The sequence below is a fragment of the Crassostrea angulata genome, chromosome 2 (assembly GCF_025612915.1).
Source record: "Crassostrea angulata isolate pt1a10 chromosome 2, ASM2561291v2, whole genome shotgun sequence".
NCBI lineage: Eukaryota > Metazoa > Mollusca > Bivalvia > Ostreida > Ostreidae > Magallana > Magallana angulata.
Window position 1 is genome coordinate 74,508,658 of NC_069112.1, and position 72,089 is coordinate 74,580,746.

At 35.6% G+C, this 72,089-nt stretch overlaps 1 long non-coding RNA gene and 1 pseudogene across 2 annotated transcripts; one reads left to right on the forward strand and one right to left on the reverse strand.

The window, feature by feature from the left end:
- Positions 1-13,945: 13,945 nt before the first annotated feature.
- LOC128173850 (uncharacterized metal-dependent hydrolase YcfH-like) lies at positions 13,946-14,944 on the forward strand (annotated as a pseudogene).
- Positions 14,945-18,329: 3,385 nt separating this feature from the next.
- LOC128172292 (uncharacterized) lies at positions 18,330-54,307 on the reverse strand. Of its 2 annotated transcripts, XR_008242239.1 has the most exons (7): positions 54,203-54,307; positions 42,754-42,889; positions 39,873-39,920; positions 32,866-33,006; positions 22,584-22,684; positions 18,985-19,084; positions 18,330-18,357 (listed from the first exon to the last, which is right to left on the reverse strand). It is a non-coding gene; the product is annotated as an uncharacterized LOC128172292 (long non-coding RNA). The 2 variants fall into 2 exon arrangements; XR_008242240.1 differs by lacking the exon at positions 39,873-39,920.
- Between the last annotated feature and the right edge of the window lie 17,782 nt (positions 54,308-72,089).

The following is a 72,089-nucleotide window of genomic DNA, read 5'->3' on the forward strand; positions in this document are numbered from 1 at the left end:
ACAGCAACTACTGGGGGAGCATATTTGTTATTTTCTAATAAATGAACATGATTTTTTTTAAAAACAGTTCTTAAAAAGATATATATTGTGGTGGTTCTGGTGATAGCGGGTAGAAATTGCCTGGCTACCGCCTGAACTTGCTGACACGACGATGATGTAATTACCCTTTGCCTGTCTTCCAAGAGACAAGACGTGCTTAATTGCTCTGTGTATTGTACCATTCGTTTACTTTTCTCTATGTGTTAGTAATCACCAAATAAAGATCATATTACATACCCATAGTGTCTTCTCTCTGTGGCATCACCAGCGACCTAAAGTAACGGTTAGGGAGATACGCTATATTGGTGCTGCTAGCTGAGGATATTTTGCCTCGCAGGCACATGGAGACGCCATTTTGGATTTTTATAAAATTATATATATGTTCGAAAATATAACTTTTAAGGTTAGCTTTTCTTGTTTTCTTGCGTGTGCTGCTGTGAATTTGATCCATCGTGTGGTGGATTACGCGCTACATGTCAGTTGTGAGTATATATAGTTGGGAGAAAATGGTCTGAGGGACCAGGAATGAAATTCAAATTTGGACGAGCCAGTTCTGGGAATCCACAGCCTGGTAGAGTTAGTTTTACTATAGGTGTTTGTGGTACACCTATGTTGGGAGAGTGCCCGGTATAATGTCACTTGGAGTGGGGAGGAGGAGATTTCACTGACTCAGGGAGCTTTAAGGGACCAGCCGAATGATGCACCATGGTTTGAGCAATTCTATGCCCTGATCCGGGAGAGAAAAGGTCAGGACGTTGGGGTTCTGCAGGAAGATATAAGCACACTTGAGTCTAGTGTAACCTTTCAGCTAAGCTCCATTGACAGAAATATGGGTACTATTATTTTTATTATTTATTACCCAAATGTTAGCAGGCATGTTGGGTGTGATAAGCCTCAGCCTGTTGTTACTCAGCCGCCAGAAGTCGGGGTAACTGGTAATCAGCCAGCGGTGGTCGGGAGCCAGTGCGGAACCTTGGTCTCCCTGGGGATTGACCGGTGTCTCAAAATAGTTTCCATTCCTCATCAGTCGGTTTAAATGCCTCAAGGACAGTCTCAGCTGTAATCGCTTATATACAGAGGTACCACCTAGTACTATTTGCTCAGACTCTATTTGGTCCGGCAGAAGTACAGTTTATCTCAAAGCAACGGGCCGAGGCTTGGGAATTCCATCATTCAATGTCAGCAGCATTGAGACTGTCGTGCTGTCACCGAAACTGCTAAGGTCCATTGTCAGCAGCATTGACACCTTGCTAGTCCCTATAGCCTTCGGGTCTGCACCTAGTGCAGAAGGCAGCCAGGATTCCGGCTGTCATCATTATGGTGTATTTGTGAGTCAAGCTGCAGCATCTGTTGGAGGACAGTCATCAATCTTTAGTGGAGGTGGAATGCCTATGTCTCAGAAGCTGATGTCGACCACTGCATATAGGTCACAGCTGCCAAGTTTGATTCCTCCTGGCAGCAGAAGCAGTGTTAGATTATCCCTGCTGAAGTCAAGGTTGCAGGCCTCTCACACTCATTTTTGGTACGAAGGTACCAAAAAGGTACAAAGGTAAGGGAGGCTACCTCCACTGTTGACTGTTATGCAGCAGTTGGGGGAGAGGACAACTACAGTACCGATCAGACCCAACCTAACACCAGAGTAAACCCCAACTAAACCCCGGGTTTACTTTCTGGGTTTACCTGGAGTTTACTCTGGGTTTACTTTTTGAAAAATTGGGTCCACTCGGGGTTTACTTTGGGTTTACATGGGGTTTACTTTGGGTTTACTTTGAAATTGCTTTTAAGGTCATCTGTATGCACTGAAGTGTGAAGCAGACTAGTATTTTATCTTACCATCCTACTTCCTGTTATTCCTACCCTTTGTATATTCCGAATACACAGTTAGCTTCTGCTTTCAGGAGTATACTTCTGACTGGGTTTACTCTCTGGGTCCACTCTAGTAAACCCGAAGTATACCCAAAGTAAACCCGGAAAGTAAACCCAGGGTTTAGTTGGGGTTTACTTTCTGTTAGGTTGGGTCTGATCGGTACTGTATGACTATATATCCAAACTCCTAGAAGATCTTCAAATAAATGCACCAGCGGAGGTGAGGGATAGAGCGGTAAGCTTGGTAAAGAAGTATGCTGATATATGTTTGCAGTGAGTTATCTAGATTTTGGGAATTTTACCAAGATTGAGCATTGCATAGACACTGGAGATGCTCGACCCATTAAACAGTGGATGCGCCGTATGCACGGTGTTTTCAAGGGGAAGGAGGAAGGTCATTTAGAAAAAGGCTCAAAGCCAACGTTAATCAACCATCATTCTCTGATTGGGCGTCTGCACCGGTACTGGTCAGAAAGAAGGATAGGAGTGTTCGGTGGTGTGTCGACTACTGGGCATTGAATAAGGTCAATGTCAAGGACACAAACGCATTGCCTCTTATCGAGGAGTGTATGGACACACTAGGCGGTAACCGCTGGTTCTCCAAGCTGGATGCCAATGCTGCATACTGGTAGATCAAGATACACACAGATGACAAAAAGAAAACTGAGTTTATCACCAAACATGGCCTGTTTGAGTTTACCAGGATGGGGTTCGGTCTTCGTAAGGCCCCTGCAACCTTCGCTAGGGCAATAAATTTGATATTGCACAGACTGAACTGGACAATAACACTTGCATTTCTAGATGATGTCTTAGTGCTTGGGGCTTGAGCAGAAGCTGACTTGGACAATTTGAGACAGGTGTTTGAGCATGTGGTGATTTTTCCTACTATTATAAGTGTGGGGGTGAATTCATCGGGCATCGCATGAATTCGCCCATGTGCAGAGAGATATAAAGATAAATCAACTGCGAACATTCGAGATCGATGTAATTGTTCAAGAAGTATATATAAAGATATTTAACGCCTACCTGGTAAGTTGTTGATCATTCCTATCGGTTTCCCCGATTATCTCGCCATCTTAGCAGTGGGAAACACGATAAACAGCGCTGCGAGCAGGGTCAATTTTGATGTAAGTGGGCAAGATTGAAAATTCAATGCCATGCCGAGACAACATGGTAGGCGCCATTTTGAAAAATATATTTTGTATGTCATAGTTTTGTACTTGCAGCAAGCCGCCAAGTGTTCATTTGTTGAAATATTGGTTTGTTTTATTTATGATTTATTGATTTAGTGTACTTTGAATGAATTAATGGCTCAGAAGATGCAAACAGCAGGTGTTGGTAGGGGGGCCCGGAAAATTCTGAATGGCCGCTACATTCAGTCTGAGGGAAATGACCAGGATGGCATGTTAAGTACCTCAGGGAATAGCGTCAGGGATGGGCTTTTATCTACAGGTAGGGTACATCAAACGACGGGTGGATCCAAGAGTCATGGGGAGAAGTAAACGGAGGATGATCTCGAGAAGAGGCAGTTTACAAGGTATGGTAGATGGTTTGGATATAGACTTCGAATGTCTGAAGAGTGAAGTCGATTCTATCAGGACAGGTATTGGGTCGCTCGAGACGTCCAGTATGACGGAACAAGTATGGCGCAGCAATGTTAAGGCGTCCCTATGCTAAAATACGGCTGAAAAATGATATTATTTTAATCATCGCAAAAATACTTTGACTGGAAGTATTTCTTAAAATCTATGTTACATTTATTGCCACCGATGTTAAACTTTATATTTGATGCATTTTTGTGACGTCATATGTACTCTGTAAGCACGTGACGGGCGATTCCTAATATTGCAAATGATCTATATAAATCACATCGGCGCAGGTGATTAACGACATCAAATTATACATATTTTTAAGAAAAATCTTTTCTTAAGTCATATATACTTTTAAGTTCTTGCTTGGGAAAGAAATAGATATTTCGTTTATGGAAGATATTGTTGAAACTTTCCACAAAATCAACAAAATAATGCACATTTTTACTATTCAAAAGCGATTTAGAAAATATTGGGGTAAATCCGTAGGTTTCCCAAGCACGATCCACATTGGTACTTATATTCTCTACCAATTTTACGTAAAATATTCTAAAATTGTGTTGATCTTTCACCTGCGCCAAGCTGGTTTTTCATGCATTAAAATTTCTTCATTCAGTTGTTTACACGTAGCAAGGAGTCTCCAAATATAAATAGTCTTTTACTTAAAACGAAGCTTTAAAACTGCCGATTATTTGATACTGGTTTTCAATATGAAAAACTTCTGTACTTCTAGCATTAATGGCAGCATCTATGTAAAGGAAACATGCGGTATTATACTGGTTTGATATAATTCACTTTTAAGGTTAAGATACATATTCCCTGAGAACTATCGACAGGAATGCAGATAGTGACGTCAAACTTAATTATGACGTCATATCGTATGAAGTACAGACAAGTGACTTTCTACATATCGCTGTAAAATCCATCGGGAAGCCTTAACATGCCCGCGGGGGTGTTAGTTCACAGATTAGGGAAATGTTTCAAATGTCAGGTTTGTCGAGTGGAAATAAATCTCCGGAAATTCAAGGTAATGCTGCCAGCTTCGGGCCAAGTCAGTCACAAATTTCCAGTAGCCAGGGGGGTCCTTGGGTTCCTGGAGAGGCTGTACAAACAACTTCAGCAGATGGGGGGAATGCTACATTCTCTGGGGGTCCAAGGGTTGTGTTGAGCTCGGTAAGTTCTGTTTCCGCAGGGGGGCAGGCAATTCCTAGCTTTCCCCGTGTCATTGCAGAAGTCCCTAAGGCAGATGTAAGCTTCATGCCATGGCCAATGCCTGGTGACAGAAGCATTAACGCAAGACTCACAGGTATAGTACCCAACCAGTCTAGGGAAATGTCATCAGGAGTCATAACCCAGGGTAGTGTAGCTAATGTCAGTAGCAGTCAAAGCCCTGGGGTTGGGGGTCAAGTTGGGGGAGCCCCTATGCAAATGCCAATGACCCAGTCCTGTCCAACACAAACTTGGCATTTATGTCAAATTATCAGGGAACTCCGTCTGGACAACCAAAAACAGGTATACCTGAGGGTAGGCAGCCAGTCATGTCAAATGTATGGCAGTCAGGGAGGACCCCTAGTCCTATATTGTCTAGCATTCATAGGTCTCAGTTACCCAGTCTTATACCGCCAGGTAGTAGAAGTGGAATAAGTCGGAGTATTCCCACTGAGGTAAAGGGTGTCAAGTATAATGGGGATGTAGAGTGGGGTCCATTCTACTCAAAGTTTTCAACCATTGCAGAATATAATGGCTGGTGTGATGCATATTGTTTGTTTGCACTTAGTTTGACACTAGAGGGGGTGGCTTTGAAGTATTTTGACATTTTGCGCCGCAGGGGTACTACACTTACTTTTCAAGAGGTAATACTTCGCATGGAGGAGAGGTTTGGTCAGCTTCCCAGTTAGAGTTGAATTCAATTACTCAGAAACCTGAAGAGCCAATAGACCAGTGGGGTGATAGAGTAATGGACTTTTGGGAGTGGGACCTTGCCTGAAATTTTTCAGGAACAGTTGATAATGAGATTTGCTTTAGGATACTTAGACTGTGAGGCGGATCAGCAATTAATTGACTGACCGCCAGATACCCTAGAGGAGGCTATTAAGAGGGTTAAGACATTCCAGTTTAGTCGTTGTGCAATTGCTCATCACCAAAGGGCTGTAAGGTCAGTTCCAAATGAAGTTAGGTACCGAAGGTCAGTATCACCTGTAGAAAATCGTTCACCTGAGTATGTGTCAAGGGGGCATCTAGTAGATAGGTCTGGCGATGCTGTAGATAAACAAAACGCAGGCCAACACCACAGCCCAGTGCCATCTCTATGTTACTAGTTTGAATCGTCAGGGGAATAGAAGGCCAAAAATTTGTTATGGTTGTAAGCAGCCAGGTCACATGAAGCGAAACTGTCTGCAACGATCACATAACAATTATGCAGGTCCCCCAATCCCAACTATCAAAAATACAGAGCACAATGAGCCAAATGTTTCTGTTTCACCACAGACCATGAGGGGTTGGGTTACATTTGCAGAAAATCCATCAGTTAGTGCTGCACATGTTTTACCTAATGTTCAGTCTGGTAATCGGGGTGAAGGTTCAGGGGCATGGCATGTGTTGGTTGGAATTGCGGGTATGGAGGTGAATGTTATAGTTGACACAGCCGCAGATATTACAATACATGTAGTATCACAAAAGGTTTGTCTCTATGCAACCCAAGCCGCACATTGTTGAGGAGTCAAATATAAGACTTGCGGGTGAGGTGACTGGTATGTGTGCTAAATTTTTGGGTAAAGTTGAGATTACAGTTGGTGGATATAGGTTTGTTCATCCAATTTATGTTGGTCCATTGCAAGATAAAATGTTGTTTGGAATTGATTTCCTTAAGTCACATGGTGCACAAATTTCCTGTGAGACAGGAGCTCTGAGAGTCAAAGGGGTACCAGGCATGATTGAAATGTCTAGTGGTGTGGATAAGTTGGTGCTAATTGCTGTATCATCTTGGCGGGTGCAGATTCCATCGCATACTGCTCAAGTGATAGAATATGATTTGGCTAATGAGATGTCAGATTTTATCATTGAACCAGCCAATGTCTTTCCATTGGGTATTGTTGCTTCCAGGACTTACAATAATTCTGGGAATAAGGGCAAGTTGTGTGTCATAAATATGACTGACCACGGTCATTTTGTTAAAACAGGAAGTGTTGTTGGTATAGCGACAGCAGCTTGTGCAGTCAAAAACAGCGAGGCGTCAGTGCGTCGGGTGTCAACAGAAGGGCAAAAGGATTGTGAGCATGTCAGCTCGCTTATCAGAGATCTGAAGGAAAACGCTCTGACCGCCAGGAAGCAGTCAGTCTTGTAACTAAGTTTGCAGATATTTTCGCAGTCAGTGATTTTGATTTGGGCAATTTTGTAGAGATTGAGCATTGTATTGACACTGGCGATGCGCACCCCATAAAGCAGCGGATGCGCAGCACACCTGCAGTTTTTAAGGAGAGGAGTAATCCAGTCCTCTACCTAAGACTGGGCCACTGCTCCAGTGCTTGTTCGTAAAAAGGACGGAAGCGTGAGATGGTGCGTTGACTATCGTGCACTGAACAAGGTCACAATCAAAGACAGTTTTCCTTTGCCACTAATAGAGGAATGTATGAATACCCTATCAAGAAACAAATGGTTTTCAAAGCTTGATGATAATGCAGCTTACTGGCAAATGAAGATACACCCAGATGATATGAAGAAAACTGCCTTCATCACGAAGTTTGAACATTTTGAAATATCGCAGATGAGATTTGGTTTATGTAATGCCCCTGCAACATTTGCCAGAGCTATCAATTTAGTGCTGCACCGCCTTAACTGGAAAATTGTTCTTGCATTCTTAGATGATGTGCTAGTGTTGGGCAAAACTGAACAAGAGCATTTAGACAATTTGCGCCAAGTTTTTGAGGGTTTCCGCAGTTTTGGGTTAGAGTTCAAACCTCGCAAATGTGAGCTTTTTTGCCCTTAAGTAGAATTTTTGGGGCGCACAGTAAGCAAAGATGGTGTAGAGATGGGGAGATCAGTATTTAGAGGCAGTACGGGAATGGCCCATGCCAAAAGATGTCAAAGCAGTTGAGAGGTTTCTCGCAAACTATCACATTATAATATAACGTTCTGCATTTCTCTAAAATTGTATTATACACACATGTTCCAAGTTTTAAAAATAATTTTTAAAAAAATTAACCTTTAAAAAATCCTATCAATATACCCTAGTTTTTGTTTTGGGGACTGTACATTAAGCAAGGAAAAAAATTCCCAATTTCTATCAAAACGTTGCATTTTTCCCAATCCATTGGCCCTGGCCCCAGTACCAAAAATGGGTGTGAGAGGCCTGGGAGACGACAAGTCGGTGAGTAAGCTTGGAAAGGCAATGCTCAGCAAGAATCCGGAGGAGGGTTCTGATCATGCAGCTGGGGAAGGGATATCTCTGTCTTCATATTCTGTAGAAGACATGGTTAAGCTGCAGAGTGCAGATAAGGTATTGACTTTCCTTCACGCATACTTAGAGTCTGGGGTTTTGCCAAGTGAGAGTGAGTTGATGACCTCTAGTCCTGAAGAGAAATGTTATTTTTGTTTCATGTTAGATGATAGGGGGGTAGTTTGGTATAAATCTGCTGAGGATAAAGATGCCCTGCAACTTCTTGTGCCTAAAACTATGCGTGAAGAAGTGATGTATTAGTGCCATGACATTCTTTCATCAGGACACCAAGGTATTCAGCGTTCTAAAGTGAATTTTAAGTCGAGTTTTTATTGTTGGCGGATGGTCGCTGACATGAAGAACTATGTTCTCACATGTGATGTCTGTTATAAAAAAGTGGGGTCCATTACCAAATTGTTCTGCTTTGAAGAGTTATCAAGCAGGTAGTCCAATGGAAAAATTCATCTTGATTTCCTACGACCATTACCTCACACAGAGAACGGAAATGAATACATACTCATGATGGTGGAAAGCTTTACAAAGTGGGTGGAGTGTGTCCCACTACCATCACAGACAGCGGAAGTGACTGCAAGAGCTGCCATCAATGAATTTTTATCAAGGTTTGGGTACCCGTATGAAGTATTTACAGATCAGGGAAGGAACTTTGAGAGCGAGCTATTCCGAAAAATGTGCGAGATCTTGTGGATCCATAAAACGCGGACTACACCGTACAGACAATCAGGGAATGGCCAAGTTGAGCGTTACAACCGCACCCTTATGGTGTTACATTGATGGCTGTCCTAAGAGCTGGTATCAGTACTTGGGCCAATCAGCAGGTGCTTTGAGGTCTGCTATCAATAGGCACACTGGGTACACAGCAAACAAATTGATGTTAGGGAGAGAAGTCAAAGTGCCCGCAACTATCCTGTATCGACCAATGATTTTCAAAATGGGAAGGAAGGAGAAGTAGATAAATATGTGTGTGATTTGCAAGAATATTTGCAAAAGTCACATGAGACTGCCAGGGATAAGTTAAAAGCCACACAAAAAAATGAAGCAGGATTTTGATATAAGAGCCAGAGAACACCAATTTAAACTAGACCTATTTTTGTCTCCAACAAAAAGGAAGGGCTTTTCGACAGCCCTTAAAACCCCTTATTTAAATTTATCATATTTTCTCTCAGAATCTGTATATTTAAAATTAGGAAAATATCATGAGCATAAACCCACACGTTAACATTTAAGAAATTAAATGCCCAAAGAAAGACAACTTCAGAATTTTTTATCTAACTATATCGTTTGTTTCCTGAAAAAAAGTTCTAAAAATTCTTATATAACAAAGTACTCATTTAAGATTCAAGAGATTTGGTATGCCAAAAGCTCTAATGCTAATCATTCATTGAGCAAAGCGAGATAACTCTTGAAATTTAATTTTTTTGAAATGTGATAAAGTTATCATTTTCAGGCCCTTAAGACCCTTATGAGGAGTCAAAAAGTGGCCCTTTGGACCATGATTTTTAAATTGTTCTCTTTATTCTAAATTAATAACTGAAAAGAGTTTGAAAATTGGATAAGTAATACAAAATTTATAGCTAAAGGGCTGTTTTTAATACTGACCCCTTCAGGTCCCTTATTTTTCGGAATTTTTTTCCTCAAACCTTTTCCAGTCTGCGCATTTCGTCCCTCATTACAAGTACAAAATATAAAAATATTTGCTTAAAAACTGTTTGAGAAAACGTTACATGCGTGAATTCAATTTAACATAGAAACTCCCATAGACAATTTTCATCGGCCCATAAAAACGGAAGTACTCGATACCATCCAATGAAACTTTGAATATATCTTAACTACGTCTATTTAAACAATATCTATCCTAATCATTTATTGAGCAAAGCGAGATAACTCTTCAAATGGAATTGTGATAAGTTATCAGTTTCAGACCCTTAAAACCCCTATAAGGAGTCAAAAAGTGCCCCCTCGGACCATATTTTTTAAATTGTACTCTTTATTCTAAACTATAAACCGAAAAGATTTTGAAAATCGGATGAACAATAAAAAAGTTACAGCAAAAGGACCGTTTTTAATATTGACCCCTCCAGATCCCTTATTTTTTTTTATTTTTTCCCAAGACCTTTTCCGGTCTGCGCATTAGGTATCTAATTGCAAATACAAAATATAAAAATATTTGCTTGAAAACTGTTTGAGAAAACGTTACATGCGTGAATTCAATTTAACATAGAAACTCCCATAGACAATTTTCATCGGCTCATAAAACCGGAAGTACTCAATACTTTTCAATGAAACATGGAATATATCTTAATCACATCTATTTGAACAATATATATCCGTCTTAGAACATTCCTAAGCTTTTCTGAGTTTTTTATTTTTTCATCCCCCCTTTTCTCAAGTTTGAGGCCTAAAATCTCAAAACTGATAAGAGATAGAAACTCGGTGCCGCTTTACTTTTTAAACAATTCGACATTGTTGATCTAACTCTAAAATTACAACGAATTTCCTTTAAAAATAAAAACAATATATTGATTCATTTAATTTCTACTATTTTGCTTTTGTAAACCGGAAGTACCGGAACCGGAAGTCCAAAACCTTACATACTGGTGACATTCAAAAATGCTATAAGACTAATGTATTGTTTTTTCTGAAATCCTTTCCGTTTTCAAAAAATCGCTGACGGAAAATCTGTCGAGAAAAAGAATAATAATAATAATAATAATAATAATAATAAAACATCAGAATAACAATAGGTCTTTTCGACCGAAAGTCGAAAAGCCCTAATTAGGTGAAGCTGTGTACTGGCACCAGAACGCAGGAAAGAAGGTAGAGTCAATGTGGATAGGCCCAGGTGTCATAGTTGAAGCAAAGTCCGACACAGTTTTTGCTGTGAAGTCATGTCGGGAGGTCAAGATCATGCATCATGAAAAACTTAAGGTAGCTCGTGGGTTTACTGCTTGTGAGAAAACATATCCTGAAAATTTGTCCACGTGATCTATAGGTTTTAGAGTTTTATTTCTAAAATTTATTTGAAATTCGTCTGCGCGGTAACAATGTTATTGTGTTTTAAACACACTGTCGCTGATAAAATTAAGCAACACCATTTCAATGAAATATATACTGTAAAACGAGAAAATTTGGCGCATACTGTGGAATCATTAATTTTCGTGGGGGTCAATTTTCGTGGATTGCTAGAATTTTACAGACTCGTGGGGACGTAATTTCGTGTATTCTCTTATATCTACAAAAGGAAACATGACTTTATTACTTCAATTTATTAATTCGTGGAGGATGTAAATTCGTGGATGAGAGGTACCCACGAATTCCACGAAAATTGAGCCACCACGAAATCTAATGATTCCACAGTACGTATTTTAGCGCAAACGCAAGTGCCAGTACAATAGGGCAATCATATTTTAGCGCATGCATCTTTTCTTTAAAAAAGAATACAAAAAATGTTGTAGTTTGATAAACGATCACGCCCAAAATTTAGTTCTGTGTTCACTCAAGCACGTGAACACAACAACTTTAATTTCTATCTCGCATGCAAGGTAAACTGTCTTTGAGAACAATACACTTACTTTTGTGTAAATCGTCAGTAGATAGATATGAAAACTTCATTTATTGGCGATGATGTGTAATTTTTGTTGGTAAACAAATTTGAGTTATCGGACTTTGAATTTAACATGTCGACTTGGATAACACTAGAAGAGTCCCGAAACTAAAAGTGAAATCGAATGCTACATTTACCATGAGTTTTGATCACCATGAGAGAATCTTTTTCACAGTAATTTTACATTAAAAAACCCACAAAAAATAGGTATTGTCTTGTTATCTTTATATCCACTAATCAGAGATCAAAGAAATTATGATCAATCATGTATTGTCAGCATTAACGATCGCCACGCTTAATCACATTTTCACCTTGAGGGGCTAAATGGAAGTGGCAAGCTTAATTTTGAAGGTGCTAATGAGAGATGTTAAAAAGCAATTAAAACTAAATTAATTAATCCATGTTTAGGCACTTATAGCCGATAACCCATACCGTTTACCTGTGTAATTGTTTAAACAAACAGAACCGAGAGCATCTGATATTTAAATGAACACTTCTATATAGCCTTAAAAATGGACTGACGTTATTGTTTTGCAACTTGAAGAAATTTAATTCATATGGAAAACCTTTGGCGCACTATTAATTTTAGCGCTCAGAGGCAGTTGCGCCAAAGGTGCTAAAATTTGTAGTGCGCCATATTTTCTCGTTTTACAGTAGTAAAATGCACATCTTTGTCGAGAAATGCATTTCAAAACTATGCTCCAAATATCAAAACGATTTAGACGAAATTAGATGTACTTAGTAAAATACCAGAGGAGATATTTTTTAATCAATTGATAAAAAATAATCAATATGTGTTCTCGGCCAATTTTTTGCAAAACAACTTCAAAGATTTAAAAGATTTCACAAAACCTTATATTTTCATTATGACGCTAGCCCAACATCATCATTTTCTTACGTCTGAGAACCCAAAAATGATAATGCGTTTATTGACAAGACTAGCTGATTAACACAAATTTGAACATGTAAATACTAATTACATATTATTATCAACTGCACAAATGCAATGTGCAGTCGATAACATATAATGTAATGTGAAGAGGAGAAAAATGGCTAATTCTCTTTTCATGGAGTTCCAACGCATAAACATATCTTATAGAACAAAATGTGACAAAGTAAGTCACGTTTTTATTAATAAAATTTTAGCACTTGATTATTATAAATGTTTGTAGAAACTACATTTAAGCCTTTTGACATATTTCCTTTTATGTTTCTAACAATCATTTGTCATTTTAAAAAAAATGTATAAGTTTGCTATGACGGTCAACTCTTTACGTCGAATCCTATTGTGACGTCAGCAAACCCGCGAGCTACTTTAAGAAATGTGATGCACGAAAACTGTCAAAGTGGTTGGTAGATTACATGAGATCACGATGATGAGGTAAGTGCTGGCGGATCAAGCAATACAGATAGTGCTTCCGCCAAAGACCCTGAGGAGAGACTTAGGAAACAGCCTGATGGACCATTCAGGGGTACAAGGTCTCATTCAAAGGGTATTACTAAGCATGATGAAACTATTGTTGCAAAACCGCCAAAGAAAAAGGTACGGAAGTCATAATGTGTGTAAAAACAAAATCCAAAAGGGTTAATGGTGCAATGTGATTCCTGCAGAGACTGGTTTCATCTGGAATGTGTGGGTATGACTGCTGAAATTGCAGAAAGCATACCTCTTGCCCTGAGTGTTCTCTTATAGATGGGCAGTAGGAAAAATGTATAAAAGTTTTTGGTAGTTTTATTAGCATTTATTAAACACCCAGAGCTTTTAAGGTATATAACTGGTTTCAAAGTGTCCTCAGATATAATTTACTTGCTAATATATTTTAATTTTAGATTCAGCGATGGAGGAGCAATTCCAATTGTATGTGTTTGATGAGGAGGATGGTATGTTCGAGGAGGAGAGTGCTGGTGGGCTGCAGGAGCCGCTTGGACAAGAGGCCAGTATGACTGTTATTGATCTGAGCCAAAGCAGTGGCTCAGATCAGGAAGTTAACATGCGTCCTTGTCAGGAAAGAACACACACAAAGGAAAGGGGAGTAAGAAAGTGCGCTGTACACAGTTGCAGGGAGACATTTTCAGGAGCTACACCGATGCTTTACAACATTAGGAGGGACCATGCTGGAGGGGCACAGAATCCTGAGGAGTTTGTGTCTTTCCTAGCGGATATATCTGCTGAGGTTTTTCAAACACACCAGAGAGAGCCTGTATTACAGTCCCTGAAGAGGTTAAGGGCGTGGGCTGAGAGACAACTTGGGAGAGTTGACTAGACGTTCTCCAGGCCTGTGCAGGAGGTGGTGAACAGGGTCTCACACTTTTTGGGACTTGACAGCCAAAGTAGTGGGCTGATTACCGGGATAAGTCAATATCTCTGTGTTGAAAGGGCATTCAGCAGCCTGAAGAGGTGGGTCACCGTGTGCCAGTGAAAGCGGAGCTACCCACTAGTGATCCCCCTGCTAGTGATCCCCATGAGTTGCCTGGTAGTGGACTGTCATTGGCACCCTGGATGGATGCCAGCTCCATTTACAGGAGCAATGAATGCCACAGCCCTAGACAGCCGACCCTCCTAAGTGTCAGTCACCATTTCCAGAGGGTGCTTGGTTTATGGTATGAAGGAGGCCCGCATCCCAATGAGGTTAGAGAGTGGGTTGGTGATTGTGAAGGGGATCCACCCAAAGGAGGTGATAGAGCAACAAGGCTGATGTCGCGGCCACCATGAGTTTGTGCAATAGCAAGGGCTGGGCTGTTGGGGAGATAGGCTTGGACTACTCTGACAAAGAACATCACCCCCAGCAAAAGTTCATCCTTGCAGGATTTTCTGCAGAGTTGATCCATCCTCCAATATGGTGTTGCATCTGAAGGGTGCAGACAAGGACAGCTGCAGTTGAGTTCCCACCCAAGACTGCATAACCCTTTTAGATCGGTTGGGCGTGTCTATCCAGGCACCCATCTACCTGCACTGCTTTGTAGGGGGCCCAGCGCAGATCAAACTCTGGGTAGATACCGGGAGGCCGGTGTACTTTGGAGTGAGCGAAAGTGTCCATAGCATGTTGGATACCCAACAGGAAGGTGTTAGAGCTATTCCACAGGATCGAATACTAGTGAAGACCAACAGTCCATACCTGCCATGTGGGGTTGGCTGACCAATGACGCCGAAACATATTGGAAAGGTCTACCAATTGGTTGCGACCGTAAGTGGAAAATCCGTGGAACACCTTGAAGAGGCGGTTGCAAAGAACTTCCGCACCTTCTTCGCTAAGCAGTTGGGCCACCGATACTGATTGTCTGTCCTTTTATATGCAGTGTATTCTCCCAGGATATTTTTACATTCTTTTAAGTTTGTTTCCAGCGAAGGGATCCCTATGGAAGAGAGAGCATGGACCGTCAGAAGAGACGAGAGGGCCTTGAATCATCATGCTCCTATTCCGGACACCCATTGCCTGTGATTGATTGACAGTGACTTTTTATTTGGTCATGATTTATGAACTGTTAATATCTGTTTTTATAAGTAATGGTAAATCACAATGTTTTAGTTAATTACATTAGCACTGTCAATCATAGGGGTTTAAATTGTATTAATGTATATGTCATTACTTTTGTAATATCTGGGGTCAGGTTTTTGAAATCAGGGGGAGTGTGGTGATTTTGCCCACTATTATAAGTGCGGGGGCGAATTCATCAGGCACCGGATAAATTCGCCCATGCGCAGAGAGAAATAGAGAGAAATCCTGAAAATATTCCAGATAGATGTAATTGTTCAAAATATTGGATGTCTACCTGGTAAGTTGTTGATCATTCCTATCGGTTTCCCCGATTATCTCGCCATCAAAGTGGTGGGAAACACCATAAGCGTTCCCGAGAATATGGTCTGAAATTTAAGCCTCAGAAGTAAGAGCTATTCAAAACTAAGATTGACTTTTTTGGCAGAACCATCAGTGAGAGTGGAATAGAGATGGGAGACCAGTATATAGAGTCAGTATGGGACTGGCCCTCCAGGCCTTGAAAAGTTTTTAGGTTTTGCTAATTACCATCACAGTTTTATACCCCATTTCTCTTGCATTGCTGCCCGCTGTATGCAGTCACTAGGAAATGTGGTTTCCGTTGGAAGACAGAACAACAAAGTGCTTTTGAGAGTTTTAGAGCATTGATGACAGAACCCCCTGTGTTGACTATACCTAATAATCATGGTCAATGTATCAGACACTGATGCTTCGGACTACACAGTTGTAGGAGAGCTGAGTCAAATTCAGAACGGGAAAGAAAGAACTATAGACTATGGCAGTGCAGTGCTATCATCCGAGCAGCGCAGATATTGTACGACGCAGAAAGAGCTGTTGGCAGTTATCAAGTTAACTCGCCAGCAGCAACAGTTCTACTGGTGGCGAATGGTAAAGGACATAAAGCTGTATGTAAAGACATGTGCTCTCTGTGCGAAAAACAAGAGAGCTTCATTGCCAAATAGATCAGATATGAATCGTTATCAAGCTGGAAGCCCGATATAAAGAGTACATTTAGACTTTCTTGGACTTTCCCTAGCATGGAGCAGAGCGATGAGTATATTCTCATGATGGTAGACAACTTTACTAAGTAGGTTGAGGGTGTGCCAATTCCTTCACAAACCTTGGAAGTAACTGCGAGGGCAGCTATCAACGACTTTTTCTCAAGGTTCGGGGATCCCTTCCAGATCTTTACTGATCAAGGCCGTAACTTTAAGAGTGAGCTCTTTTGTAAGGTTTGTGAGATGCTGGGATTCCACAAGTCTAGAACAACTTCCTATAGGCCTTCTGGCGTAATAATTAAGTAGAGTGCTATAATTGCACTTTGATGGATGCAGTTTGCTGTTATAAAGACAGTCAACCTAAAACTTGGGATAAGTATCTTGGTCCACTCGCAGTGGCATTGCAGTCAGCCATAAACCGTCACACAGGGTATACACCAAATAGACTTATGCTGGAAAGAGAGGTGAATGTACCAGCAACCTTGATGTACGGGCACCCTCTGAAGTCTTTTCAAAATGGGGAGGAGGGTGAGATAAACATGTATGTGCAGAAGTTAGAGCAGACCGTGCAAAAAGCACACGATGCCACCAAGCAGAAGTTGAAGTCTGCGCATAAATTTATGAAAACCGCACAAGACATCAGACTGTGTACATGTCCATTCAGGGTTGGCGATTTTGTATATTGGCGCCGCAATGCAGGGAAGAAAGTGGAGTCTAGCAGGGAAGAAAGTGGAGTCTATCTGGAAGGCTCCAGGTATAATTGTAAAGGCCAAGTCAGATACTGTGTTCATAGTAAAGTAATGCAGAGAAGTTCGGACCATGCATCATGATAAATTGAGAAATGCGATGCTACAGAAATACCTCAGTGGCTCTATAACTATCAGAAGCAGGTCATTGATGAAGAGTCAAGCAGTGAGTCAGAGCATAACACACATGTACCAGTGCCGAAAAGTGTCAAGACATTGAAGTCTGTTTTGAAAAAGGCAGAATACACTGCAGTCTCACAGACTACTTCAAGTCAAACTATTGACTGAGGGCCTTACATTGGGACAAGGAGTAGAGCTAGAAATCACCAAGCAGTTACCAGTGAGTCTGTGAAGTTGCAAGATAGCAAGGGCACTAACAAGTTTAAGTATCAGAAAAGGAAAACTTACTGTTTGTGTAATCAGGGTAATCCCAAAGTTTGATGTTATTGTGTGAAGAGGGCAAGGACTGGTCTCATTCCAGGTTTGTTTGAATTTCTGATGACAAGGCCAGGACAAAGCTTAAATATTTGTTTGCCCTGAGTTTTTACCTGGTCCGTGAGATAGTAGGTTTCTCAAGTTGAGTGTTATGTTTTATGATGTGGAAAGGTACTCCACGGTGATGCAGGGTACTGTGTACTGTTTTGTTTGTCTTAGCATTGGTAGAGTGTACCAGATGCTTGTATGTACCTTGGGCTGCATTTGCAGATGAGTGTTTAGATATCCAGTGTACCAAGATGTACAAGGAGTCCATGTACCCATTAGCTGGTTAAAAATGTTAAGGAACATGGATCTTACTTGTTGCTACTCTGGTACATTGTAGTCCCTACCTTACTTGCAGTGCCGGAGTCTTGGACACTATGTCAAAAATTTGCAAAGTGCCTTCATCTTGGAAAAATGTCTGGTGTCTAGATACGGAGTGGTGGATGTCATCGTTAAAAATTGTACCTCATAGTTAATGTCATCGTTGAATCTCTTGGTGGATGTCATCGTTGGACTTCGTTGTAGATGTCATCTTTGGACTTCGTGCTAAGGGAATACTATGTGGACTACCTGATGTGTTGGGGAAAATGGTGGAACTAGACAAGTCGGAGGGGCCAGGAAAAGCAGGAGGTTGGACCAAGACAAATTAGATGCTAGAATCTGACTGTGAAGTTTGTGGACTGTGATGTTGACTGTGAAATCTGTGTTAGTATTTTTTAAAGACCAAAAAAAAACATGTAAAATGTTTTATTTTGTATGTTTTAGGTCCTAAGCTATTTGGATTTAGATATTGTATGTTTATTATAGTTTGCCCTATTGTTCGGGCTGGGATGCCCTCTTTTAAAATGGGGAGGAGTGTGGTGGTCCTGGTGATAGTTGGTACAAATTGCCTGGTTACCGCCTGAACTTGCTTACACGCAAGATGACATATACATTGCCCTTCCTTTGCCTGTCTTGGAAGACACAAGACATGCTTTATTGCTCTGTGAATTGTACTATTCGTTTACTATTCTATATGTGGCGGTAATTGCTAATAAAGATCATATTACATACCCGTAGTGTTTTCTTTCTGCGGCATCACCAGTGACCTGAAGAAATGGTAAGGGATAAACACTATAATATCATCAAAATGCCTTCAGCATTTATACCAAAATCTGCTGTTCACTTCTTAAAATCAAAGTTTTACAGCTCAGAGTTTGATTTTTTAAAATTTTATTTATGCATTTTGTGTTACAAATTTAAATTTTTGCTTGTTGTCAGGAAAATAAGAAGACTGTATTTTTTTCACTTCATTGAGACATGTTGATTTACAATTTTTTAAATCAAGCTAACCCACCGACATAGATTTAAAAAAAAAAATTCTTTCAAAAATAATAAATAAAAAAAGATTAAAATAAAATTTTGAAAAGGTAACCAAATCTATAAAATGTGGAATTAATATATTTCATTTCAAAGATAAAATATTTGCAATATCTTAATATAAGCAAATTTCGGTGTAATATGTTACTGACATCTTGTGTATTTACGGGTATTAGTGATGCAGAAGATCTGTTTACAAAGTCTAAATGATTTCTGATAATCTGGTTCTGCAGAGAAGGTCAAAATTGTACAGATGGACGCTAGACGAAAGTTCTCAGAAAAGCTCACAAAAGCTTTCAGTTAAGGTGAACTAAAAAGAGCTAAATTATAGCATGATGCATTGAGAGAGAACTCACAGAATTTCCCAGACTGTGACAGTTTACTGGACTGGAACCAGCATGGGAAGGAAAAGTGAATCCTGGCATGGATCCATTCCATTTGATGTAAGATGAGCCACTACAACAGACACCGCAAAAGGTTGTATGAGGAAGTGAACAGATCCTAAGGGGACAGGACATAGAGCCACACATGTAGCTATAGCTGTTGGTCACTTTCATATACTACCTAGGAAGTTTATTTTTGCAAATGTAACATTGCAAAGAGTTCAGTAACAAGAGGCCCATGGGCCACATTGCTTACCTGAGTAACGACAGCCATTAAAAATCAGTTTAAATTATGGAGTCAAACAAACTTTCTGAACAAGGTAGTAAAATAGACTTGAATCAGCACTACCTAAGGGTTATCCACACAAGATTCAGCTTGTCTGGTTGATTAGTTTTTGAGAAAAAGATTTTTTTAAAAGTTCAAACACCCCCCCCCCCCCAGCAATCCTACCCCACCTTTCCTACCAAGGATTATGATTTGAACAAACTTGAATCTTCCTACCTAAGGATGTTTCCTCACAAGTTACAAATTGTCTTGCCAGTTGGTTTTCGAAAAGATTTTTAAAGACTTTTCTCTATATAGATTCATATGTAAAAATTCAATCCCCCATTGTGATTCCTGACTCCACCCTTCCTGCAGAGATCATGATATGAACAACCTGAAAAAACACTTCCTAGGGATGCTTCCACACAAATTACAGCTTTTTTGGCCAATTGTTTATCTTTTATAATTTCTTTTTCAAAAACCCACAAATTTTTAATGATCTATTTTTGATGATTTTAAATCTTTGATGATTCTAAATGATCTCCCCTTTAAAAGGGACCTGGCTCTTCATTTGAACAAAATTTAAAATTTGATGCTTTAAGCCAAGTTTGGTTGAAATAGGCTCAGTGGTTCTAAGATTAGATAAAAATTAAAAGTGAAATATTTAAGCAACAACACCAACAGTGACAATGACAACGATGGACAAATTTTGATCTGAAAAGCTCGGCTCAGGTGAGGTAAGAATCACTTAAACTCTGACCCCAATCAGATAATAGACAATCGCAAGCAAGAATTTCCTCAGTCATGAATATGCACAATACTTTTAAATTTTGGTCATAAAATCAAATTAAAAAAGTCACATATTTGCAACTTTATTAGGGAAAAGAGTATCAATTCATTTCCCATATAACTCAATGTAACTAAACACCCCTGGCTAGTTAAGTATTTTACTTAAAGATGTATGTCTTTGGCCACATCTGAAAGTTCACTATCAAAAAACAAGAGGCCCATGGGGCCACATCGCTCACCTGAGCAACAATGGCGTTCAAAAGATATTGTTTCGTATGGTCCCTCGGATGTGAAGAAGAAAATTGTACCTCAATGTGCTCAATTCCTCAAATTAAAAACATTCAAAAATTTTATTTGTCTTCTCCATTATAATTAAATGACTGTTATTTACTTCGAGTACAAACCAGGATAATTTTCCGCTGTAATATTTTCTTAGGAATAGCGATAATTACTTTATCCCCGCAACAGAAATGTGTCAGAACTATGGAAACTGTTTTAAAGATGTCGTTTTTATTAACCCGTGTCTGAAAAACTATCAAAATTGATGTAGATTTCACATTATTTATTGTATAAAGAGGGGGCCCCAGAGAGTAGGTTTATACAGAATATCATTCTTTATTTTGTTTGTACAAGTATTTAACATACTCTAATTCGACATATAGAATTTCCAATGTTCAACCAAAATTTCAGCGTCAATCGTAGAATTATAAGCAAGATGCATAGCTCACAGTTCGCCTAGGTTTGAGTCATATTTTTTCCACATGAGTTTATTACATTCAGCTTAAGATTTTTAACTTGGTATTTCCTATCCAGCATTTAAAATGGAAAAAAAGAATAGCCTAAGATTTTCAATTCTTTTATTCACTCAAGACCGGTTCAATGGTATTTGAGGTTCAAAATCAGTTTATACAAATGTACACAAACACAGTCAAGGATCACATGTACAGTAGGAGTAATAAAGACAAAATCAGCAATCGTCAATTCCAAATACGCATTATTTTGCAGCAATATTTACAGCAAATACAAATATACTGGTCCATCAAATATCCTGAAATTTTAATGAGATTGGCAGATTAATAACTGCCAATCTTTTGTTTTGCCCAGGCCAAGTCTTGTCTACCCATTTACCGGATGCCGAGCCCGATTGAAACACGCCTTTCCTTTATTATTATTTTCGCAATAACCCAGATTTGAAACAGAATTAGACCTTAATTTTTGCAATTTATATTTTCCTTCCCATAAGGATAATTTATGCTAAGCTACGTTGAATTGGAATCAGTAGTTCTTGAAAAGAAGATTTTCAAAATTGCACCCCCCTTTTTCTACAGTTTCAAGGTTTTCACCGCTTTGAATACAGATCGGACTTTTATTCCTGCAATCTATATTCGCCATCCCATAAAGATGCTTTGTGCTAAATTTGGTTGAAATTGGATAAGCGGTTTTAGAGAAGAAGTTCAAAATGTAAAAAGTTTAAAGAAGGACGGACAGACGGACGGACAGACAGATGGACAGACGGACGACGGACAAAAGGTGATCAGAAAAGCTCACTTGAGCTTTCAGCTCAGGTGAGCTAATTACTAGCAATATATAGGGTCACATGGCATTCATATGTCAAAATTGAGCTTGTTTACAACTTATCAAATTTAAACAGTGATAAATTTACTTTAAAATAAAAATTATTTCATTTATATATCTAGCACATCACCTAGCCCTATCTGTTTCTGCTCAGCTAAATCTTGTACAGTGGAGCCTCAGTTATCCGGACGCTTTCGTTCCCAAGTCCAATCGTCCGGATAGGTGAAGCGTCCGGATATCTGAAATGTGTCTATCGTTGTCATGAATGATAATGTATTTGTATACAATGGCTCCCAGTGTTGATACTAGGTTTTTTGCCTTTCATACCATATAGCAACATATGCTAGAGTTGTCTGTTGATATGAACGTTTTTAGATATAAAGAACTTTATTTTATTATTTTGTCATGAAATATTAACCGGACAATAATGATAACCATATCTAGCTAAATTCTTTGTGTCTCAGTGTGGTATGTGTGTGATACACTGTTGTTCGCAATTTTCCATTTTTTGAAAGTGATTTGGGATGTCAGTGTGTTTATACAAGCTACTCATGAGGGTCTTGCACATAAAAAAGGTGTGAAACTTAATTGACAGGGGAAATCTTTTGTACTGAGTATGGTATCATGAAATTTTACTGTCCGGTTAAATGAAGCAAGATTAGTAGTAAAACGATGTTTTGTGGTAAAAACAGACCGTCCAGATCCGGAACACAGAATTCCGGATAAATGAGAGAAAATAACGTATAAAAAAATCTGTTCCCAAATAAAATCGTCCGTAAACTGAAGCGTCCGGTTATCTGGCGTCCGGATATCTGAGGCCCCACTGTATTAACAATTCTAAGGTGTCAACATCCAAGTGCATTAGTACCCTCATTCTAATACTAATCATTTTACTCACCTCAGAATTTGTCAAATTTGACTTTTTCATTAACCTTATAAATACCTTATACATCATTGTGTATGAAACACAAGTCCGGGATTTTGATTTATATCTACGCTGTGCTCATCCGAGTATGAGACTCTCTCTCTCTCTCTCAGCAAGTACTGAAATGAATGTGGAATTACAGTGAGATCAAATGATTTGACTGCTTCTTATTAACTTTAACAAATCAAATACATGGACAATTTGAATAAATGTGTCTGTTATTATGTACTTAAGGTCAGACGACACGTTCCTCGAGAATCTTTTTTGTATCTCCTCGTAATAAAGAGTTCCAACAAAAATTTTTAATTTTATAATTACTTAAAAAATGATCAAAATATACTTGTATTTGGTTAGATGCCTAGATGGTCGAGTGGTTAGAACCGTGGCCGCTCTCTGCCAGAAGCGTAGAGGTTCTAGAGGTCGTGAGTTCAAAGCCCCGCCCGAGATACAGTTCTATTTTAGAGAATTTAGCTGTTGTGTAGATGTATTTATTTTCATATCAGCAATTCAAGTGTATTTTCAAGAAGATTATATAGGAAATTGCATATTCTGGTATTTCGCAGCCTGGTAAGGTACCCTAATTTTTTGCAAGAAAGCTTGTCAAAGTAGTTGTAAACCATTAACAAATTCCTGGAAAAAGTTATCTAAAATTGAGGAACGTGTCGTCTGACCTTAAGGATGAAAAAAATTGAATAAGATTTTTCAATAAGAATGGATTCCATTCAGAATTTAAAACAAGAGGCCCATGGGCCACATCGCTCACCTGAGGAACAATAGGTATGATAAAATCAGCTTAATGGAGTCATAATACAAACTATCTGGACAATGTACAACAATACATGTAGATCCTGTAAAAATATAATCTATTTTCCCCCTGCATATTCTTATGTATATAATCATTAGTCCCTTTTCTAACAGGATGATTTTATAGTCATATCACATGTTGAGTATTGCAGTTCTCAAAAACATCCTTAACAATTGTTTATATATGGGATATAAACCTACATCAAACTCTGAACCTTCTTGTGAGCCGAAGAATTGTCCTGGGGCCAAAGTCTTAACATTTATATAGAATCATCTGGCTGATTAGTGTCTGAGAAGAAGATTTATAAAGATTTACTCTACATATTCCTATGTAAAACTTTGCCCCCCCCCCATTGTGGCCCAACCCTACTCCCGGGGGTGTCATTATTTTCCCAACTTTGAAACTACACTACTTGAGGATACTTCCACACAAGTTTCAGCTTTCCTGGCTGATTAGTTTCTGAGAAGAAGATTTTTATAGATTTACTTTACATATTCCTATGTTAAAATTTGACCCCCCATTAAGGCCCCACCCTACACCCGGTAATCATGATTTTCACAACTTTGAATCTACACTACCTGAGGATGTTTCACACAAGTTTCAGCTTTCCTGGCTGATTAGTTTCTGAGAAGAAGATTTTTAAAGATTTACTCTATATATTACTTTGTGAATTTTCGACCTCCAATTGTGGCCCCACCCTACACCCAGGGGTCATGATTTTCCCAACTTTGAATCTACATTACCTGATGATGCTTCCACATAAGTTTCAGCTTTCCTTGCTGATTAGTTTCTGAGAAGAATAGTTTTAAAGATTTACTCTATATATTCCTATGTAAAACTTTGACCCCCCCCCCCCCCCCCCCCATGTGGCCCAACCCTACCCCAGGGGATCATGACTTTCACAACTTTGAATCTACACTACCTAAGGATGTTTCCACACAAGTTTTAGCTTTCCCAGCTGATCAGTTTCTGAGAAGAATATTTTAAAAGATTTACTCTATATATCCCTTTGTTAAACTATGACCCCCCCCCATTGTGGCCCCACCCTACCCCTGGGGTCATGATTTTCCCAACTTTGAATTTACACTACCTGAGGATGCTTCCACACAAGTTTCAGCTTTCCTGGCTTAATGGTTCTTTAGAAGAAGATTTTTGAAAATGTCTCAAAATTCTCATTAATTTCTGATTATCTCCCCTTTTAACTGGTATTACAGTAGTTTTGTAAAAGAAAGGTTCCACAATTTTGACATTTTATTACAGTTTAGTCATTGCAGTAATAAACAGAGCTGATAAACTGTAAAATTATTAGAAGGTAAAGAGAAGAACTAGGTACGGTCTCCTTAAGAATTGGCACGTTTTTTTTATGGGAAAAAATATATTGCGATTCCGATATGTTGTCCGCATATAATATAAAGAGGAGGTCATAATAACTTGTAATACCATGTTAGAATTGGCCCATTTATGCGCATGCGTAGGAAATGATCCATCAAAGTAATGGTGATATGCCATTTTATGGCCTTTTTACTGGTCAATCTGATGTAAATGAGTTAAATTGATCACCTAGACCTCGTCGCCCGGGATGATTTTCTGTACAAGAAGAATTAATTGCAACGTGTACATGTACTTATCCTGAAAGTTTCGTCCTGGGCGACATTGTCAGAAGGGTTCAAATATCAATTTTAGTTTTAGATAGTCGCTAATCGTAATGCAATTTGGAGTAACCACTTCTCGTATTTCGTCTATTGAAGCAAAAATGAGATCAAATTTCGGTCAAATTTCGGTCAATAATCATCCATTTTTTTTTGTGTAAGAGCATTTTTATCTGTTAATTAACACAATAATAAAAACACAATCCAGATAAAACCGAGCCATTCCGACGGAGGGGATGCCATTTTGGTTGTTATGGATGCTGTAAACAATGTTAATCACAAAAATGTTGAATGTCTTTTATGAACGGGGGAGGGGGGGTGTACTAGAATATAGAGCTGATGGGCATTATTAAACTTAAATATTTAAGCATACGATTCATTTTACTGATAAAAAAAAAATGATTATAAACGAATAATTGAATATATCAATATATATAAGTATTCAGGGTCTTCAGCATACCCTAGGTACATGTATAAGTTCTGCATACCAGCCCATTTTTTTTAAGTAACTTAAAGATATGGATTTTCAGCATGGGTTTAACTTAAAAATGACCCCCCTCCCCTCCAAAAAAAAAAATTCAGCTTTTTTAAATTTTACTTATTCTTTGTGAAAATAAAAGTCAGGGCAGAATTCAAACTCATGACCTGCAGGTTGGTAGATGGAAGCCATGTTGTGATGTACTTAAGCTGTCATAAAAATCATTCACAGGGTGTTGAGGATCCTTAGTTAAATCATATCTAATATCTCTTCATGTATATTTGAAAAAAAATCAGAAATCAAATGTGTGTGATTAATACTAAGCTTATTAATATCACCTTTTGTTTTTTAAGGATGGATGAGAAACAATCTAGATGTGTGCTTTGAAATAGAAAGGCCCCTCCTGATGAAAGACGCCCAGCTAGTACATTTCTGTTAATATTATGCAAACATTTTTCCTTAAATGTTAAGTTCAAACAGATGTTCCCTGTAACAAGTGTCGTCATAAGTGTCGGAAAGTCAAAGATTCAGTGACAAGGGAATCTATGTTCCCGAGAATAGCTCCCCAAGAGGAAACAGAGGATCCAACATTTGCGTCACCCAAGCAGAAGCGTCCAAAACATGCATTCCCAAGTCCCCCATCTGTACCCTTGCCTTTTCCATCATCACCATAGAGCCATGGTTACTGCTTTGTTTGCAAGACACCAGGACCAAAGCTTGTGACTGTTTCCCATCATGTTCGGCTGTTAGTGTTTATAAGGAGAGAAATCATCATTCCATCTGGAGCAAGATGCTGTGTGCAACATCGGGAAAATGGTTGATGCCGCTATGCAGCAGATCAGGACCAATGAAAGCACAACGCTCAACAAAACATTCATCCTCAGTCTCATAAAGGTATCAACAATTTGCATGAAATCAAGATACATAATAATGTAAAACTAAAGTAATGATTAATGTTGATGAAGAGGAGAATTGTGATAGTGTTGATGACAACAATGATGATGTAGCATGTAAACGATGATAAAAATTTCATTTTTTAGGACTTGCGAGAGAAGGCATTCCAACAGTCAAGGCTTGACTTTGATGATGAAAGCTGTATGAATGACGATGAGTATAGAGTGCTGACAGGATTTTCTCGACAGGAATTTCACGACATTGTATTGTCAGTTACCAGCATCAACTCAACTAGAAATCGGAGCAAGAGGACATGTATTGCCATCCTCCTGATGAAACTTAGATCAGCTCTTTCTAACAAATTGCTTGCTGTTTTGTTTCATAGGACTAAATTTCAAGTAAGAATTTTATAATTGATCAATATGAAAATAAAAAAATTTTAACATATTTTTACTTATGTTTTTTTTTATTATCTGATAAAGGAGATTTTCATTAATTAAATATGATGTATTCCAGGTTCGCCGAGCTATAGTTTCTGCATGAACATCACTTATGAGAGACTTTGTGCCACACAATCTTGGATTTAACCACATAACACGTGAGGAGGTGATCCAGAACCACACCCGACAACTGGCCAGAAATCTCATGACTAAAGACGTTACATCAAATCCAGCAATTTTGGTTCTCGATTGAACATATGTGTACATACAGAAAAGTTCAAATTTTGCTTTTGCTCATAGATCATATAGCATTCACAAACATAGGCCTCTTGTGAAACCCATGATTGTGGTGACAGCGACTGGGTACATTGTGTCAGTTCTTGGCCCCTATCTAGCAGACAGTAAGAACAATGACGCCAGCATACTGAGGCACATGATTTACCATAATGCTGAGGAACTCAGGAACTGGCTTCAAGAGGAGGATGTGTTTGTAGTGGACCGTGGCTTCAGTGAGAGATGCCGAAGATGTTCTGGAAGATGTTGGGATAAAGTTAGAGATGCCAGCATTTATGAAACTGGGATAGAAGCTGCTCTCAACTCTTGATTCTAACTTATCAAGAGTAGTGACAAAGGTAACTTGTAATACCGTAATGTCGCATGTATAACACACACTTTTTTTCAGCCAAAATTTGATCAAAAGTTGGGGTGCATGTTGTACATAGGACTAAAATTTTACCCCATTTTTCAAGCCGTGATTCTTGATACCACAGGAGTAGTGACTGCCGATATAGTGTGTAATGCAAGTTGTATGGATGTATACTAAATTTACTGCATCAGAAATACCTTATTCTTAGTTTTATTTCCATGTATTAAAATATTTATACTCTCTCAACACTATTTCTAGCATCAAAAATATTGAAATATCGCCAGTGCATTCGCCATTACGTAAACAGTCACCTGTTGACTCGGCGCGTGGTCAATGTTTGTTAAACAATTTCCCGTGTCAGAAGCATGCACCTGTCTTGTGTCGAACTTCACAGGGTGTTTTCAAGTGCATGAAGATTAGCGATTATTCTGATTTTGTTAAACTTGATTACTTCGTGTCCAGTTATGCAGTTAAACGTTATTGCTTTACATAGACACTGTTAAAAATACATCGATCATGTGTACGACTTGATAACGACGATATACGACATATATACGTTTCTTCAGAATGATTATTTAACAACAATCAATGAGACAGTTTGACTTTAATTAATCAATTAAATCATTTCTTTTGATGTTGTTTTGGTTTATATCTGCAAACATTATTACTTTTAAGCACTAAGCTCAGTTGCTGGTATTCTCTACGTAATATGATGATCTTCAACTTCTCCACTCTCTTTACGAAGAGTCTAATGGTATTTGATACCGCCCATGTAAATCATGCCATCCTTTTTAAGTAAAATATAGTAACTTTGACTATAATGTCGCTTGGACCATGTTCCGATCACGAAATTACAATAATTGCTATGCTATGTCACGATCACAAAATTAAAGAGATTGCGCATGGATTACAAAATTATCATGAAACAATGACAGTTTGGGGGGAAATGGCGGCCGTTGATTTTGCCATTTTTTGGGTGCGTGTTATACATAGGACCTGGTGTTTTTTCGCCAATTTTTCGTCAATTTTGGGGGGTGCATATTATACATGAGTGCTTATTATACACGATACATTACGGTAGTACTTATTATTTTTTAGAAATAATATACCTATGTAATTATACTATTGAGTTAATTTCAAAATATTTACTAATCTTCATGAACACAGGTAATTCAAACTGAATTGTGAATGTACATCTGATTGTTGAATATTTGAAGATTATTTTATACATGTATTTCTCACTCTTCAGGTGCGATGGGTAGTTGAAGCATGTAATGGACGCCTGAAACAGTGGCAGTATTTGTCCAAGACCTTGCCAAACTCCCAGATTCCATTCATTGGTGACTATGTTATAATAGTTGCAGCGCTCTGTAACAAGTATAGGCCTCCAATTAGTAGATCATCAGAAGAGGATGAACAAGCTGCTGCCAAAATGCTCCATCTTTCACAGAGAGCAAATACACTACAGGTACTTTTTATGTTTGTTAAATATATATATATATATATTTACATTTGCCAGTGTCTTTGCCTGGGATAACTCTACGCATCGATTTTATACTATATAACCCACAACTTCAAATGACACCAAATTGAGGCGCTAGCCAGGTTTGCTTATTTATATTTAAATATTTGATCGTATAATGGTTTAAAATTATATAAATATAAGTAACAAGATATCTGTGAGCCAATGCTCACTAGTGACACCCCCGCTCTGATGTGAATATGCAAAATAAGCAAAGTCAACATTTAACAGAAAGCTGGCATCCGATTGGTACAGAAATATATCCCACAATATGGAATGCCTAAACAAATAGTGTGTTATAAAAATAAAAAAATAAACAAAGTCATTATTTAACAGGAAGTTGACGTCCGATTGATACATAGAGGATATCTATATTGTGTGATTTTATATAAAATTTTGCTTTATCCAACGAGTTGAAATTGTGTATATATTCGTGAGGCTTGCCGAGCGAATATAACCATTTCAACGAGTTGGATAAAGCAAATATAAAATCACACAATCATAGATTTTCTATTTATCTCATACAATTTAATTTATATCATGAAGCTTTTGAGACAGTCCCCTATATATGACCCGAATTGAATTTTCAAAGATTAAAAGCGATGATGCAATGTCGTGTTATCAATTATTGTTACCTTGCGCAATACAATTTAGTACGTCATATCTGAGATAAATTCTAACTCTTTTAATGTAAAGTTTCACTGAAATAAGCCTTGAAATAATTTTTTAGCTCTGAATAATTTTTCTTAGAGCTTATTCACTTGATTAAATGGAAATACTGATCAGTCAGAAGACTTGAATATTGTTGACATACACGAAGTTGCGAATGCTCGTTAGTTTGAATTGACTCGAACGAGGAACCTTTGTTGAGGCTTTATAAAACAAACACTAGCCTTATTATTAGAAATTGACAAAAGTGAATAAGTCCTTTGAAACATTATTTCGGTAAGTTCTTGATAAACACAACCAGAGCGCGCTGTTTTTATCGCGTCTTTAGGATGGACACTTTGATAGATAACGTGATTTGCAGTTTTATAAACTTCCCAAAGCAAATTGAAAGTTGGAAGGGGGCTAAACTTATCAAAAATCTTGAAAAGCACAGAAAAAAGGGTCTTGTAGTAAAGATTATCTGTAACTTTGCAAAAAAAGTGGGGGGTAACCCCCCCCGCACAATATCCCCCCGTTTCCGATGCCTATGCTACGCAATTATCAGATTATGTGTTTTCCTTCATATTTTTAAGTTAAATCTTTCACAAAATCCATTTTAAATCAATTTTTGTTATATATATGCTGTAGTTATGTTGAAAGTACTAGCAACTCTCCGAAAATAGGTCACTGAAGCGTTGAAGCGAGGGGTAGTGTCAAAAATAGTTCGGACTGGAAGTATTTGATATAGCATCACCCATGTGATATAGCAAAGGTTTATCACACGGGTAATATACACCACACGTATGAGATAAAAAAAATATATCCCACAATATGGCATGCCAAAACAAATAGTGTGTTAAAATTTCAAGCATCTGCGATAAATAGTTGCTGAGAAATCTCTGACGGAAATTTGTTTGAAAATTTTGGCTAAAAATAAACAAAGTCTTCATTTAACAGGAAGTTGACACCCGATTGGTACAAAAATACATCCCACAATAAAGCATGCCTATACAAATACTGTGTAAAAATTTAAAGCACCTGCAATAAACAGTTGCTGAGAAATCTTTGACAAAAATTTGTTTGAAAATTTTGGTTAAAAAATAAGCTAAGTCGTCATTTAACAGGAAGTTGACGTCCGATTGATACAAAAATATATTCCACAAAATGGCATGCCAAAACATATCGTGTGTTAAAATTCTAAGCATCTGCGATAAATAGTTACTGAGAAATTTTGACGGAAATTTGTTTGAAAATTTTGGCTAAAAATAAACGAAGTACTCATTAAACAGGAAGTTGACGTCTGATTGGTACAAAAATACATCCCATGATTAAGCATGCCTATACAAATACTGTGTAAAAATTTCAAGCATCTGCGATAAACAGTTGCTGAGAAATCTTTGACAAAAATTTGTTTGAAAATTTTGGATAAAAAATAAGCAAAGTCGTCATTTAACAGGAAGTTGACGTCCAATTAGTACAAAAATATATCCCACGATATGGCATGCCTTAACAAACACTGTGTAAAAATTTCAAGCATCTGCGATAAATAGTTGCTGAGATAAATGCGACAGAAATTTTTGTTACGGATGGACAGACAGACAGACGGACGGACGGACAGACAGACGGACGGACACACAAGGGTAAAACAGTATACCCCCGCTCCTTCGGAGCGGGGGTATAATAAGGGATCATTCTTTGAATATTATGAGGTGATAATTTGGTCAGGGCATGATCAAATCTATCATAAAGCCCTTCGGGCCTAATTGGATTTGATCATGCCCAGACCGAAATTATCACCTCATAATACTCAAAGAATGATTCCTTAATATTCCTTGAATAATTTCGTCCATGTAATGACATGCTTAAATCTAGATGTAGGACAAATTCTGACTTTTGTCATATATATAATTAGGTTTTTTTTTACAGGAATGTGTTGAAGGTGAGGGACTGGATAGAAGAGGAATGCGTTGGTCAAAAGTGGATGTGGAGAATGTAGCTCCAGATTTTCCATGCTATGATGAAAGTGAACTGCGCCAACTTACGCTCGGGGTATATCAGCTGCGCATGGCCCTCTCCTATGCTCAGGAACACACTGACGCAGAAGGTGGATTTGAAATCCTCATCAATGACAAGATTCCTGGATTGTTATGCGCCAAATTTTAAAGCAGACATATATCCGAAAAACAGTACAGATGCTGGGTCAGTTTCTGTGATGGAGTGGTTGATGGATGGTTTTGCAAATGTAAAGCTGGCACCAGAGTTGTTGGGATGTGTGGCCATGTTACCAATGTTATCTAGTATCTCTCTTTTGGACGATATCAGAATTCACTAAAGGGGGTTCGAAACTGGACTGCATCACTGGAAGACGCCTCTAACATCCCTGCCATCATTCATGAATCGGACAGTGATGAAGATGAGAATTGTGTTGAAGAGTGAGAGAAGAAAGAGGAAAGTAAGAAAGAAGTTGTTTTGTGTACGAGAGCAGAGAGAGAGAGAGAGAGAGAGAGAGAGAGAGAGAGAGAGAATACATGGTTGGAATTGGTTTGCCTTTGATTTGAACTTTTGTTACCAGGGTAGTTGTCATTATTTGTGAATTTAAGTGCTACATGTATAATGTATTTGTTATTCAATTTCCTTGTTCAATAAACTTGTTTTCTTCATTTTAGTGTCTTTCTTTGATTTTTTTAATTTTGATAGAAAATAAAATCTCATCATTTTTTAATATTAGTATTTATAACAATGAAAAAAATCTTGAAAGAAAAAAATCAAGCGCAAAAAGGTCATATGCAATAAACGTATTAAGCCTAGTTAGTGGTTTTATGTTTTAGTTCAAATATACTTTTTTATAATCAAATATCCATACCATAAAATATGAAATAAGATATTATTTTTACTGTAAATGACTTTAAATTCTAGCTTAATGTGCTTTGTCAGGCAAAAATCTGCATTCCTGCGATATGACAAAGGCAACTTAACATGCAATTTTCAAGGGTTCTTTGTAATTCATGGAATTCAAATCTATATTCTATAAAGTAGAGATGTCCATTAAACATCTGATGCATTTTCATCAAATTTCATAACTGTTTTGGATTTCAACCAAAACATTACCTAGTTCTTCCTTGACAAAGTCACAAACCTAAAAAGGTAATTATTCTGGTTTGAGACCACAAATATGCCTCACAGTAAAATGACAAAGAATAATATTGTAATAATTTTACCTGCATCATAAAGAAAAATGCCTATCATGATGGATCAGATGGTTAGGGACTCTCTGTCAGCATAATAAAGGGACAAAATGACCTCATTGCCCTGGTGCCTCCACCTCCCAAGACAAAGGCAGCAAACAAATGAAAATCCTCCTAAGTGCACAAATGAGAGAAATTCAGTGTTACAACTCATGCATTATCGATACATCAATTTGGTATAGTACACAAATGCATTTTCAATTAAGGCAGTAACGTTAGCATTCGGCTTCATAGCTCCGGGCCTACGGCCCTAATTTTGTTCAGCAATGAGGGACCTCTTGAATAAAAGCTCATCAAATTGTTTCTCTCCCATTAAAATCTCATGATTTAAAGTCAGATTCGTTTTCCATCAAAATGGGTCTATATTGCAAAACTCCTATAATAAAATTAAACGTAATAATTTTTACAGTTTTGGAAAGGGTGTATATCAAACAATTCCAATTCTTTCCTTCAAATAACTTTGAATCTACACTTCCACACAAGTTTCAGCTTTCCTAGCTAATTAGCTTCCGAGAAGAAGATTTTTAAAGACATACTCTATATATTCCTATGTTAAAATTCAACCCCCCAATAAGGCCCTACCCTACCCCTGGGGATCATGATTTTCACATCTTTGAATCTGCATTACCTGAAGATGCTTCCACACAAGTTTCAGCTTTCCTGAGTACTTAGTTTCTGAGAAGATGATTTTTAAAGATTTAAAGGTTAACTTTATTATATTCGTATGTAAAATTGGAACCCCCCACCCCCCCCCCCCCCATTGTGGCCCTACTCTTGCCCCCAGGGATCATGATTTTCACAAGTTTGAATCAACACTACCTGAGGATGCTTCCAAACAAGTTTCAGCTTTCCTGCCTTTTTTAGTTTCTGGGAAGAAGATTTTTAAAGATTTACTCTATATATTCCTATGTAAAATTCAACCCCCATTGTGGCCCCACCCTACCCCTAGGGGTCAAAATTTTCACAACTTCAAATCTACATTACCAGAGAATGCTTCCACATAAGTTTCAACTCTCCTAGCCAATTAGTTTCTGAGAAGATTTTTAAAGATTTACTCTATATATTCCTCTGTAAAACATAGGTAATCATAGATTACTAAGCTCACCGAGACGGAGCATCACCCTTATGAGACATCACCTTCATAAGACCACCTTTATCATTTTATATGAAAATCATACTTTATGATCTTGGATATTCATGGATTCTGTTTTGACAAAATATCGTATATCATCTGATAAATTTTTTTATGATAATCATATGTTCATATGTTAATCAATACAATGATATAAAATTAAATATTGCAACATGTCATATTTCTAATATAATATATATCATATAATAAATAAAATACCGTAATAAACAATAATGAGATTTGATATTGTAACGTATGATATGACATTGTATTGTGTTATACCTTATTGTATTTGATCACATAATACAATATCATAAAATATAATACAATATAGTATCATATTACAATATCATATTACATAATACATCATAACACTGAAACATGATATTATATTGTATAATATAGAATGATATTGTATTGAATGACACTGAAACATATTTAATACATTATATGATATTATATCATATAATACAATATAATTTGATTCCAACATTGTATCTTATCAAATGATACAATATTATGTGATATGGTAAAATATTATAAAATACATTATTATATTATACGTATTGCATCATATGACACAATAAAATATATTACAATATCATATAATACAATTTCATGGGATATGATAATATATCATATAAACCAATATCATATCATACAATATGATATCGTATAATACAATATAATATAATATTACAATATCATATAATACAATTTCATGTGATATAATTCTATATTACTGAAACCAATATCATATTATACAATATTGTATGATACAATATTATAGAATATACAATATTGTATCATAGGATACAATATAATATTTTGCAATATCTTATGTAATTGTATCATGTGATAAAAATAATAAATTAAAAATACAATATAATATTATACAATATTGTATCATAATATACAATACTATACATAACAATATCATGATACATAATCATATCATAAAATATCAAAAAAATTGATACAATATCATATCGTATCGTATAACTTATTACAATATAACATATGATATCATATTGTATCATATCAAACAATATTGTTTCATATCATACAATACTTTATCATAGGAATCATGTTATATCATTTATCAACAAACACATCTATCTATCGAGGTGGTTTGATTGAGGTAGGAGATTTCTTTAGCATCCTTGATAACGGAGATCAGGCTCTGCTTCTGAAGCAACCTCTGCATTTAATTTATAATAAAGTTAAATCAACTATGCAAGCTATCATCTATAAAACATGTGACCTGTTCCAAAAAACTAAACCTCATCCAGCATCCGAAACCTATGGCTCAGATTCAGCATTCAAGCCCATCAGGTGCATTTGTATCATAAGACCCATCATCCATGCAATTTTGGTGAAGTTTGGACCAGTAATAACTAAGATATCATCATCAGAGGGCACTAGCAATTAAAACCTTAACTTCCTCCAGCATCCGCAACCTATGGCTCAGATTCAGCATCCATGCCTGTCAGGTGCATCTGTATCATAAGACACACCATCCATTCAAGTTTGGTGAAGTTACGACCAGTAATAACTAAGATTTATTTTTTAGCATCCTTGATAATGGAGATCAAGCTCTGCATCTGAAGCTACCTCTGCGATTCATTCATATTACAGTTAAATCAACTATAATGCAAGTTTGAAATAGTACTATCATCTATTAAACATGTGACCTGTTCCTAAAAACTTAAATTTATCCAGCATCCGAAACCAGACTATGCATTCAAGCCTGTCAAGTGCATCAGTATCATAAGACACACCATCCATGGAAGTCTGGTGAAGTAAGGACAAGTAATAACTAAGTTATCATCATCAGAGGGCACCTGTTTCAAAAACTTTATCTTACCAGCTCTTAAAACCTTAACCTCCTCCAGCATCCGAAACCTATTGCTCAGATTCAGCATTCAAACTTGTCAGGTGCATCAGTATCATAAGACGCATCATCCATACAAGTTTGGTGAAGTTAGGACCAGTAGTAACTAAGATATAATCATCAGAGGGCACCTGCAACAAAAACTTAACCAGCTCTAAAAACCTTAACCTCTTCCAGCATCCGAAACCTATTGCTCAGATTCAGCATTCAAGCTTGTCAGGTGCATCAGTATCATAAGACACACCATCCATGGAAGTCTGGTGAAGTAAGGACAAGTAATAACTAAGTTATCATCATCAGAGGGCACCTGTTTCAAAAACTTTATCTTACCAGCTCTTAAAACCTTAACCTCCTCCAGCATCCGAAACCTATTGCTCAGATTCAGCATTCAAACTTGTCAGGTGCATCAGCATCATAAGAAAAACCATCCATACAAGTTTGGTGAAGTTAGGACCAGTAGTAACTAAGATATAATCATCAGAGGGCACCTGCAACAAAAACTTAACCAGCTCTAAAAACCTTAACCTCTTCCAGCATCCGAAACCTATTGCTCAGATTCAGCATTCAAGCTTGTCAGGTGCATCAGTATCATAAGACACACCATCCATACAAGTTTGGTGAAGTTAGGACCAGTAGTAACTTAGATATTGCTATCAATGGGTACCCGCAACAAAAACTTTAACCTGGTCCAACAACATTAACCTCCTCCAGCATCTGAAATTTAGGACCCAGATTCAGCATCCAAGTCTTCAAGTCCATAGGTAGGTCCAGATGCATCATCCATGCAAGTTTGGTGAAGATAGGACAAGCAATAGCTTAGATACAGGACCTGCAACAAAAACTTTAACCAGGTCCGGACGCCGACGCCGAAGCCACCGCCGACGCCGAGGGTATAGCATAAGCTCTCCTTGACTTCGTCTCGGTGAGCTAAAAATGACCCCCAACTGTGGCCCCATCCTTCCCCTGAGGGTCATGATTTTCATAACTTTGAATCTACTCTACCTGAGGATACTTCCACACAAGTTTCAATTTTCCTGGCGAAATGGTTCTTGAGAAGAAGATTTTTAAAAATTTTAAACAATTTTCAAATTTTTTTAATTAACTCCCCTTGAAAAATGGTGTGGTCCCTAATTTTCACAACTTTGCATATCCTTTGCCTAAGGATGCTTTCTGCCAAGTTTGTCAAAAATGCAAAAAGTTTAAGGACAGACAGACGACAGACAAAATGTGATCAGAGGAGCTCACTTGAGCTTTGAGCTCAGGTGAGCTGATAACAAAAACTAATAGTCATATTTTGACTATACACACAATGGTAAGAGAAGAGATGGTGGGTTAGGTGTGACCTGTGGATACATCTTTCATTGAAATTTCTGAGCAGATAAAATAAAACAAGTGAAAAGCTGTCAATGTGACAGCAAACCAGGTTTTCCTTTATGTGAACTGTATCCATAATCCATGTCAACCCTGTATTGATAAACATTACCTACCGTATCCAGTGAAATGGAGTACCCAATTATGCAATATTTTGCCAAAAAATGACTAAGTTCAAAAGCTGGTATTTTTTTCATAAATTATCAGAAATCAAAACCTAGCAATATGCACACCCTCTGATATATGTTCAATTGATCTGCAAATCTTGAAAACTGTAGGAGGAGTTATCCGTACAATGAGGGTACCACTTTTGCAGCCGCCCGCCCGTCAGCCCACCCACCCACCTGCATGCTATTTTCACTATTTTGATAACCAGATTTTTCCGTTGGAAAACCAAGTTAACAAATACATACCTTCCCCCCCCCCCCCCTTTCCCAGCCAAAACCCTTGCCTTACATGCAGAGGACAAGAAATATTAAATATTAAAGATGACATGAAATTTTTTTCCTAAGCATGCAGTTACAGACCCTGAAACGTGCTAATTCGTGCTAACCAGTTGCACGGTTCGGTTCGTTATGCTTTTTGAACGGTACGGTTCGCTTTTTGAACGGTACGGTTCGCTTTGTGAACAGTATGGTTCATTTTGTGAACAGAACGGTTCGCTTCTTGCACTGTACGCTTTGTTAAAAATAGCTGCACGCTTTGTGAACAGTTTGTGCGCTTTATTTATGAGGTAGGCGTGGCCTAAACACTTTGATTTTCCTGGATAAAATTTTGCTTAGTTTTTGCTCGATCTACTTCAGCAAGGTGGTAATTATGACATATGATAATGATTTTTTTTGTTTATTATGTGATATATTACAAATGTATTTCAATCTTAGACTATTTAAAATCAGAACTTCCATCCGTTCCCCTGTTTTTGATACGTTTCGGGAAACATATACTCGGTGACAACCGAGAAGCAAAAGTAATTTCTATTTTTGATTAGTCTGTTATTATTTAATAATATTTAATTTTAGATAAATGTAATCATTAAGATAGATGTAAAGAACTGTTTGACTTTAATCCAACATATTTTTGTTAATTCAGTGAGTTGTCAATAATTTTACAAAGCATCTTAAGTTTTTATTTCTGTACATGTACTTGAAGTGAAGTCATTAAATATTTCTAATCAATTTAAAATTGCTTTGAAAAATTTGCCCCGACTTTATTCCGATATTTCTTTAGTTTCCTTTATCGTTGTCTTGATTCTCGGCTAGTTGTTATTTTTACAAGCATCTTTCTTTTTCTTTATTCATAATTCATATGATCATTCTTTATTGCGTACTATTGTAGTACTACTGCCGATCAAATTCCCTTAGTGAATAGACGATGTAAAATTACACGCAGTTAATGATGAGATAAACAATGATTTTCAGATAATAAATCTTGTAATCAACTGTTATATAGTTTTTTGACACGAATTTTTATTCATTCAAATATTGACTCTATGATTTTCTGCACTTGTTCGTATACACAGATCATACCTTCAATTAACCTATCATCGCTTTTCTTATCTGAACTAAGATGGCGTGTATAATCAAAATATGACTATTTGTTTTTCCGTTAAACTATACATGTACATGTAACATATTTCTTACGATATGTACGCAACTGGATATACACAAGTCAATAGCATTTAATGGCGATATTTATATCTTACATATATTATATTATATATATTTCTGTTGAACAAGTGTCTGCTCTTCACTGTATGCATGCGATTTAATTAGCTGACGTTTTACAAATGCTGACTAACCTGTTCATAGTTTATTTACCTTTTAACACACATACTAGTTGTAAACAGGACACAGAAAAATATACCCGGTAATCAACAAATGAATGTTAAAAGTGTTAAATATATTAAGAATATATCTAGTAACAAAATTAATACGACAGCGAGGGAAAAAGACTCTGATCACCAGTACATGAGTAAGGTAATCATGAAGTTGGAAGGAAGTTATTGTTGAATAATTTCAAATAGGAACACTCTTTTTCATAGATATTTAAGAAAACAAAAAACAAGAACGTTTTCATTCGATTATTTTTTCTACCCATATAGGAGGAGCCAAGTAGCACACGGCACATGGGTGATCTGTACTGTTATACTTAAACTGATTGACCGGCGATCCTGTGATAAAATCCCCCTCAAATGACCAATTATACAAACTTATAGCAAAATAATATAGTTTTTTTTACATCACACATATTAGATTGAAAATAAATCTCCAAAGAGCTGTTTTTGTGCTTACATCCACTTGCAAAATTCCATTCAACTATTTACAATGTAATTATTCTTTTTTTTGGTACATTAACGTACCCGGTAAATGATATTTTTATCGCAATTTAATAATTGTGAAAATCCCGCATGTATAGAGTCGCTGAATTGTTCTACGGATCCACGCACCGTTAGTCTTACGTGTAGTTGTTTGTGTACATATCTACAGACAGTTCTTTTGATTTTTAGAGATTAAGAAAAGCGATGAAACTAACAAAGTAGAAGATATATTCAGACTCTACATACGATAGATTGTGATGAGTTACCTAACAGGTGTCCGTGGAAAGGAGTGAATACTGGCATCTCGTGTACACCTGTTAATAAAGCATCCAAATATACAGATTTAGTTGTAAAGTACAATAATTGCCAAAAAACAAAATAAGACAATAACACCTGTTGTGTATAGAACCCAAGATGAAAGACGCTGTTGTGTTTCTGATCAGCTTCTGTACACTTAAACATGTATCGCACGTGTGATTTTTGTTCATGTGAAATCACGACGACATTACCAGCTATGCGGGAAATAAAGTTGAAAGTTATTTTATGGATTGCGTGTACTTTTTTTTGTTCAATGCTTGCATTTAATTTATCAAAATTTTGTACATGTATTTATCTATAATTTATCATATAAGAGTGATTTTTTGGTTATTTATTGCTACATAAATAGCTGAAGTACAAATCACTCGAGTCACCGGAAATATGTGGTTGTCATTTACTACATGTACAGCACATCCACATATATTTGAAAACATTATATTAAATGTTTTCTTTTCTCATTTTTAATTGGTTTAAAGTTTAGTTGTAGATTAATTAACAAATCAAAAGGTGTTCTATCAAAATGGTTTTTTCCGATAACAGAAAATAAGACGTTAAGGCAAGCTCCCGACATTTTAATCGGATTGTCAGTTACAACATCACGTCTGTGAAAACATTAACGTTGAAAGCACCGATAATTTTCTGTGTCCGAGTAACTTAAGTCAGCAATCTTTTTTTTCAATTTGAAAAGGATATAAAATTATATATTATAATATTTCAACCTTTTGTTTAGCCATAATGTACTTATTTCTAAACATACACCTTTTTTTTAATCTCTCTCTCTCTCTCTCTCTCTCTCTCTCTCTCTCTCTCCTGAGAAGGTAAGGTCCAGTATGTGCGTGTACCCAGTGTTTCAAACATTTCATAAAAATAATCAAAATAGTATAACCACGAATTGTCTGAACATTAAAAGTTTACAATGTTAAGGAAATCGGCAATGCAAGTGTTGTCGAAAACCAAAAAAATAATAACGGTCTTAGAAAGGAAATTAAATTAATATATTTCGTAACTGTTTTAATGTGAATAACAGTTTTAAATCTTAGTATGTGTTATTTAATCCCATATTAAAAAATCTAACAAAATATTGAACTTAACTGGTCAGCAATAATCTCCATCTGTATTTATCGAAAAACATTAGGTCAATAAGCCATATATGGAAGTTGCACGCTTATTGCACGGTACGGTATGCTTTTTTGTCTGTCTGGAGGCGGGTCTTGCATAAATTATCTTGCACGCTTTTTGCACGGTACGGTTTGTTTTGTGAACGGTACGGTTCGTTTCTTGCATGGAACGGTACAGTTTGTTTTAGAGGTGTAGTAGCAGGTTTTATGGTCGGTAGTTTTTATTCCGTGTTCTGTGTCTGTAGAGATGAAGATTTTTAAACTTTACATTGTATGTGCATTAACACTATATGCCCCCACAACCTGAACCCATGACCCAAGGCAATGAATTTCACAATTTAGGTAGAGGAGTTTGTGGACATCATAACGATGCATGCAGTTTTTTTCTCACATGTGTGGGAGTAGAGAAGAAGATTAATGAAAATTTGGCTTTTTTTGCATATGTTGCCCCGCCTGTGACGCCCTGGGGGTGGTAGATCCATGAATTTCACAATTTTGATTCCTCTTACCATAGAGAAACTTCACATCAAAAATGGTAGCAATTGGCCTTGTAGTTTTCATGAGGAAGTTAAAAATGTAAAATTGTTACCGCACAACACACAATGCACAGACGCATGACGACGGATGAAGACCAATTGCAATAGGTCACCTGTGTGACTTTGGTGACCTAAAAAATGTTTTGAGTGGTCTGATATGACCTTGACCTTCAAACTTCATTCAAGATCACTGCACACCCTCTAGCCATAGAAACTCTATGGGTGAAGTATGAGTCAGATTGGACCACGGAGATAGAAGATATGCCCTGGACAGGGATTTTATATATAATTTAGCCATGACCTTAGCCTTAGACCTAGAAACATGTTTCAAGGTCATTATACTCTTTATCCAAGGGCACTCTGTGGGTGAGGTATGAGCCAGATTAGACCATGGGGAGAGAAGATATGATCCGGACAATGATTTTGTATATACTTCTGCTTTGTTATTTACCTTTGACTAAGAAACACAGTTCAAAGTCACTGCACACCTTTTCCCAAAGACATTTTGTGGGTGGAGTATGAGCCAGATTGGGCCAAGGGGAATGAAGATATGCCCCGGATAAGTGATCACAGACACACAGACGGATGGAGGGATTGACAGACAGACTAATCACTATAGGGCGCCTGCGGAGAACTGTAAAGATTATTCACAAAACATATCAAATGTAGACCTAATTCAGACACTAATTAATTAACATTTAAAATATTTTTGTCGGACTGTGTTTTGCCAGTTTAGCTACTGATTTGAAATACCAAAAAGTGACCCACAATATACTTAAGCAGTGATGTCATTAAAACTACTGTCAAAGTCGCTCCTTTAAAAATTGAAATATTTGTGACAAAGATCTGTCCCCTTATATAATCCCTTTCTGCGGATACCAAACAACTAGTTATAAACAAGCATTTTACAACCAAGTTGTAAAAAGAGAGTACACCAACAACAAATTATAAAATCATTAACATGGTTATTGCTCTGATAAAACACAGCTAAAATTCCAGGTAACACCTTGAATTGAGAGCAGACTATAATTGCTATCACATCACAAATCTCACCTATTTTTCTATACCTACTTTCCAAATGTGCACACCCACCCATGTAAAATGTAACAATTTCATATACAAGGGAGTTAAATTATTATTAAATTGATTTCAAACAATGACCTTGATTTTCTTACCTGTCTCAGATGTACAAAACAAAGTGGACAGAGGTGATTGGTAGATATATGGGTATAAAAGTCTCAAATTTCACCGTTGATGACAAGACAGCATTGTTTATTTGTCACTGTTGATCTTTATCAAAGGAGACTACTCCTGAAACAAGAAAAAAATTGCAGTCTAAATAAAAGTTACATGTTTCTCTTAAAGTCTCACACAAAAATATAAATTGACTATGTGTTACAGTATCTCCAACATTAATTTTCAAAATGTGCTTCTCATGTTCCTGCTGTGTATAAAGTTCATCAATGACATATCGTGCATGTATATTATTCTATCATGGGTAAATCCTATCAGGTTAATAGTTAAATCAATTTTAATTACAAGTTTTTCCATTTTATTCTATCAAGTTAATCATCTCTTGCCTTTTTATCGCAATTCTAGCAGAGGTGTGTACACGCTGCGACTGATGGACTGATGTGTTGAGTGAAGACACAATGCTGTCATTTACATAAGCATCAGGACTACAAAAACTATATCACTGCAATAATTGACTAAGAGTTCTCACAATAATCGCTTCTTGTTTTTTATGGTGTTAACAATTGTCAAAAACAAAGTTTGAACAGGTTCTTCATTTCATTTTTCAGCATAATGGTTCATCGATAAATTCAATCATTTTTGTGGATTAATTTAAGTTGAGAAAGTATTTATTTTGTTGTAGCCTTTTTCAAAGAATTTACAACTGATACTGACAATAACTAGAGGTAATGTGAGCAAGCTCACAATTGATACCCCCCACTAAGAACAAATCATAATTCATGTATTTTTTCTATTATAGAAAATATTGGATGAATCTATTTCACCGTCCATTGTCTATAAATAACAAGTACTCTATTTTTTAAACTGCTAATGCTAATATGAGTACAGAAACCAATTTCTATTCTTTAAATTCCATTTTATTTCAAGTTAACCGTTAATGCATGAGGACATTTGCATCCTTTTGTTAACAAACATGACCGGAATCAACGAAAATCCACATGTCAAGCAGCCATTTAATATAAACATTTTGAATTATTGGTATACTGAGCCCGATTTTTGTTCGAAATGTTTTTTCCACACACTTTTTTTTTTTCCAAATAAAAAAATATGAGGAAGGCCAGTTTCAGAGACACGGGGATGAGAATCTTAAAAATAATTTTATGTGGCCTGAGACAAGTATTTTAACTTCTAATTATTTCCATTAATATAAGACATGACACAGACAAAAATTAAGCATTTTTTAAACAATGACTTTGAACTCTCTCAATTGACCTTTGGTCCAGGTCATGATACACCCTCAGGTTATAAGCAATCTTTATGTGAATTAAGAACTTCCAATATTTGTCCATAAGAAAGAAATGGACCGAACACGAATTTTGCACTTTTTCTGCCAGTGACCTTGCCCTTGCCCAAATGACCTTGGGTCAAGGTCATGACACACCCTTAGGTCATAAGCAATCTTTGTGTCAAGTAAGAATTTGCAATGTTTCTCCATAAGAAAGATATGGACCGGACTCGAATTTTGCAGAGACAGATGGACGGACAAGGTGCTTCCTATATACCCCTGAAACCTTGTTTGCGGGGGGTGTAAAAATAACAAATTGCATTTTTATCCACTTCTATTAATCAATGGCCCACTTCTCTCACAAGGGTGCATTAGTTTATTTTCAAACATACACAAAACTTTTACGGCACAAACATGCTCAATTTTGGACTGGATTGTGATTACCGTATTTTCACGACGAATCGTCGATGCAGACGACTAGTCAAATTGCTCATTTTTAGCCAAAATTTTAACAAAATCCTACAATAAGTCAATTCAGATGACACGTCGATCTTATCACTTAAAAATGGCGTATAAAACTGCAGTAACATTATCAGTGTATGATGCCATGATGTCCCCGATATTGATACCAATTATTATTAATGATTAACATTTAAACAATTTTACTTTATACTTATGCATCATATTTTCAAATACCGGCAACATATACAAAGTCGCTTGCATTGTAAACAATTCCCGATATCACGTGCCATCATGTGCAAAACTAAACTTACTTTGACAGAAATATTTTATTCCCATGTATTAAAATCATCACCCACTCTGACCATCGCCAGTGTATTCGCCATTACGTAACCAGCCACCTGTTGACTCGGCGCGTGGTCAATGTTTGTTTTAACAATTTCCGGTGTCAGAGGCATGCACCTGTCTTGTGTCGGACTTCAAAGGGGGTACTCAAGTGCAGAAAGCTTAGCAATTACTATGATTTGATGAAACTTGTTTACTTTGTATCCAGTAATGCAGTTACATGCTATAGTTTTACATAGACACTGTTAGAAATAGATCGATCATTTGTACGACTTGAAAATGACGATATATACGACATACATACGTTTCTTCACAATGTTTATTTAAACAATAATCAAATGGTTTGACTATAATAAATCAATTAAACCATTTCGTTTGATGTTGTTTTGGTTTATATCTGCAAACATTATTACTTTTAATTAAGCACTAAGCTCGGTTGCCATCCTTCTCTACGTATGATGATCTTCAACTTTATGAAATTCTTTAAGAAGTGGCAAATAATATTTAATACCGCCCATGTAAATCATGCCGTCCTTTTTAAGTAGAATTGTAAGAACTTTGACTCTAATATCGCTTGGGTCATGTTCCAATCACGAAATTACAGTAATTACGCTTGGGTTATAAAATTATCATTAAACATTGATGGTTATTTGGGAAAATGGCGGCCGTCAATTTTCATCGTCTGTGCTATGCTCCGATCACAAAATTAAAGAAATTGCGCATGGGTTATGAAATTATCAAGAAACATCGATAGTTTTGAGGGAAATAGCGGCCGTTGATTTCGCCATTCTTTTTGTGCGTGTTATACATAGGACCTGCTGTTTTTTCGCCATTTTTTGGTCAACTTTGGGGGTGCGTATTATACACGAGTGCGTATTATACACGAGACCTTACGGTAACAATAACCAAAGAATTGGACAATAATTAATCGATGAACTATAATCACTCTTATAACTGTACTCTTTATATACACAGGGAGTGAAATTGCCGTATAGATGTCAGCCTTAGCAAGATTATTAGCACAACCGGGATCAGCCTACCGTATAAACAATAGAGTTGATAATTGCCGATAACGTATTTCAAGATTGATTTCGACCATAAAATATTTCTTATTTATACTTACCACTAAGAACTCTTTACTAATAAAATACTAAAACTTTAAAACATTCCCCGGACCTACTGCAATATTTTTTTCCATTCAAGTTTGGTTTCAATTTTACTGTGCAATATTATCTTCCCACTATAGTGATATATGGAATCATGTGACAATGTGTTTATAAAAACGGAACGGTAAAACTTTTAATTGATTAAAGACAATGCACCATTGTTTAATAACTGTTATTAATATGTATTCTAGTGTTAACAGATGAGTGAAAATGATAATGATTAAAGATGAACATTGAATTCAACAACGTAATTTTCAATAACACAGCCAGCTCAAGATGATTAAAACCAAGATTTTTAATACTATTTTCTGACCTCAAGCCTTAGACAAGTCGATCAAGACGATAAGTCGAGTGTTCTGCTTAAGAGAAAAAAATATGCTCAAACATGCTACTCAACCTAAGATTGTAAAATTCAGATGCAGATCGAGTTGCCAATTTAAAAATTAACATGACTGGTTTTTTTGCGGAGCTGGTGATGATGTTTCAAAGATTTTCAATACACAATTATTATAAGTTAATATGCGAGGACATATGCTGAAAAACATCTACTGTTTCAAAGATTTTCAAAACTGGGACAATTATTGTAAGTTAATTAGTGAAGACATATGCTGAAAAAAATCTACTCGACTGGATTTCATAGCATGTCAATCCGAATTTTTCTGTCATTTTGCAGCAAGCTTTTTGTGATACAAGTTACAACTCATGAGATAATCTGCATATGGCACATTTTGAACAGTTACTTATATTCATTTAATAGTTTAACAGTTTATGATTGTTTCCATTCCAAATTAATTCTTCCAACCCATTTACTTAAACACCTTGACTCACGGTTGAAACCCAAATAAACAAGCATTCTGAGAGTATTGCATAAGCAATAATCGGTTTGTAGATATTTGTGAAAAACAATGCACTGTTATGCAGAATATCATATCTAACCAACTTCTGTACCCCGATTCAACAGACCAACCCGATAACATACCCGATTGTAATAATACAAACAAGAGGCCCATGGGCCACATCGCTCACCTGAGGAACAATAGGTATGATAAAATCAGCTTAATGGAATCATAATACAAACAATCTGGACAATGTACAATAATACATGTAGATCCTGTATACCGTATATACTCGCCTATAAGTCGGATTTTTTGGGAGTAGAAAATTGAGTGAAAAGTGGGGGTCCGACTTATAGGTGAGACATAGTAAACACATTTTTACAAGAGAGAAGTAAGTTATATTTCTTTTTATATAATAAACAGATAAATGCAGTGAACTTAAAAAGAAAATTCAAGCAGTCTATTTTTCACACCTAAGGTGATAATAGATATAGGGGTCATGTCATCTAAAACAACACAAGCCAACACCCCAGTTTAAGGGGCTAATTACCAACCTAATCAGTCAGTAAGGAAATAAATCACTATCATCAAATTTTCAATCTATTTAAATACCTTTTGAAGCTATTACCAACTTGTAATTAGTGTTATAAAAAATAATGGCATTTAAATCAAAAGTTATTAACATCAAAGACCCATGATAGAAATAGTCAAGAAGCAATTATGGGGTGAAAAAAGGACAATTTTTTTTAGAACTCAAAACATGTATGATAAAATGTGGTATTTTATTGAGAGTATTTGTACATCAATTGTCCTGAAAAAGTAACCCGACTTATAAGGGAGTCAACAGCAAAATCTTCAAATTAAAGCTGGAAAAAGGCAACCGACTTATAGGCGAACCATACTTATAGGCGAGTATATACGGTAACTAAAATCCATTTTTCCCCCTGGATATTCTTATGTTTATAATCATTAGTCCCTTTTCTAACAGGATGATTTTATAGTCATATCACATGTTGAGTATTGCAGTTCTCAAAAAGATCTTAACAATTGTTTATATATGGGATATAAAGCTACATCAAACTCTGAACCTTCTTGTGAGGCCGAAGAATTGTCCTGGAGCCAAAGTCTTAACAAGTATAAAGAATCATCTGGCTGATTAGTTTCTGAGAAGAAGATTTTTAAAGATTTACTATATATATTCCTATGTAAAACTTTAACACCCCCCCCCCCCCAATGTGGCCTCATCCTACCCCAGCGATCATGATTTTCACAACTTTGAATCTACACTACCTGAGGATGCTTCCAAACAAGTTTCAGCTTTCCTGGCTGATTAGTTTCTGAGAAGAAGATTTTTAAAGATTTACTATATATATTCCTATGTAAAACTTCGACCCCCCATTGTGGCCCCACCCTACCCCCAGGGTCATGATTTTCACAACTTTGAATCTACACTACCTGAGGATACTTCCACACAAGTTTCAGCTTTCCTGGCTGATTAGGTTCTGAGAAGAAGATTTTTAAAGATTTACTATATATATTCCTATGTAAAACTTCGACCCCCCATTGTGGCCCCACCCTACCCCCAGGGTCATGATTTTCACAACTTTGAATTTACACTACCTGAGGATGCTTCCAAACAAGTTTCAGCTTTCCTGGCCGATTAGTTTCTGAGAAGAAGAATTTTAAAGATTTACTCTATATATTCCTATGTAAAACTTCGACCCCCCCATTGTGGCCCCACCCTACCCCCAGGGTCATGATTTTCACAACTTTGAATTTACACTACCTGAGGATGCTTCCAAACAAGTTTCAGCTTTCCTGGCTGATTAGTTTCTGAGAAGAAGATTTTTAAAGATTTACTCTATATATTCCTATGTAAAACTTCGACCCCCCCCCCATTGTGGCCCCACCCTATCCCCGGGGGTCATGATTTTCACAACTTTGAATCTATACTACCTGAGGATGCTTCCACACAAGTTTCAGCTTTCCTGGCTTTCTGGTATTTGAGAAAAAGATTTTTGAAAAATTCTCAAAATTTTTCATTAATTTCTAATTATCTCCCCTTGAAAACGGGTGTGGTCCTTAATTTTCACAACTTTGAATTCCCTTTGCCTAAGGATGATTTGTGCCAAGTTTGGTTGAAACTGGCACAGTAGTTCTTGAGAAGATGTTGAAAATGTGAAAAGTTTACGGACAGACAGACAGATAGAGAGACGGACGACAGACAAAATGTGATCAGAATAGCTCACTTGAGCTTTCAGCTCAGGTGAGCTAAAAACCCTGTCGATTTAATTTACAACACAATGCTTGACAATATTTTACAGAACTTATTTGTTTGTTAAAAACAATTCAAGGAATGGTCCAAGTAATGCACGAAGTTATTACTGACTACATACTTTCCTCGTTTATTCAAAACACACACAATCTGATAATGAACCCGAACATTTAAAATTGGAATATAAAAAATTAATGTTCTCGAAAAAATGTCAACTAAATGCTACAAAAGTGTAAACTTGATCTGTAGTTTGACATTTTGAAGCTGTTCAGCAAATTTCATATTATTCCGCAAACATATAAAGAAAAAAAGTGTGAAAACTGAAGTTGGACAGACGGACGGACCGTTACCTGATAATTTTGCTGTTTTCTCTTCCTTTACGATCGAGGACTTGTAATTTTAGAATTAAAGATCTAAAATGTTGAGTTTTTTCATTCAGCAAAATGTTTGCAAGAAAAAATATTTTACCATTACAGTGAGTCATGAATTCAGGGTCACATCAGGCGTGTAAAGCATTATGAGCAAAGCGTGCAAGAATCATGTGAAATGTTTCATCAGAATTCATTCCGAACCTTAGGCTGCTACGCGCGACTATTGTCGAGCCGAAATTTCAGGTCCCCCACTGCTACGCGCAACTATTGTCGTTTTTCCGAGAGCGAGTTATCTAAGGTTTCCCCAAGCCTCGCTTTGAACAAAACACGATGGCTGTTGTTAGGAATGAAATTTGATTGGTCAATTGATGTTTTCGGAAGGTTTCTAGAGTTTTCCAGAGTTTAAAATAAATGCTATAGAGCGGTAAACTTCCGAGAAATGGACTTTGTGCCAAGAAATGACCGAGAATTTGATGCCGATCTCGAGGTAGGCTGGTCGCGTGTTGGTCCACCACCATGGAATATCCCATTCACCAGAGAGGAAAAATTAAACGCTAAAATGGAGGATTACGAACCTTTATCGTTTCTAAATTATTTCTTAATGATATGTTTATGGAAATTCTTGTTTAATTGATCAACATCTTTACCGAGATACGTGTGCAGTCCGAGAATGTGAATAAGACCAACATTAAAAAACATTGATAAACTGTTTGATGTATTTCTTTATTTTTCAGTTATTTTGACCTATCAATTGTTTACCTGATGTTCAAAAATGATATGAATAAAAATGAATCCCACAATGTATGACTTATTGATATACTAAGGAACTTATACAGTCATTTGGGTTCTAAAATATGACAATTGAAGAATGGAACAATAAAACGCATTGATTTTAATTGATTTTCACATTTGAACGTACCTAGATTGATAAATACAAGTTAAATGAGGAAGATGAGCATTGCATTGAAATCTTCAACATTTTCTCTTGCACTTAAATATAAGTTTGGTAACTGTAGCATAAATAGTTGCTGAGATATATTATTTTAAAACTCGATGGTCAATTACCATTAATTGTGATTAATTAATTCAGCAGTGGCGGCCATCTTGGCGAAAATTATTGCAGCAGCCTAAGGGTTAAACTTTTAGAAAATTATATACATTATCATCTTTTGAAGAGACAGTACAGCTGAAAACACATGTGTGAATAACTTCAGATTTACCCATTGAATCGTTAGGAAATAAGAAATAACATTGATAGTAACAGTTGAAATACATAAAAATCCCTTTCACATACCTAAATAATGTAACTATGAGCTTCCAGTATTTTAAGGGTCGTACAAACTGGAATAATCTTACATCATTCAATTGTGCTACGTGTGGATTTTTGATTGACAGTATAATTGACACATGCTGAAAACTACAAGATCTTTGCCCGACTGCACAGTCATCATGGTATACGAGGTAAAAGGAACTCTCTAAATGGAACACATCATTACTTTCTTCATAAATTATTAATGGCCGGTTTACCAATTTTGGTTCATTTTAAAATGAACAGACAAAAATCAGGGGTTCAAAATTCCTCAAGCCCAACGTCCCGGACTAACAAATTCCAGATCAGGACTCGGCATTTAGAATCGCCGAAGTCCAGGGACTTGGCATTGTGTCTTGCTTATCTTTTTTTAAATTAAAAAAAAAGTTCGTAATTATAAATTTAAATTAAAAATAAATCAAATTCCATCATGAATTTAATAAAAATGTGTTATTTTTTTGCCTTAATGAACACATAAGCATTACAAACATTTCGAAAATACAATCCTCATTTTATTTTCTGTTGCGGTATGACCTGCTTTTACACATTTACTCATGTTTCTCCCCTATGACAAACGGCAGTAAGTTTGTTGAATTTTGGATTTACAAGCAGTACTATACGCAAAGGAATGACAAATGAAAGACCCTGTGAGGAACATGCAGCCGGGGGTGACTTGAGGTGTGATAAAAATAATAATTCCTCAGACAAAACTTATGAAAAGAAGAGAATTCACGAATTCCAAAAGCAACTGGCGTGACGATAGGCCTTGGCTTAAATACAATGATATAAAATGTATAAAATAAAACATTATTTTAAACGTATAGTTTTTATTCATTGCAACAAACTAAAATAAATTATCACATCAGTTTTAGCGATGTTTAGGTTGATATAATTTTATCTATCAATCATGACAATGTGGACTTGGAAATTTCTTCCTCAGACTCTCCTAAAATTTACTCTTTAAGTCCTAGACTTGACCATCATAAAAAAAATGTTGAACCCCTGTAAATATGTCAAATAACCCCTCAAGGGGCCTCACTTACAAAAAGGAATTTAGGTTGCAGCAACTCCTATCAGAAACACGCGAAATACAATAAACGTGTACAAGCAATTTAACTCGGAAATCCTTATGCATTGTACTCATTAAAAGAAGTTGTTGGTAAATATGGCGTTATGTATACAAATTAGTGTTAAATCTAAAGCGAACTAGCGTGGCGCAGCGCCATGCCCCATTTTATCAGCGCCATGCCCTTTTAATAGTAAATAAAAGTGATGCCCTTTTTATTGAAAGTAAATTTAATTCAAAACCACCATTGCCCTAGCCTCTGTTTTGATTGCAAAGTTAAACCAACACTCGCTGGACTTCACGCACGGGTGACCTGAGACAATAGACGATACAGGTAAACTAGAGAGGCCCAAGCTGAGGGGGTATACACAGCTGCCCTTAATGGGCGATTTGACACCTAATTACTGGTACAATAATTTGATAAATAACAACTGAACTATCTCCTTGAAATTAGTAGGCTAATTGTACAAGCTAGCTTATAATCATTGAGACATCGTAAGGTTATCTATACTCTGTCCCCGAGATTTTGCTTCAACCACTTTTTGCTTGATATTTCAATAATAGTAAATACCTTTGTGCTCAAACTATGTTTATCCACTAATATGAAAAAAGTCCAGAATATCTGTTTTGAAACGCCCCCTCTAACGCTTCAGGTTTCAATACACATCCAAAAATTGAAAGTCTAACGAGATTTTGCATTGCATCAGCCATTAATAAGCTCGGATGACAATGTTAAAAAATTGTGCGATATATTCCGAGTGTATTCCGAATGGAGAAAAGATGTAAACAATTGTTTTCGTTCCTGTGAAATTTTATGAGTGAAAAGGGATAATTGTTCAATGAAGATATCTTGGATATATTCCCTTTCATTTATTTCAATGGAATTTCTTTCACATGTATATGTATTTTTTTTTTAAAAATCATCAAAAAGTGATGGAAGCAATAACTTGGGACAGACTATATATAGAATTTTTAATGCATTATACTTTAAAACTAGTCAGACCAATGCCATGACTGTTCTAAGGGATATAAATGAATGTAAATCAATTTAAGAAAGAAAAAAAAAGATTGATTCAGAAAATAAAATATTGAATAAGACTTTTGTGAATGCAAAAGCAAATCATTTATTGTTCAATTATCTTGTTTCATTACAGATCTCGAGGTAACACTTGATTACGATGCAAAATTTTCCTTATAATACGCTTGTTTCAAGGATTAATGATTTATAATATTACCGTAGAAAAAGGTGCCCCTTTCAAGGTTTTATAACATTAACCGCGGAGAAAAGTGCCCTTTATACCATTATTTAACATGCCCTTTTCAAATCGTAGATTTAACACTACAAATGTTGGGTCCAAAACATTCAATATGTAAAATGAAATTAGATATGCAAAATTTAAATACAATTACCAGAATACCCAAACATCAAGTTAATATGTAAAGTCAAAAAATGTACCAAATCAGTGATTATCAAAACTACCTATTTTTTGACGAAATGCATGACTAAGGCACTGCAAACTTTACTCTATAAATTATGGGGAGTTTTTTCACCTTATCGCAAGAGTGCCCAGGGAAAATGGATAATTTCACACAACAATATGTAAAGCTGCTAAAAACGTCATAATCCGTGTAACGGAAAAAAGTTAAAATATTTTGTTTTAAAATTAAGAAAAAAATCTTGCTTTACTTTAAGCATTAATTGTTTATTCTTTAGTGTTTATTATGTTGAATCAAAAATAGGTTGACAGTATGAAAATTTATTTCAATCTCCATAATCTACCGAGTTCATCCAGGAAAATCCTGAGCTCTTGGGCTCAATTGTACATGTGTATCCAATCTCCCAGACTTACCAATTTATTTAAAAATGATGATTTCTTGATGAATGAAAAGTGATCATTAGATAGGAAAACTGCATATAATATTATACATATTATAATTGTGTAAATAAACTGTAAAGTAGATGAACTTGAGTCTCATTAAAAGATGTGAAAATCCATCTATGGTCAAACAGTCAAATTATAGGAAATACAATGTAAGGATAAACTGCATTTAACAGTTAACCCAGGGATTTATCAGTACCTTCTCAGGAGCTGAAATTCGGCCCAATTTTCAAATAAAAACAGAATCATTTTTTTCCCCAATTTAGCAGTATTTTCCCCGAATATGTATCACACTGCATGTGAACCGGCGCGGTGGCGTCATAAAATCAACTTGAAGATCTATGATGCAAAATTCGGTCGAGAAATAAAACCTTATGAAGCAAACCTAGCCAAAATAAATAATAGCGTGGATGGTAGTGCATATGAAATACTTATTACCTTTAAGGCCACAGCTTAGATCATTTTTCGATTCAATATAATAGTTCTATATTCGATGACAACATTGTTCAGCTTCCCCGCCATCATGGCCATCACGGATTTCTTGTTGACTTCCGGTTTACAAACCCGATCTAATTACATATAATTTTATGATGTGTCGAAAGTCTTTATTTGCTGGTATGCGTGATACAGAATATTCCTTTTTTTTTAGAAATTTTAAAACATTTTAGAAAGCTTTTAAAATTATCCAAACATTAAATTTCTCTCTATATTTGGGACCTCTCGACCTCTCTCTCTCTCTCTCTCTCTCTCTCTCTCTCTCTCTCAAATATAAAGATATATTGATACATTTAATAACGTTATGTGTTTCATATTTGGCTAAGATTTGTGTGAGTGGGGTGTGTGGGTTTTTTTTTTTTTTTTTTTGGGGGGGGGGGTAATTTTTTGTTTGTTTTTTTAGGATGTGCATGGTTTTATTAATAAAAAAATACAAAAAAAATTCGCTTTAGTGCAGGTGTTGCATACAATTTTCTCAGATCGGATGGATGTAGGTTAGGGGACTGTGGTGATGACTTTTTTCTCCAATGTAATTTTTAAATTATTTTCTTTTGCAAAGTTATTGTAATTTAATTACTTTTAAAAATCATATAAATTACACTGACAGTACCATTGACAGTTGTAATGTCAATGGTAACAACCTCTAACAACAACAACATTACAAGAATTAAATTACATTTATATTGCATTAAATTTACAATTACATTACAACAATTAGAATTACAACAACCAGTATTTGTTGATTTTTTTAAATTTATTACTTTCCAAAGAAATTGACCCCATCCCGAATTTCTGTCATTTGACTACTACATGTAACCAATATTTTTCTTTCATTATTATATATCATTAATTTTTTTATAGCATACGATTCTGTTACAAAATATAACAAAGTTTTTGATAAACGCAGACTGGAAAGTTTGATTAGATTCCACAGTTTCTGTTATCTATATGTATTTCTATCACAAGCGGCATCTCTCTCTCTATCTCTCTCTCTCTCTTTATCTCTCTCTCTCTTTCTCTCTCTCTCTCTCTCCTCTCTCTCTCTCTCTCTCTCTCTGTTTGTGTATATCTCTCCTTGAATGCCTTAATTTTTCTTGTCCTTTCTATTTTTCTCCTTATCTCATCTTTGCATTGGCTTGATTCTTGTCTATTTCTCTTTTGTGTCTTTCTGTCTCTCTCTCTGTCTCTCTCTGTCTCTCTCTCTCTCTCTCTCTATCTCTCTCTCTCTCTCTCTCTCTCTCTCTCTCTCTCTATTTTTGCCTCCCTCTAGCAATTTCTTTTCTGATTTATTGACTTCAATTAATCCCTCTCCATATGATTCTCTCTCTCTTTCTCTCTCTCTCTCTCTCTCTCTCTCTCTCTCTCTCTCTCTCTCTCTCTCTCTCAGTCTCTCTGTGTATATCTCTCCTTGAATGCATTAATTTTTCTTTTCCTTTCTATTTTTCTTCCCATCTTATCTTTGCATTAGCTTGATTTTTGTCTATTTCTCTTGTTTGTCTGTCTGTCTGTCTGTCTGTCTGTCTGTCTCTCTCTCTCTCTTTCTCTCTCTCTCTCCCTCTCTCTTTCTGCCTCTCTCTTTCTGCCTCCCTCTAACATCCTTTTCTGATTTTTTGTCTTCAATCAATCCCTCTTCATATTACTCAGCTCTCTCTCTTGATGATCTCTCTCTCTCTCTCTCTCTCTCTCTCTCTCTCTCTCTCTCTCTCTCTCTCTCTCTCTCTCTCTCTCTCTCTCTCTCTCTCTCTCTCTACTTTATGTCTGATCCATGTGTACAAAACAATTATAGAAATTTGCACATTTATACATTTATTTATTTTTTGTTCTGTCTAAATCGATTTCTTTTTTTTCTTTTTTTTTAATTCCATGTGATTTTCACGTCATCAATCCTCTCTTGGGCCCCTTTTTTCCCCTTTTTCTCTGTCTCTGACTTGATAATTGCCACATGTGTGTTTCAGCAAGGTTTCATATTTCTTATCTGACTCAGTTTTGGTACAACATTCCAGTGTGGATTTTAACTCACCAACTAGGCTAGCGATAGAGAGTTCATGCACCCCCCCCCCCTTTTTCCTCCGAACACAGGATAAAGGATTTTCATGTTACAACAAATAGAAGTTGAAAAAAAGTTTTATTGAATATTAAAAAAAAACCACTTTCAAAGAAAGAAGATATATGTACATGCACACAGAATGAGTAGATATAAATGATTAATCTGCAATTCTCTGTATTCAATTTGTAACAGCTAATGGTCATATGTTATCTTGAATTAATACATCATTAGAACAAGAAACTAAAAAATAAAGATGGAAACTAATCCAGAGGATCAATATCTTAATATTAATTATATCCCCAGTCACTCTCATCAACTTTTATTATGTTTATTATGATTCTAAGTGCATATCATGCATGTATTCTCCCTCTCTCTCTCTCTTTCTCTCTCTCTCTTTCTTTCTCTCTCTCTCTCAATTACAAGAGATTCTGCTAAAAACTAGTGTTTTCTGAAATATAACAAAGAATGTAAAATCACACAGAATTCAGTATTTTAATAGCTTATATAATTTCAAATTATGATTCCAATGAAGAGGAATGGTGCTTTTCAGTAAAAAAAAAAAAGTGCCTGAAATTTTGTACATTAAACAAATCAAAATGCTAAAAACAGAATGGACTTAGCAATTTTCCTTCCAAACTCCCATCTACACATGACCACACAGTTATTGGATGGATATAGGCTGTGAATTTAATCTAGATATTGATCTTTATAACTCCCAATTTTATGTGATAAAACATGACACTGTTTTTTGTTGACTTCTGAATTTCATCTTATTTTGATGATATTGTGTTGATAAGTCCTATGATCTCATAGAAACAGTATAATTCATGGAAAGAACACATCTAGGGTAGTCAAAGAATCAGTCATTGTAAAAAATACACCAAAAATGTGATTTTATAAGACCCTCTTATGATAAAAAATGAGATATTAATCATTAACAATAGTTCAATAGGTTAAAACAGGACATTTTTATTGTTGATTTCTGAATTCCAGAGGAATGGTGCTTGAAAGAAATTAAAGAGTTTGAGAGACTATTAGAGAAAAATGAAAATGATGTAACAATTTTGATTGACACATTTTTCCTCCTAACTCCAATCTGCATATGAGCAAATATTACATGGAAATAGGCAGTGTATGAGATATTTTCCTAGATGTGTATAGATGTAGATAGAATAAAACACATATAGGGTGGACGATGGCCTGTGAACCACTTATTGTAAAACAAAACGAACACAAAATAGGCTTTTCTTATGCCATTTATATGAAAAAACATGACATATTAATCATTAGCATTTATTTTGATGGATTAAAACAGGATATTTTTAGTGTTGATTTCTGAATTTCATTTTATTTGGATGAGTTTGTAATGGTAAAATCCTAAGATTTGATAGAAACAGTTTGCTTGAGGTTTGTGTATATGATTTGGAGGAATAAATTTTGATGATGTGTAATGATCGATGAATGTAAAGTATCATCTTGATCACTTTCCTAATGCAGAGGAGATGATCTTCTGAAAGAGTTGTAGAGAAAACTGAAGATAATAAAAAAGATTCGACTTTGAGTGTTTTCCTCCAAACATTCCAATCTGTACATGAGCAAAATGCATAAAGTGTAAGATAAATTCGAAGATGTGTCCTTGGAATGAACTCATCTAGGGGATCTAGGGAAGTCAATGACCAAGGAACCAGTCATTGTTAAAAAATGAACACAAAATGAGAACTTCTATAATTGTCACTTTTTAACAAAGCAAGAGATTATGATCATCAACACTCAAATTAATAGGTTAAAACAGGACATTTTTTATTGTTGATTTCTACATTACATATTATTTAGATGAGTTTGTAATGAATTGTAATTCTAAGAGTTCGCTTGAGATTTAATAAGTAAAAAGTCCAGCTATGTAGTGTTAATCGCATGGTGTTATATTATTTGGTGGAATAAATTTTGATGATGTGTAATGATTGATGAATGTAAGATGTCATTTTGGTCAAGTTCCCAATGCACTGAAATGCGCATGGTGCTTGTTAGAAATGAAAAATTCGAAAGAGTTGTAGAGAAAAATGAAAATGATGTAACTGTTTGGACTTTCCTCCAAACTCCGATCTGCACATGAGCATATAGATATTTCATATACATGTTTATTTATTCACCAATAAAAGGCCCTTACGGGGTATATACATTAAAAACAATAATAGCATGACTACAACAGATAATGAACAGATAACAGAAAATCTAGAATGTTCAGGTTCATATTACAAGCAACCATATGCAAAATGATGCATCAATACAATGAAATCTATGTGCGGGTTATACGCATTTAACTGTGTGATATAATGCGTGAATACTATATACAGCTATACAGTTCATGGAAATAGGCAATAATGAGATATTTCCATAATGTGTTCATAGAATAAAATACATCTAGAGTGGCCTGTGGCCTCTAAACCACTTATTGTAACACAAAATGGAATTTGCTTATGCCATTTATATGACAAAACATGACATAATGATCATTAACATTTATTTTGATAAGTGCAAACAGGACATTTTTATTGTTTGTAATCAGACAGTCCTTTGATTTGATAGAAACGGTTTGCTTGATGTTTAATGAAGAGGCATGCCAGCTATATAGTTTTGATTGCAATGTGTTATGATTCGAAGGAATGAATTTTAATGATGTGTAATGGTTGCTGAATGTAAAGTATCATTTTGATCGCTTTCGAAATGTAAAGAAATGGTGCTTGTTAAAAATGAAAAGTTAGAAAGATTTGAATCGTCATGCTGCAAACTGAAAATGTTCAAATTACGCTGGACTCGGACATTTTCCCTCAAAACTCCAATCTGCACATAAACAAATGGATAGTACATGGTAATAGGCAGTGTGAGAGATATTTTTCAAGATGTGCTTATGTTAATGAACACATTTAGGGTAGTCAATGGCCATTGAACCCCTTAATGGAAAAACAATGAAAACAACATGGGATTTTCTTATGCCTTTTTAGTGACAGAACATGAGATATTGATCATTTACACTTATTTTACAGTGTTAGGGAGGTCAGTACCTCAAAAGCTAGTAATGTCAATTATCCGAAAACCACTTGGATATAAGCATGATGATCTAGCATGTTCATTTATTTTATTTGTGACCTATTTCACATGCCATCTTTCGGAAATATGGGGCCCAAAACAGAAATGATAACTATCCTGAAATTATTGCTAAAATTTGCCAAAAATTGATTCATTGAAGAAATCAAACAAGTATTTATAATTTGAACTAACATTTAGTTATGATTTCAATACATTATGATGTTGAACACATGTAGTGACTATAAAAGTAATATCCAAGTCAGAGTTTAAAAAAAACACCTTGCTTTACTGATGCCTTTAAATGTAAGTACAGCAGCAAATGTAAAGATTGTTATAATACTTTGGAGTAATCAAATCATAACGCAAATAAAAAAAAGTAGAAAGGTAATGACATTTTTCGAAAACTTTGCATACAAACAGTCATGCATTTAATGTCTAATGTCTATAAATTAAGTAAAAGTAGGGGTAACATCTAAAAAAGATAAAAAAAGATATTACATGAAATAAGCTTATTTTAGGCAAAAATACGAGTTAAATTTTTCTTCACTTCTATGAAATATAAGCGAAATATGCCAAAATGTATCGATAAAAATATTGTTCAGAAATGTTTTTCAGAACAACATAAGTGTATCGTAAGACACAAATTATTTAAAAGTTTAGTCTGCTCTGAAAATTAGGAGGCTGAAGTAACAGAACTCTAAAACTATTGAATTAGGAAAATTGTTCATTTTCTTCCGCCACAATATATAATCCCCATCTACACTCTGTAAATATACAATTTTCTTTTAAAATGTTTATCAAATATGGTTTTTTTGGCATTGTTGTATATAAATACACAAATAGAATCATTATATGATGCAAAAATTTTAGATTAGAGGTGACATAAAATAGTTACCCAAAAAGAGAGGAGCGAACCTCTTGAAAACGTGACATCATTCATTTTGATTTTTGAACTTTATGCGGATGAGTTTGTATTGATAAAATCCCATGATAGAATAGAAACAGTCCCCTGAGAGTTTAAAGAAGAGACCTGCCAGCTATATAGTGTAATCTCAAGGTGCAATACGATTCAAAGGAATTACATTTGATGGTGTATAAATGACTGCTGGGTGTAAAATGTCATCTTTATCATTTTTCAAATGCAGAGGAATGGTACTTGTAAAAAATGAAGGATCTGAAAGATCTAATCATAAAATCGAAAATCTCCTAACAGTTTAAACTCAGGGTTTTCCAACAAACTTCCATCTGTACATGCATTAACACACGCGGATAGTGCATTGAAATAAGCAGTATATGAGATAATTTTTAAAGATGTGTTCATGAACACATCTAGGATGGACAATCGCCTTTGAACCATTCATTGTTAAAATTTTGTGCGTACATAATTGTATTTTTCGATGTCGTTTATTTGACAATACATGAGGTGTTAATCACTATCACTCAAATTTGAATGACTAAAACATGGCATCTTTTTTGCTGATTTCTGACTTCATCTTTCATCTAATTTTAATTATTTTGTAATGATGAAATTTAAAACTTCCCGCAAGCAGTTTGCTTAAAGTTTGATGAAGAAACATTCCAGCTATGTAGTATTGATAGCAATGTCTTATATATGATTAGGAGGAATACATTTTTATGATTGGTAATGATTGATGAAAGTAAAGTGTCATCTTGGTCACTTTCCCAATGCGCTGGAATTGTGCTTGTTAAAAATGAAAAATCTGAAAGAGTTGTAGAGAGAACTGAAGATAAATAAATCAAACAGACAAGACTTACAGTTTTTTCTTAAAACTCCAATCTGCACATGAGCACATAGATAGTACATGGAAATAGGCAGTAAATGAAATATTTTCCATAATGTACATGTATTCATTGAATGAAACAATATTTAGGGTGACTGATGGCCAGTAAACTACTTATTGTAAACCGAATGAATTCAAAAATAGGATTTTTCTGATATAATTTAAATGACAAAATATAGAAAACTGATCATTAACACTTATTTTGATAGGTTAAAATAGGACATTTTTAATGTTGATTTCTCAGTTTCATCTTATTTGGATTAGTTTTTATTGATAATATCTAAAGGTTTAATAGCAAATATTGCTTGCGGATTATTGAAGACTCTTGCCAACTGTAAATCTTTGATAGCAATGTGTAATTGATTGGGAAGAATAAATTTTGATAATATATAATGGGAGATGAATGCAAAGTGTCATCCTGGCCACATTTGTAATCTGTAGGAATGGAATGAGGATTCAGAACAACAAACGGAAAATATTCCATCATGTTGGACATTTTCCCTTAAAACTCCAATCTACACATGAGCACATAGATGGTGCATGGTAATAGGCAATGTGTAAGATATTTTCCAAAATGTGTTCATATAATAAAATACGTCTAGGGTAGTCAAATCCTCTGAATCATTTTTTGAAGAAAGAAAAAATAAACACAAAGTGTGGCTTTCATCTTCCAATTTTTCGATATCTATTGTTTGTATTTATAAATTTCAAACAATCGATAATAATTAAGGTTTTGACAATATTGGATGGTAACCATCCGGGTGCACGGACTTTTTCATGGTTAGTGAGCACCAGTTGTCTATTGAAGAATTTGTACGCACGAGTTTTACGGGCCAATATTGTTTGGAATAAGAACTGCAAAGGATTTGTTTAAACTTCTTTTGTTAAGGACATCACTTTAGTTTCAACAGAATCTACCTTATGTCATGCCACGACTCAAAGAAAACCAACGTAATCGTGCTATTGGGATGCTGAAAGCTGGAATGGCACAAAATACTGTAGCAAGACACTTTGGAGTTCATCGGAACACCCTATAGTAATTATGGAGACGTTTTCAACAATCTGGCAACACTCATGATCGACCGCGTCCTGGGCGACCTCGTGTGACGTCACTTCAACAGGACAAACACATTAGACTGGTGCATGTGATAAATCGTTTTCCAGACAGCAAGTTTGACTGCCCGTAGCATTTCAGGGCCGAGAAATCGACTAATTAGTCCAAGAACTGTGCGTAATCGTCTGCGCGAGCAAAACATTAGACCAAGACGTCCAGCGGTGCGCCAGGACTGCTTCAACGTCATCGTATCGCGAGACTAGCGTGGTACACACGACATCTGCGATTCAGAATACAAGACTGGGCCAAAATTCTGTTCACTGATGAATCCAGATTTCATTTGGATAGCAGTGACGGCCGCTGTAGGATGTATCGTCGCGTTGGGGAGCGTTACCAGGACGCATTTGTTGTGCAATGTCGACAATTTGGTGGAGGTAGCGTTATGGTGTGGGTTGGAATGTCAGCACGTGGAAGGACCCCTCTACAAATCTCATCGGCGTACGCTATCGAGATGAAATTATTCAGCTTCATGTGACACCCTTCATACAGAAACATCAAAATCACACCACTCTGTAGCAAGACAACGCAAGGCCCCACGTTGCACGTGTGGTCAGGGACTTGTTTGTTCAACAGAATGTCGATGTCTTGCCTTGTCCAGCTGTTTCCCCCGATTAGTCGCCGATCGAGCACGTTTGGGATGAAATGGAAAGACGTTTACGCCGTTTAACAGTCAGAGACATTGGCTGATTTAGGCCAGGCTTTAACCAACATCTGGAACAACATCCCTCAAGCATTTCTGAACACTTTAGTGGCATCAATAAGGCGTCGCTGTCAAGCATGCGTGAACGCAAATGGTGGTCACACGCGTTATTAATTTTGTTAATTCAATTTCAAATAACAGTGACTTTCGAGTGTGCTGAAATTGACGTTATTCGACGTTGACATTAATGTGTTATGAGATGTTGTTACGAATACATGTATTAACAGTATTACAAAAAAAATGTGTTCATTGTAATTTTTAAATGTTTTTTCATATATTAAATAATGCACAATTTCTTTTTTCCGCTAGTATATTTGATAGGTTGAATAGGTGTCTCGAGGTTTACTGTAGAGACTTGCCAGCTATAGAGTTTGATTACAATTTGGTATATAAATCAGATAAATAAATTTGGGTGATATTTTAATATGGTTGCTGATTGTAAAACATCATCTTGATCATTTGACTTATATCAGTTATAAATGAAGAATCTGAATGATTTAAACAAAAACCTCCTTCTGCTCATAGGCACGCGAATAGTGTATGGAAATGAGCAGTGTGTGAGATATTTTCCAAAATTTGTTTGTGTGATAGAACACATCTAGGGTAGTCAATTGCCTCTGAACCACTAATTTAGAAAAAAAAAGCACGAATGTGATTTTTATATGCCATTTATATGACAAAACATGGGATAATGATAATTAAAATTCAATTTAATAGGCTAAGACAAGACATCTTTATTGTTAATATCTTACATTCGTAATATTTGGACGAGATTCCAATGATAAAATCGTAAGGTTTGATACAAACTGTTTGCTTAGGTTAATTGAAGACACTACCATGCATATAGTTTTGATAGCAATGTGTTATGTGATTCGGAAAAATAAAGTTTTGATGATGTGTACTAAGAGATGAATGAAAAGTGTCATCATGATAACTCTCCTAATGCAGAGCAATTGCGCTTGTAAGAAATTGAAGAATCTGAGAGAGTTATGGAGAAAACTGATAATGATGTAAGTGATATAGGACTTACACATTTTCCTCTTAACTCTAATATGCATATGTGAACATATATAGTACACGGAAATAGGAAATGTATGATATATTTTCAACGATATGTTCATGGAATAAAACACAAATAGGTTGATCGAAGCCTGTGAAGCACCTATTGTAAAAATATGAACACAAAATGGGAATGTCTAATGCCATTCATATGACACTTGACGTTTTAATCATTAACACTTATTATAATAGGTTATAAACAGAACATTTTTATTGTTGGTTTCTAAATTTCTTCGTTTTCGGACGAGTTTGTAATGATAAAATACGATTTGATGGAACTAGTTTGTTTGAGGATAAAAGAAAAAAACATGTCATCTGTATAGTATTAAGTCGCAATGCATTGTATGATTTTGAGGAATAAATTTTGATGATGTATAATGATTGACGAATGTAAAGTGTCGCCTTGATTCCTCTCCTTAAGCGTTGGAGTGGTTCTTATTAGAAATGAAGAACCCGTATGAGTTGTAGAGAAAATCTTAAAAAACGATTCAACGGATTGGACGTCGACATTTTTCTTTTAAACTACCTTCTACACTGGAGCACATGAATAGTGCAAAAAAAAAGGCAGTTTATGAGATATTATAAGATGTGTTTATAAAATGGAACACATCAAAGGGGGCAATTTGCATGTGAACTACTCATTGTAAAAAAAATGAACACAAAATTTGATTTCTAGTGTCAATTATATGACAAAACATATTAAACATGCATGGTCCATTTTATTTTAACAGTACTAATTGATATTCCATTCAGTCTAATTATCTTACAAAGTAATAGACTTTCGCCTTTTTACACCAGCAGAATCGGTCTCATGTCAAAGTTAGAAATATTTAAAGTGAATAAGAATTAATTCTTTATAGGTTTACAATGTATTCAAACCAAATGCATGATTGGAATGTGCAGGATAGTGAATCGTTTAGTTTCGCCCATCGCATGTTTTGCATCAATTTTTAAAGCGCTAAGCATAGCTCAGCGCTTTATTGTCGTTAGACTTCTATTTCCGGTGCAAGGAATAACTGCCCTCTATGAGCAGAAATAAACATCATTTAAACTGGTAAGAGGTATAGGGAACCAGTTATCTGGGTGACGGAAATGGCCGAGTAGATACGATTGGTTTGCGGGGCTTACGTACATCAGCACGGGAAGCTACGCAATGATGAAAAAATATAATGCGTATTCATGATCAGAAGCTAAAATATAGAAAAATAAAATCGATTCTTTGCACGAAAATGTCAAAAACTGTGATAAATTACTGTTCAAAAGGTATAATTTGTGATTTTAACATATCTTTTTTCTGGCAAGTATCCATATACAAGTCGTGTTCAGCTTTAATTCACATTATCTTCAGAAAGTAACATATATTTAAAGAAATCTGGCCTTCGATACTTTAAATTGATATTCATTAAACATAAACCAAAATTTCAATAAGGCTCATTTCCGCCTACGCTTGCACACAGTAAATTTTCTTAGAACCAAGCTAGGTTAGCGGTTTTTAGTACTTTCAGTACTTTGATTTACAAAGCAGACTTCTCAAATAAAAGTGAACAAAATGTTGACAGGTTTATTTTTGATCTTCCAAACCATTAGGACCTTTACTTAAATCAAAAAATGACAATAACAAACCGGCAACCATCTCAAAAATCTATAAAACAAAATAGAAATTACAGCAGAGTAACACGAACTACTAAAACAATAGAGAAGGAATCAAGAATGTCAAAGTCGTAATACAGTCATTCCCGCATCGACATCAGGTCAAATTTTAAAATGAGGAGAAATTAATAACGCGATACCCGTTTTATCAGATTTGTTTTGTTAAATAATCTTGTACTTCAATTCTAATTGAAATATTGCTTAATTGACCAATAACCATCGTTAAAAAGCTTAAACAAAATTTGATATAAAATCGGACCAAGTACCTTTAAGATAATAATCATTAACACTTATTTTAGAGAGTTAAACAGAACATCTTTATAGTTAATATCTGAATGTTATTTTATCCCGATGAGTTTATAATGATAAGATTTGATAGAAACAGTTTGCTTAAGGTTAATTGAAGAGAACGGCTAGCTATCAAGGTTTGATTGCAATGTGTTTTATTTAAAGATATAAATTTAGATGATTTATAATGATTGATGAAGGTTAATCAATATCACCTTTCTAAACGGAGGAACGGAGGAAATCTGAAATAAAAATCTTCGAATAGATTGGTTTAAGATATATTCCCTCCAAACTCTCGTCTTTACATTGGCACATGGATGTTACAGGGAAATTTTCTAATATGTGTTTATAGAATAGAACATAGTTATGGTAGTCAATGGCCTGTTTAACACTTTTTGAAAAAAAAATGAGCGCGAATTCTATTTTAGTATGCAATTAATGTAACAAATCATGAGATATTGGTCATTAGCACTCAATTTAATAGGTTAAAACAAGAATTTTTTTATTGTTGTTTTTTTGAATTTTATCGTGTTTCCTTGACTTTATAATTATAAAATGCTAAATTTTAAAAGAAACAACTTTCTTGAGATTTATTGAAGAGACCTGCTAAGTATTTAATATTTGATTGCAATGTGGTATATGTTTCGAAAGAACAGTTTTAGGTGATGCGCAATAATTAATGAATGTAAAGTGGCATATCAAATTCGTTTATAATGCAAAGGAACGTTGCTTGTTAGAAAAGAAGAATCTGAAAGAATTTAACAGCTAACTGAAAATGTTCAAACAGAATGGAATTATACTTTTGTTTGTCCAAACTCCAATTTGCACATAAGCACATGCACTGTATATGGTAATAGGCAGTGTGTGAGATATTTTACACGATGTGTTCATGGAATGGATCCGGAACACCTTTAGGGTAGTCAATGGCCTGTGAACAACTCAGTGGGAAAAGGTGAACACAAAACGGTTTTTGGCCTTTTTAATGATAGAACATATTGATCGTTAGCACGTATTTTAAAGTTTTAAAACGTGACATTTTCATTGTTGAATTCTGAATTTAACTTGTACTTATTAAAATGAAGAATCTGGAAGAGGAAGATTTGCATCAGAAAACTCCAAATGTTGAAACAGTTTGGACATGGCTTTCCCCCAAAAACGTCCATCTGCACATGAACACGGATAGTGCATGAAAAATGGTTGATAAGATAGTTTCCATAATGTGCTCATGAAATGGAACACAGCTAGAGTACTAAATGGCCAGTAAACTACTTATTGTTAAAAAGAGCATACATGAGGAATGTTGAAACGCCGTTTTTGACAACACTTGAGATATTGATCATAGACACTCAGTTTATTATGCTAAAACATGACATTTTGATTTTTAATTTCTGACTTTTATTTTATTTGGATGGGTTTGAAATGATAAAATCCTAAGATAGAAGCGATTTGCTTGAGGTTTATTGAAGAGACCCACCAGCAACACGTATTTAGTTTTTATCCAAAAACTCCAAATATTAAAACAGTTTGGCGTTTTTCCCCTTTTACTCTATAATCTAAAATATTATAAGAGAAAAAACAAAATGTTTAAGGGGGATTTGCGGCCATCTTGTACATTTGAGGATAAGATGTCTTGTTTCTGCCTGAAACTGGCCAAAATGTTGCCAAAAGATATAAAAGCAATTCATATGAAGTCCTACATGTCTTTTTGTTTGTAAAATATGCATACAAGAACAGGACAACGCATTTTAATCCCTCTGAACAGCTGTCGAACTACGCAGGCGCAGACTAAATATTTTGAAGATTTAAAAATCTGAAAAAAATATGAAGGGGCCCGGGTTCATTGGTGTCCTCTCTACAACCATTTGTTGAGAAAAAGTTTGAATTTCGAAGTCAGTTGAAACATGATATATTGATCAATAATAATTATTTCAAGGTGTTAAAACATGACATCTTCATTGTTAGTTTCTGAGTTTCATCTTATATGGATGAATTTGACATTATTAAATATAACAATTTGATAAAAAAAAAGTCTACTGGAATATAAATAAAGAGACCTTCTAGCTATATAGCGTGATGGCAATCAGGAATATGATTCAAAGGGTTAAATTTTGATGATATGTTATGATTGATGAATAAGATATGTCGTCTGGATCACTTTCCTACTGCGGGGGAATTGTAGGAGTTAGAAATAAGAATTACATGTTCATTTAGTACATGATCATTTCGTGCAGATCGTAATTTTTTTTTAGGTCGATGTAGGTTAAGAGGGTTGTTATATTTCAGTCATTTCATCATCTACATGGCTATAAAGTCCAATGAATTTCTGTTAAAATTTGAGGTAATCATACTTTGTGGATGTGAATATAGAACTGTTATTATTACAGTTTCCTAGCCAGAAACACTCCATAATACGTAGTACGATGATTTTTGGATTCAAATGCCAGATGTTGTCACCATATTGATTGTTTGTATTTCTATAAAAAAAGTGGTAGTGTAAGAATGAATACTGAAAGCTTAAGATTTGCTGGTCTAATATTCCTTAAAGTGAATATTAGATACATATTACATGGACACAGACAAAGAATATCACTACGGTATGATCTGTCAAATTTGATTACCATGTAACAATAGGTGGAATACTGTGCAGCGATAAGTTGCATTGTCTTTTTGTTTGACTAAGTGGCATTGCCAAGTACAACAGCCAGGTGTTAGATGACAAGTTGCCTTGTAGGTTGGTTGCAAGGTCTGTTGACATTGGAATAACCACACGGCAGATAGAATATTTGTATGTATTGAATGAAAGCTTTTTCGTTTGTCTAGTAGGCACTCGGTAGGTGCCATTATTACTCCTTTCTCGCATTTCCTACAAACCTCGGGTGAAGCAGGCACGGAAGGAGGCGTTTGGTCATGATCAAACACAATTCAATGTGCTAAGGAAGGCCTGAATTCTGTTCTTAAGATATGTTGATATAACAAAAAAAAAAAAAAAGAAATTTAAGTGAAAAAAAATGCATTATCCTATTTAATCCTGTAAATGCCACGAAGAACAATTTCTTTCTGGCCCCTGAATATTTGGAGGGGTTCTTTAGTTTAAAAATGTATACTAGCCATCTTCATTACATGAAACAGGAATGAAACAATACCGTATATCAGTTTTTTTTCCGCGTGTATCCAGTTTCCGCTTTGTTCGCGACGATTTCCGAATCGCGGAAAATAAATCAGAGTAAATTTGATACAACGTTTTGTTTTTTCTCTTTCCTGATAAAGTAAATATGTAGGTAAATTATGGTGAACTATGCTCAGTTAGTTTAGTTAGAGGTAGAAATTGCGGGTTCGGAGAACAAGCCCCAGATAATAGATTTGTAAGCCTCGTTGTTTATTTATCAATCCATTGACAAGCTAATTAAAACGGTCACTTTCCTTGCGTAAACTGATGTCTAGATATACCTGAGCTACTGGTATATGTAACGGTACATGATCTATTTATCTATGACTGTTTGCGTCTCTGAAAATAATTATCAGTAATGGTTTCACATTAAAGGGAAAGGAAACTAAAAATATGTTGTACAATAAATCAATTAATTATCATCTACTATAATTGTAAATCGTATTTATTTTCATTAAAAACCCCGAAACAATGAATAAATCAAGAAAATCGATCGCTTAATTTAAATTTCCCGCCGCCATGGGGGCTGCCATTGAACTTTAATCTATGACGTCACACCATCTATTCGTCATGGTAATTCCGACTTTAAAGAATGAATTTTAAACATCCCGATTACAATTATAATATTTATTCAGTTAGCGAAGAACTTGACTTGGAATCAAAAATTTAATCGAGGTCGTTTTCAACTTTGAATGATAGCAGATTAACAGCTGTCATTTACTTATAAAAATGCATATATTTATGCATACAATGATACATGTATTTATTCTTTAGATTGACGTGTGAACTCAAACATTATCAATTTTGTTTAGTCGATTATTTGAGTAACAGAAAGGTATGAACCAGCGTTAATTATACTTAGAGCACTGTGTACATTCATTTGTATATGTAAACCAAACCGGAATAGATGGTGTGACGTCAAAATAATTAAATTTTTTTTGTTTATAATACAAAAGAGTTCTACATCATGTCAGCCTCCAGTAAATACGATTTCTCCAACTTCAAACATTCATTAAAGCTTAATTACGTATTTTATTTTCAAAACAGCATGACCACATGTGATAATTTACACCACTTTATTAAAATAAATAAATTATGTTTTTGACTTTCCTTCCCCTTTTAGGAAATCGTTTACTTGGTTTCATTGTCCGAAAGAGCGATTATTGAGATAATTTTCCCCTCTCACCTCACATGTTTAAAAAATCGTAAATTATATTTTCAATGTGACTTTGAAATAGTGAAAATTTGATTCGCGTAAATTTTGTATACCGTTTTAGGCTCTGATTCGCGGAAAAAAACATGACGCGGAAAAAACCTGATATACGGTACATACATGTATGTAAAACTATATCGGCAGTAAAATAAAATTAGGAAATATTATTTTCATATCGTTAAAGCCTTGCAATTTTTCAATATTTATTGATTACATATTGATGATTGATGAGTGTGTCATTGCTTAGATATTAAACAAAGTTCTTGATTTCGTTTTTACAAACTTGTTCGCGATATCAACTTTTTGCTGCTTATTTAAAACGTCATCGCTTATATGAAAATGCCCTAAACATTGACTTTATGTGGCAACATTTTCGTTTATTTTCTCTGTACATGGGCGGATTAATTAAAGTTTTTCAGATCAAGAAGAGAGAGTTAATGATTTAATCTTCATATCTTTACATTAAAGTCATTAGCATTGGACTTCTTTCACAAATCGTTGTGTTGATTACACATGAAACCCCTCTGGCATCACCTCTCTCCAGAAGCCTGAGAGGATAGAGAAATGATGCTTGTGTCGATAATTCGAGAACACTTTCAAATATGACCATATCATAGCATCGGTGATTTTCTACTGGATAATATTGAACGAAGTTATTGAAATTGTGAATAAGGACGGTGAATTGTTTATTTACAACACCTGCAATCATTCATAAATTGCTCTTAATGAGTTTGTGATGGTATTTTTTGCTTTTATCAGATATATTAGAGAGGTTGAGATTTCAAACGTGTATGGGGATGTGTACGTGAACTATGGGAATCACCTAAATTCTTCGCGTATTATGTCATACGTTTTTGTGACGACATGGTTTCTACACGTTCTCTAAATTTGTAGAGCGTCGTCTACACGTAATTACAAACGTGTAGCTTTTTACAACAAATAACATATTATTGATGAGTGAATGTATTCTTGTAATGCATTATATAAATTTAATGCTTCATTTCCATGAATATTTATGGGAAATTTACCATTTATTTGAAATTAACTAAACAAAATTCAAGAATTCATGTCACAAAACTGCGTCAATTTACCTACACGTTTATATTCTACAAGTTAAGAAATCTTAACCAATAAATTACGAAAACGGGTACGTATAGTTTTAACTCGCGTACGCGTACCCGTACACGTTTTAAATCTCAACCTTTCTATTATGATTATATTCTGTTATTTTGAGAACTTGTCGCTATTTCAATACTTGGTGGATCCACCAATATAAAACCATACGAAATGTGAAATGAAACAAGAGTTCCAAATTGGTGGACCCACCAAGAATGTTAAAAAGTTAAAAGCTGTTAATAAATCGCTGTGTTGAATATAAAATTGGTTAGGCAACCAAATAGATACAATTTTTAGCTTCTATGCAAGACAAGTATTCTTAACATTCGCTTATGTAGACTAGTGAAATGATTTACCTAGGTGGACTCACCAAAACAAGCATTTTCAATTTAAATTCATAAGTACTTGGTGGATCTACGAAGACCTATTACCTAAAATAGATTACAAAGCTAGTGTATGCACAAAATAATTAAAAACCCCAAACACACTTGTTTTATCAATGGCAAATAAAACTCAGATTGTGTAGCGGTTCTTTATTGACTAGATAATTTTACCTCTTTTACCTTTGGTGGAATCACCAAACAATGT